The 67,646-nt window shown below is 52.6% G+C and overlaps 5 protein-coding genes across 13 annotated transcripts; 2 read left to right on the forward strand and 3 right to left on the reverse strand.

Moving 5' to 3' along the window:
- Positions 1–2,354: 2,354 nt before the first annotated feature.
- NAALADL1 (N-acetylated alpha-linked acidic dipeptidase like 1) lies at positions 2,355–14,133 on the forward strand (the record flags this gene model as incomplete). Its single annotated transcript, XM_080817220.1, has 18 exons — positions 2,355–2,548; positions 2,671–2,843; positions 2,933–3,054; positions 3,374–3,496; positions 5,220–5,503; positions 5,604–5,708; positions 7,271–7,356; positions 7,473–7,592; positions 10,670–10,755; positions 10,838–10,901; positions 10,988–11,055; positions 11,286–11,377; positions 11,459–11,549; positions 12,617–12,698; positions 12,784–12,957; positions 13,032–13,119; positions 13,228–13,320; positions 13,661–14,133. The coding sequence occupies 18 exons, from the start codon at positions 2,355–2,357 to the stop codon at positions 13,845–13,847; spliced, it is 2,232 nt and encodes a 743-aa protein (XP_080673346.1). The 3' UTR covers positions 13,848–14,133.
- Positions 14,092–16,569, reverse strand: SAC3D1 (SAC3 domain containing 1). Its single transcript, XM_080817261.1, has 3 exons — positions 16,454–16,569; positions 15,709–16,289; positions 14,092–14,698 (listed from the first exon to the last, which is right to left on the reverse strand). The coding sequence occupies exons 2-3, from the start codon at positions 16,280–16,282 to the stop codon at positions 14,196–14,198; spliced, it is 1,077 nt and encodes a 358-aa protein (XP_080673387.1). The 5' UTR covers positions 16,283–16,289; positions 16,454–16,569; the 3' UTR covers positions 14,092–14,195.
- Positions 16,570–16,974: 405 nt separating this feature from the next.
- SNX15 (sorting nexin 15) lies at positions 16,975–28,613 on the reverse strand. Its single transcript, XM_080817268.1, has 8 exons — positions 28,398–28,613; positions 22,429–22,464; positions 21,911–22,031; positions 20,616–20,731; positions 20,347–20,494; positions 19,883–20,026; positions 17,842–18,093; positions 16,975–17,548 (listed from the first exon to the last, which is right to left on the reverse strand). The coding sequence occupies exons 1-8, from the start codon at positions 28,494–28,496 to the stop codon at positions 17,442–17,444; spliced, it is 1,023 nt and encodes a 340-aa protein (XP_080673394.1). The 5' UTR covers positions 28,497–28,613; the 3' UTR covers positions 16,975–17,441.
- Positions 28,614–31,135: 2,522 nt separating this feature from the next.
- ARL2 (ARF like GTPase 2) lies at positions 31,136–37,304 on the reverse strand. 7 transcript variants are annotated; one of them, XM_080817320.1, is made up of 7 exons: positions 37,186–37,304; positions 34,277–34,387; positions 34,012–34,174; positions 33,633–33,732; positions 33,394–33,513; positions 32,475–32,555; positions 31,136–31,594 (listed from the first exon to the last, which is right to left on the reverse strand). In XM_080817320.1, the coding sequence occupies exons 1-6, from the start codon at positions 37,248–37,250 to the stop codon at positions 32,488–32,490; spliced, it is 627 nt and encodes a 208-aa protein (XP_080673446.1). In that variant the 5' UTR covers positions 37,251–37,304; the 3' UTR covers positions 31,136–31,594; positions 32,475–32,487. The 7 variants fall into 7 exon arrangements, with proteins under 7 accessions (XP_080673446.1, XP_080673451.1, XP_080673445.1 ...); XM_080817325.1 differs by lacking the exons at positions 33,394–33,513; positions 33,633–33,732; XM_080817319.1 differs by lacking the exons at positions 33,394–33,513; positions 33,633–33,732 and having other exon boundaries at positions 34,025–34,174; positions 37,186–37,292.
- An 11,815-nt stretch (positions 37,305–49,119) lies between these two features.
- Positions 49,120–55,346, forward strand: BATF2 (basic leucine zipper ATF-like transcription factor 2). Of its 3 annotated transcripts, none has more exons than XM_080817278.1 (4): positions 49,160–49,316; positions 50,037–50,131; positions 50,625–50,726; positions 53,691–55,346. In XM_080817278.1, the coding sequence occupies exons 2-4, from the start codon at positions 50,054–50,056 to the stop codon at positions 54,357–54,359; spliced, it is 849 nt and encodes a 282-aa protein (XP_080673404.1). In that variant the 5' UTR covers positions 49,160–49,316; positions 50,037–50,053; the 3' UTR covers positions 54,360–55,346. The 3 variants fall into 3 exon arrangements, with proteins under 3 accessions (XP_080673405.1, XP_080673404.1, XP_080673403.1); XM_080817277.1 differs by having other exon boundaries at positions 49,225–49,316; positions 53,688–55,346; XM_080817279.1 differs by lacking the exon at positions 50,037–50,131 and having other exon boundaries at positions 49,120–49,316; positions 53,688–55,346.
- Positions 55,347–67,646: the final 12,300 nt, after the last annotated feature.

Raw genomic sequence — 67,646 nt, forward strand, 5'->3', positions numbered from 1 at the left:
TGCGTCTGCTCCCTACCCAGATGGGCTTCTGATAAGATCCAAGGTCATATCTGGAGTGCTGATAATCACCCAGCCAGAAACTGTGGCTTCCTGGTGTGCCTCCCTGAAGTCACTGATCACGCTAGGCCCCCTCCGTAGTCCTCCCACACTAACATGCTAATCCTCCTGACCAGCCGCACGCAGGGAGATGGACATGGGAGAGGGAGGGGCAGGTGGTGCCCACGAAGCAGGGTTGTGAGCAGGAAGGAGGCTGCTCTGAGAGTGGGCTGTGAAATCTCACACACACACACACACACACACACACTTTCCATGACCTAGCTCCCCCAGCTCTTCGGGCATCTTTGGGACAATCAATGGCTGCCAGAGGCCCAAGGCAGGATAGACGATGGCGAGTAGGAGGAGTCACAGCCCAGGATGCTCCTCGACCCTGCCCAGCTCTCTGAGGCCCGGAGGAGGCTCAGCATTTGTACTGGGGGAAGTACTCTCCCTCTCCCTGTGCACAAGCAGGGCCATTTGCATTGGCCCTTTTACCCCTTGCCTCCTCTACATGCCTTCTCAGCCTTGGAAGATCCCCTCAAGTGTTCCCTCTTAGATAGAAGTCCTCATCCTCCCCACTGGTCCTCCCTTTATAGGGGCGCTTACCACATGGTTGAGCCCAAAGTCTGCCTGTCTCCCTACTAGACTTGAATTCCTCAGTCTCCCAGGACCGGGACCTGGGCATCTTCTCCTCCTGAGGGGCTGGCCTGGGTCTTGCACAGAGCCAAATGAATGAATGAAGTTTGCAGGTATTAGTGAAGGAGTGAATAAACGAATGCATAGATGGGTGGGTGGGTTAGGTGGATGGATGGGGGGGTGCAGGTAGCTGGCTGGCTGGATGGCTGAATGGATGGATGGAAGAGTAGGTGTTTGAGGGGCGCCTGGGTGGCTCAGTGGGTTAAGCCTCTGCCTTCAGCTCAGGTCATGATCTCAGGGTCCTGGGATCAAGCCCCGCATTGGGCTCTCTGCTCAGCAGGGAGCCTGCTTCCCCATCTCTCTCTGCCTGCTTCTCTACCTACTTGTGATCTCTGTCTGTCAAATAAATAAATAAAATCTTAAAAAAAAAAAAAGAGTAGGTGTTTGGGTAAGTGGGATGGATGGATGGATGAACAGATGAATGGATTCCAGATAAGGTCAGGGGATGGAGGTCACCTAGCCAAGGAACAATGGGCTTCCCTGGCTCTGACCTCGAGAATGGCCTCCCTCTCTTAGAGTTCCATGTCCTCCCATAAGCTGAGACCCCTACAGGATACATAAGGAGAATTCTTGTGGATCCCTCTTCACATTTTAGGGATCCAGATGAGGCAGGAGTGGCTAACACTTACTGAGCTCCCACTAGGTGCCAGACACTGGCTAGGTGTTTCCATGGATGCAGTCTTCTTTAATGGAAATAGCACCAGTTTTGTGAAATAAGCCTATTATCCCTATTTCACAGCTAAGAAATCAGGTTTAGAGAAGCTAAGTGAATTGCCCAACATCACACAGCCTATGTCTAGCAAGGATGGCAATTTCAACTCAAAACCTCCTCCAGCCGCCAGGGCTGGAAATTCTGGAAATGCTGGAAATCAAATGACACTGAGGAGGGGCCCCTGGGTGGCTCAGTTGGTTCAGGGTCTGCCTTCGGCTCAGGTCATGACCCTGGGGTCCTGGGATGGAGCCATGCAAGGGACTCCCTGCTTAGTAGGGAGTCTGCTTCTCCGTCTCCCTCTCTTCCTGCTCACTCTCTCTCAAATAAATAAAGCCTTTTTTAAAAATTTTATTTATTTATTTGACAGACAGAGATCACAAGTAGGCAGAGAGGCAGGCAGAGAGAAAGGGAAGCAGGCCCCCTGCTGAGCAGAGAGCCTGATGCGGGGCTCGATTCCAGGACCCTGGAATCAGGACCTGAGCCAAAGGCAGAGGCTTTAACCCACTGAGCCACCCAGGCGCCCCTAAATAAAGTCTTTAAAAATATATATTAGAAACGACACTGAGGAGATAGGTAGGGATGGCAGGGAGTTGGCCCAGTCTTGCTCTAACCGGGGCTCTGAGTTCCCATTTGGGCTTGGCCCTCTGTTTTACCAGGAGATCTGGCTGAGCCCTTGTCCCTGTCTGGGCCTCAGTGTGCCTTGTGGACTTGATACCCCTGGAGGTCCCTTCCAGGTGACTGATGCCGGAACTGAGATGGCTGTGAACCACTCCTGGCCCTCCCTGCAGGATGCTCCTGGACTCTCCCTACAGGCTGGGGGCCAAAGGGCAGGGCCACCCACCGGGTAATGGTTAACTAGACCTGACACCCGTCTATAAGGAGTGACCCCAGCTTGCCAAGACGCCACAGGATGCAGTGGGTGAAGGTGCTTGGGGGGGTGGTGGGGGCCGCTGCCCTCTTGGGGCTGGGGATCATCCTGGGCCACTTTGCCATCCCTAAAGGGGCCAATGTCCCAGCCCCCAGCGTCTCCCAGGACCTGGACCTGGAGATCCTCGAGACCGTCATGCAGCAGCTGGATGCCAGCAGGATCCGAGAGAACCTCAGGTGAGAGGGCTGGCTCCCCTCCCCGCCTGTTTGCCAGAGCCACCCTCCTACCCCTGCGTCTGCCCCTGCGTCTGCCCCTGCGTCTGCCCCTGCGTCCGCTCATGCGCCCGCCCACCCTACAGAGAACTCTCCAGAGAGCCTCACTTGGCCTCCAGCCCCCGGGATGAGGCCCTGGCGCAGCTGCTGCTTCGGCGATGGCGGGACCCAGAGTCGGGCCTGGACGCAGCGGAGGCCCCCGCCTATGAAGTGCTGCTGTCCTTCCCCAGCCAGGAGCAGCCCAACCGCGTGGCCGTTGGTGAGGTGCCGCTCAGGCTGGGGGACACCTGTGCGGGCAGGGCAGGGGGAGATGCCAGGCCCAGTCCTGATGCCTCCTCCCATCCACAGTGAGTCCCACCGGGAGCGTCGTGTTCTCCTGTCGCCAGAGCGAGCAGAACCTGACTGGGGAGCAGGCGGGGCCCGACGTGGTGCCCCCATATGCTGCCTACGCTCCCCCAGGAACCCCACAGGTGGGTCTGGGACATCCCGTCCCCGCCCAGCGCCACGGCCCAGTTCGCCACCCCAGCTTTTCCCTTCCCGACCCGGGGCCCTCCCCCCATACTCCATTGTTGCTCCTTTTATCCATCACGGAGTCATTCTGCAAACCCTAGCGGCCCTTACTCAAGACCAGACCAGGGGTGACTCCGCTCCTGGGGAGCTTACAAGCTCCGGCTGAGGCAGGAGAATCGAATCCAATGTAGTTACCCTGCCATGCCGCAGCCGAGCTCTCCTGTCCTCATCCCCTCTTTCCTGGGCTGGGCTCTGAGAATCACCTCCTCTTGCTACCAGGGCCTCCTCGTCTATGCCAACCGCGGAACGGAAGGAGACTTTATAAATCTACAGACTCAGGGCATCAAACTGGAAGGCACCATTGCGCTGACCCGCTACGGGGGTGCAGGACGGGGGGCCAAGGTGAGCAGCCGCCGCCAGGGAACTGGGGGCTGGGAACAGGGTAGGGAACTGGGTGGGCTGGGAGCCAGCCCCTGACGAGATGGAGTGGTGTTGGGTGGTGCACCAAGCCCCGGGTGGGGACAGAAGCAGCGGGCTCCATTTCTACTGTTGGCACTCGTGATGTGCTGTGTGACCCCGGAGGCCTCCTCTTACCCCTCTGAGCCTTGGGACATCAGTGGATCAGGCAAAGCGTTCAACTTTGTAATTTTGGAGTCCAAGTTCTCCTGCAAAGGAGTTCTGAATATTTAGAACCCTCCAGTTGCCTGCCTCCCAGCCTGCGTCTTTTCAACTAAAAATTTTGACTAATGTCTGTGGTTTTAAAAAATTAGATTTTTTTTAAATTTTTATTTAAAAAGGTATAGAGTGAGGGAAAGGACTAGGGATTAGTGTTTGGTGACTCCAGAGTTTCAGGCTGGCAAGATGAGGAACTCAGTGGGTGGTGGCAATGGCAGTGTAGTAACGTGTATGTCCTTCATCCCGCTGAACTTTGTGCTATAAAGTGGAGAGGGCAGTAAATTTTACGTTATCTGTAGTTGAAAGAGGTGCCCATAATGACAGCTGCCAAAAAAAAAAAAAAAGAAAGAAAGAAAAAGAAAAGAGGGAAGAGGCATGGTCTAATTATACAGATCATAGAATTTCCCTTTAAAAAAAAAAAAAAGTCGAGTGGAAAAGTTCTGTAATGCCATCCCCCAAAGAGGTAACCCGCTGATTTGTTTATTTGTTTTAGTTTTGGGGAGATCAACCCACAGTTTCTTTTGGAAGAGGTGCATATGAATACGATTTTTTATTTCCCCCCTTTTTCTATAAAAGCAGCATACTATACCCACTGTTTCAAACAGTGCTTTTGTTTGTTTGTTTGTTTACCTTAATACATCCTGGAGATCATTCTCGATTTGTGCATAAATTGCGACCTTGTTCTTTTTCTTTTTCTGAGGTCGTGTTTTGTTTTTATGCTGCTAAAACACGCCAGCATAAAATTAAATTGAATCGAATTATAAAATAAACCTCCAGTGTTTAATGCTGGCCCTTAAGCACCTTTACAGTGTTGGACAACCGTCACCACCATCCATTTCCAGGACTCTCCATCATTCCCAATGAAACTCTGTGCCTCTTAAACACTCACGCTCTCCCCTTCCTCCCCAGCTCCCGGGAACCTCTCACCCACGTTCTAGAAACGTATGAATTCTCCTGTTCTAGAAACCTCACATAAGAGGAATCACGCACTATCTGTCTTTTTGCGTCTGGCTTCTTACCGATCGTCATGTTTTCAAGGCACATGGATGCGGAGCCCGAGCATCATTGCTTCCAAAGGCTGAATGATATTCTCTTGCACACGGGGGCCCACTGGCTCGTCCACTCCTCCCAGAGGGCACTTGGGCCGATCCCTGCTGTTGGCTCCTATGAACAGGGCCACTGTGCCCATGGCCGCACACGCATACCCTGCTCCCCTAGGCAGCTGCCTGGCGGCCGTGGCTCAATGCTCGGTTTCTGTGCGCTGATCAGCATCGGCCCACCTATGCCCCATGGTCCGTTGCTGCCTCCAGCCACACTGCAGTCAAGGACTGGTGCCAACATCCTCTTGCCTCTGGGAAGACAGATCTTTCATAGCAAGGAAGGAAGCGGGAAATGGGACCCGGGCCCGCCTCCCCCTTGCTCTAAACACAGTCTCATTCACCTCCCGCAGGCTGTGAACGCCGCCAAGTACGGGGTCGCCGGGGTGCTGGTATACACGGACCCCGCAGACATCAACGACGGGCAGAGCTCCGCCAACGAGACCTTCCCAAACTCCTGGCGCCTGCCTCCGTCCGGGGTGGAGCGAGGCTCCTATTATGAGTATTTTGGGGATCCTCTGACTCCCTACCTTCCAGCCAATCCCTCTTCCTTTCGCCTGGACCCTGATGCTGCCCCTGGATTTCCTCCAATTCCCGCTCAACCCATTGGCTTCGAAGATGCCAAAATCCTTCTCTGGTAAGCTCTGGTGCCTGCCCCCTCCTTGGTGGGGGGGGACCCCTACCCACCCTCCAGTGGCCCCAACCTTCAATGCCCACATCATTCACCTCCTCCCCAGTAACCTCCAGGGACCCATGGCCCCGGCTTCCTGGCAGGGAGCACTGGGTTGTGACTACAGGTTGGGGCCCGGCTTCCGGTCTGATGGTGACTTCCCAGCAGACAGGTGAGGTGGGGCCCCTCCTCCTCGCGGCTCCTCTCCTCTGCCTCCTCTTCCCTGGTTATGCTTCCCTGTCCACCTCAAGGCCTAGCCTTTCCCTTTCTTCTCTCTCCCAACCTTCCCCTGATTCCAGAACACCTACCTGTCCTGTCTTGGGGAAAGCCAGTGAAACAGCTGCACGGCCCACAAGGCCCTGTGGAGTTTCACACCCACTTCACCTCTGCCCTGCACACTTCGGCCACCCCCTCTCTTGAACATGCCAAGCTCATTCCCAAACCAAGGCTTCCACACTCGCTGTTCCCTCTGCCTGGAACACCCTTCCCCATACTTCTGCCATTCCTGGCCAGCACTAACCTTCCCACCTGCCACCAGGTAACCTCTCGGGGGTGGACCCTTTAGTGGGATGTCCCACAAGGGTGGGGCTGTGTCTGTCTCAGTCACTGCCCAGTGCCTGCTAAATATCCAATAAGTACTTAACTGAATGAGTCCATGGAAAGAACTGGAATCAGAAGAGTGGGGCTTCCTTCCTCTTTTTTTTTTTCTGGTGAATAGAGGACATTTAATATTAAGTGCTGATCAAACAGAACACAAGTGGAGAGTTCATAGGGGAGAGGTGGCTTGTGCAGGGGTGTGGGGGGGTGTGGTTCTTGGAAAGTAGTCCATGGAGTCTTCTGAGCAAAGGGGCCTGGCCTGGGGTATCATGAGCATCTAATGCACCCAGTCCTTGGCCTAAGTTGGGGCCCTCCACAGGGGGTCTGTGGAGTCTCACCTTTTTTCCAGCTCCTTTGCTGGAATCCACACTCCCGGCGTGATGGGGGACTTGGTCCTTGCGAGGGGTCCGGAGGGCGCCCAGGAAGCAGGCCAGGGTTGGGATTAGGGCTCAGGGCCCACTGCCCGAGGAGATGAGAACCCCTAGGGCTATGCACCTTCATTCCCTCCGCCCCCATTCCTTCCAACAGGCTGGCCAAGAGCAGAGTGGGGGTGAGCAGGGCCCCCAGCCTCTACTGAGTCCCAGGGTCCTCAGAGGGTGGAGGAAGGGTGGACACAGGGTCTGGGCCACCAGCTGACACTGTAAATTTTAGTTTAAAACTATAACTTAAGGGATGCCTGGGTCTTTGCTCAGTGGGGAGCCTGCTTCTCCCTCTGCCTGGGCTCAGCGCTCTCCTTCTCTAACAAATAAATGAAATCTTAAAAAAAAAACCAAACACAACACCACCACCTGTAACTTAAGTGGAGGGAGGGCTTCCTGCCTGGGGTCGGGGTGGGAGCAAGGAGGAGGAGCTGGGGTGAGAGTGGGAGGCGGCAGACGGCAGAGGAAAAAGCCAACAAAAAGTTTTGGTTCTGACAGAAGAAAGATCTTTGTCTTTAGATCTTGGTCTTTGCATTTACTGCGGGTGGGAGGGGGCAGGGAAGGATGGTGCGGGAGGTCCTTGCTGCCTCTCTAGTTACCTGCGGGCCAGAGACCTGGTGGTGTCCCTTTCTCGCTCTGGGTCTCAGTTTCCCCTGCATTGGCTTGGGAGCGGGAGTGGGCAGGGCCAAGCCTCTGGTCGCCCCCTGGGCTCCCCAAGCCAGGTGAACGTGAGTGTCCACAACCGCCGGGAGCTGCGGAACTCCTCCAACGTCCTGGGGATCATCCGCGGCGCTGTGGAGCCAGGTGAGTCCCTCGGGCCGGGCCCCGCCCCGGGCATCTCTAGCCACGCCCCCTGCGCCCGGCCTGGCCGGCCCCGCCCACACTCCCCCGGGTGTCTGAGTGTCCACTCCTCTCGCCAGACCGCTACGTGCTGTACGGAAACCACCGCGACAGCTGGGTGCACGGGGCCGTGGACCCCAGCAGTGGCACTGCCGTCCTCCTGGAGCTCTCCCGAGTCCTGGGGACCCTGCTGAAGAAGGGTGAGGCAGCCCCGGTCCCTGGTCTAGGCACTGTCCCACCAGACGGTCACCTCCAGCCCGTGCTTCCCTAAGCTCGCGGGAGTCCTGTCCCACCTCCTCTGTCTCCTGCTCCAGTGCTCACTTGTGCCAAGCCCGAGGGCCCTGGGGGCCGACCTGCATGGACGCCAGCCCTGGCCTAGCTCAAGTCGCCCCGTGGAATGTGGGGGACTCGTGCAGTGGCTTCCGAGAGCCTCCTGTGCCCCTCCAGGGGTGCGAGGCCGGGTGCCGCGGGGAGCAAGGCGGTGCCCAGCCTCTGCCTTCAGGGAGCTGCAGCACAGTTGAGGCACGGATAACAGTCATTAACAAGTATGTCCCGTGTGCCTGCTGTATGCCAAGCCAGTTCTAGGCACAGCAGACCCCCACAGTGAACACCCGAGTTGCTGCATGCAAAGACGTCGCCATAAGGAGGACTATCTAAGGGGCTTTCCTGGCACAAGACTGAGCTCAGGAAGGCCTCCCTGTGGAGGTGGCAGTTCGGGATGGGGTGGGGATCCAGGTGGAGGGCATAGCATGTGATAAGGAGGGCCTGGACCAGGGGGCCACCCAGCTGGGGAGTTTGGAGTTCAGTCCGAGGTTGGCAGGAAGATGGCATAGGATTTTTTTTTTTAAGTTTAAAAAAATATATATTTATTTATTTGAGAGAGAGCACAAGTGGGTGGGGGGCGGTATGGGGAGGAGCAGAGGTGGAGGCAGAGGTAGAGGGAGAAGCAGGCTCCATGCTGAGCAGGGAGCCCCATGCGGGACTCCATCCCAGGACCCTGAGATCATGACCTGAGCTGAAGGCAGATGCCCAAATGACCGAGCCACCCACATACCCCTAACCATGTTTAAGTGTACAGATCAGTGGCATTAAGTATATTCCGTGTTGTACACCCATCACCACTATCCATCTTTAGAACTTTTCACCACCATTCTAAAGTTCTAACTATATAATTTGAATTGATACCAACTTAATCTCATACAAAAGCTCTACTCCTATAGAGCTCTATCCTTCCCCTTTACAGTACTAATGTCACAAATGACACCTTTATACATGTGTCCCCTTCACATTGATTTTGAGGTGCCTAAGAGACATTCCTGGGGAAAGGGCAAGCAGGCAGTTGAAGGTGCCCATCTCCAAGCTCAGAGAAGAGACTCCAGAAATACACTGAGGAGTTCCTGGCATCCAGGACGGGTAAAACCACAGGTGTGGTTGAGATCAACTGATAGCGGAGGGAGGAGCTTGTGGAGAGAGGCTGGGAGTGTGGCTTTACCCCCTTTGGTAGTGTAGGAATTTCTGTCTCTGTTCAAGTGTTTAATTTTTTTAAGCTTTTTTTTTTAAGATTTTATTTATTTATTTGACAGACAGAGATCACAAGTAGGCAGAGAGGCAGGCAGAGAGAGAGGAAGGGAAGCAGGCTCCCCACCGAGCAGAGAGCCCGATGTGGGGCTCAGGATCGTGATCCGGCCAAAGGCAGAGGCTTTAACCCACTGAACCACCCAGGAGCCCCAAGTGTTTAATTTTTTTAAAAAAATATATTATTTATTTATTTGACAGAGCACAAGCGGGTGGAGTAGTAGGGAGAGGGAGGGGGAGAAGCAGTCTCCCTGCTGAGCAAGGAGCCGGATGCAGGGGCTCCAGCACAGGGCCCTGGGATCATGACCTGAGCCAAAGGCAGTCGCTTAACCAACTGAGTCACCCACACGCCCCACAAGTATTTTATTCTGAAATAATTTCAGACTTACATGAGACTTGCCAAAACAGTACAAAGGAGCCTTGGACACCATTCACCCAGATACTCCTGATACTAAGATTTTACCATGTTAGCTCTTTCTCTCTCTGTTGTTTTCTGGAGTGTTTGAAAGTTGCAGAAACGCCACACCTTTACCCATAAACATATCATGGTGTATTTCCTAAAAACAAGGACCGTTTCTTTCATGGCCACAACGTAATGATCAGAATCAGCAAAAGAACAATGTTGCTACCTGTTCTTATGATGACCTTTAAAGAGCAAAAGAAATTTCTGACCCAACATGTCAGTGAAGGGTCACGCATTGCATGTGTGGTAGTGACGCGTGTCATCTGTGACAGTTCCTTAATTCTTTTATGATCCTCATGTTACTTTGTTGAGGGTTCCTTAATTTGGATTCATCTGATTAGAGTCAGGTTATGCATTTGGGGCAGGAAAGAGTGTGAGAATTAGTCATGGCAAGCACATAATCCTTTAATACTTTAACAATTTGGATTTAAAACAAAAAGCTGAGAGGGGCGCCTGGGTGGCTCAGTTGGTTAAGCATCCAACACTTGATCTCAGCTCAGGTCTAGATCTCAGGGTCATGAGTTCAAGCCCCAAGTTGGGCTCTGCACTGGGTTCCACGCTGGGCATGGAGTCTACTTAAAATGATAACATTAAAACAGAAAGCTGAGAAAGGATCAAAGGACACTGAGATGGAGCTCCAGATGGGAGGACAAAAAGGGACATGCGGTGCTGTAGGCTGCCAGAGGCTGTGGGAGGCGGTGTGGCCAATTCCTTAAGCCCCTGGACTCTGGAGCCAGACCCTGGACTTGAACCCTGGCTTCATGCCTACCAGCTGTGTAACCCTGGGCAAGTCATTTAACTTCAGCTTCATCTGCGAAATGGAGACAGTATGCCTCTGTCCCTTAAGGCCCTAAGGAGAGCCTCACTGTATTATCACCGAGTGAGGTTGCAGGAGAGTTTGGCATGGGATGCCGGAAGGAGACAGTGGGGGATGGAGGGTCCGGAGGTCTCTACTCCCCTCTAAGGAAGAGGGAGGCAGGGCATCCTGGTAGAAGGGACCACGTGGGATTGGTACAGAGGGCAGGGTTGGGGTGGGGTCCCAGCACTCGCGGGAGGCTGGGAAAAGGGGGTCGGAAACTCGGAGAAGGATGGCCTGGAGAGGCTGGGGGACGTCGACCTCCTGTCACCGGCTGCCCCGCCAGGGCCGGCCCTTCCTCCTCTCCACGTCCCCAGCGTTCCCCCCAAGCCACACCGAAGATCCGGCGACCCTGTCCTCCAGCCCTTTATCCCTCTCCCCAGGGACCTGGCGTCCCCGCAGATCCATAGTGTTCGCGAGCTGGGGGGCAGAGGAGTTTGGGCTCATCGGCTCCACAGAATTCACCGAGGTGAGTGAGCCCGGCGAGGCGGGCGGTGGACGGATTCCCGCGGCAGAGGCTGGCCGGGCTCACGTCGGCCCCCGACCCGCAGGGATTCTTCAACAAGCTGCAGGAGCGCACCGTGGCCTACATCAACGTGGACATCTCGGTGTTTGGTATGGGGGGGCGGCCGCCGGGCTGACTGGGACAGGGAGAACGAAGGGGCGGCGGCCCGAATAGTCTTTCTGCGGTCTTCCCACAGCCAATGCCACTTTGAGGGCGCAGGGGACGCCCCCGGTCCAGAGCGTCATCTTCGCCGCCGCCAAACAGGTGAAAGGGGCGGGGCAGGGAGGAAGGCGAGGGGCGGGGCGAGGGGCGGGGCGGGCGGGGCTGGAGCCGGTCCTGATCCGAGGGGCCTGGCTGCGGGACTGAGGCTGGGGGCAGGCCTTGTAGGACCCTCAGGCCCGTGCTTAGGATGGATACTCGGGTGGGCCCGGCGGAGGGCCACCTGTTGGGCCTGGGGAGGGGCCGGCCCCAGATTAGATTCCCCTCCGGGTCAGATCCCCGCACCAAGCCCGGCTGGCCTCAGCATCTACGACAACTGGATCCGGTATTCCAACCGTAGCAGCCCAGCCTACGGCGTGGTCCCCAGGTGAGCCCAGGGCCAGGACAGGGGCCCCGGGAGGGCGGCCTGGCCCAGTACCCTCCTGCCCGACCGTCTTTCTTTTCGCAGCCTGGGCTCTCTGGGCGCTGGCAGCGACTATGCACCGTTCATTCACTTCCTGGGCATCTCCTCCATGGACATCGCCTACACCTATGACCGGGTGAGTGCGTACCCCTCTGTCCCCCAGCTAGCTATGTTGCTCCCCCAGCCCCTTCCTCTCTTAGAGCCTCTCTAGTGCAGACTGAGTCTGGCTCACTCACTCAGTAGCTTAAGAAACTTAGCCTCTCTGAGCATCTGTTTATTCTCGCCTATGTTATTTTACCCAATTTAAGCTACTACTGATTTTAAGATGCAACACTGTGATATGCACTATTGGCGGAGGGGGGAGGGTGGCGTGCGGGGACACACGGCCAGTTAGTTGTAGGATGACACTGACTTGAAAAGCATCCTGGCTTTTCAGCTCTTCAAGGAGCATGCAACTCTTGATCATGGGGTCGTGAGTTCAAGCCCCGCGTTGGATGTAGAGATTACTTAAAAAAATAAAATCTTAGGGACGCCTGGGTGGCTCAGTCATTAACCTTCAGGTCGTGATCCCGGGGTCCTGGGATCGAGTTCCCCATCAGGCCCCTGCTCAGCGGGAAGTCTGCTCCTTCCCTCTCCCACTTCCCCTGCTTGTGTTCCCTTTCCCACTCTTTCTCTGTCAAATAAGTAAGTAAAATCTTTTAAAAAATAATAAAATAAAGCGGTATCCTGATTCGAGATCTTAAAAAATGAAAACATGTTTACCCCGGAATAGATTAAGGAACAGTATGAAACAGGGAGCAGTTGGTAGCACTGGTGTGCAGGCTGAAAGGAGGTAAGGGATATGGAGTGCCCAGCTTTGTCTCCCTGCCTGATGCTCCAAAAGCCCCTTCTCCCCCTCAGGGCCCTACCGCTCCTGGGTGGTAGAGTTGGGATTGGAATCCTCTCATTTGACTCCCAAGCCTTTTCCTTCGTATGAAATGGGAAACTGGCAGCTGACCCAGCTTGGCCACTATTAGCTGTGAGGTCGGGCAGGTAATTTAATCTCTGAGCCCTCAGTTTCCTCCTCTTTAAATGGCATTCTAGAACCTACCTCATGGCTGTAGCGATGATTTGAGGTAATGTCCTTCTGCTGTAGCTCACTGTTGGTACACCCCCCCGCCCCTTTCTCATCCCAAGCCTGTCACCGTGGCATTGTTCCCCTAGAGCAAGACCTCAGCCAGGATCTACCCCACTTACCACACAGCCTTCGACACCTTTGGTTACGTGGACAAATTTGTGGACCCTGGTGAGGAGGGCGGGGCAAGGGGAATCCTGAGGTTGGGGGAGGAGGGGCTGAAGACTGAGCCCTGGCCTGGTCACCCTCCCCGCAGGCTTCAGCAGCCACCAGGCTGTGGCCCGGACAGCAGGGAGCGTGCTTCTTAGGCTCAGCGACAGCCTCTTCCTTCCTCTGAACGTCAGTGACTATGGAGAGACCCTCCGAAGTTTTCTGCAGGCTGCCCAGCAGAACCTGGGGGGCCTGTTGGAGCAGCACAGCATCAGCCTGGGTATGGAGCCCCCTTGACACGGAGGTGTGGGGAGCTCTGCCCTCCAGGGCTAAGATGCTGGCTGTTCCCCACAGGGCGTCTGGTGACTGCAGTGGAGAAATTTGAGAGCGCGGCCGCGGCCTTGGAGCAGCACCGATCCGAGCTGCAGAAAGGCTCCCCTGAGTGAGCGAGGGCAGCAAGCAGGCGTCTGGGAGGGCGGCATCTGGGGCAGGAGGCAGGCTGGCCACTGGGCTGCTGGTTCCGGGGTGACAGAGGTCCTGCCCCTTCTAGCCCCCTGCAGGTCCGGATGCTCAACGACCAGCTGATGCTCTTGGAGCGGACCTTCCTAAACCCGCGAGCCTTCCCAGAGGAACGCTACTACAGGTGAGCCTGTTCCAAAGCTCTTGGGAGGTGCAGTGGGGGGGAGGCTGGGCAGGGGCAGCCCCTGGAGGGAGGAGGAGCTAAGAGATTTCCTGGCCTTTAGAGCACAGCCCAGCCCCTTGAAACAGTTGGGGAATCGGGCTCCAAGGACAGGCAGCAAATCTGTCAAGGCCACCTTGGGACTCTAAGTGGTCTCTCACCACCACTGCTTTAAGGGTCCCAGCTTTCAGAGGCAGTGGGGAGGCCTCTGTGCCTTGCTATGTACAGATGAGCCCGTTCCAGGCTGAAGCCCCTCTCTTTCCTGGTCCCTGAGTGACTTTGCTTCCCCTACGTCTCCTGTCAGCCATGTGCTCTGGGCACCGCGCACGGGCTCCGTAGCCACATTCCCCGGCCTGGCCAATGCCTGCTCCAGGGCCATGAACACCAGCCTTGGATCAGCAGCCTGGGCTGAAGTGCAGAGGCAGCTCAGCATCTTGGTGGTGGCCCTGGAGGGTGCAGCGGCCACCCTAAGGCCTGTGGCTGACCTCTGACCCCAGCTCCCCAGGGCCTTCGACCTGACGTTCTCCCACTCCAGTTTTCCTTGGGTGTGTCCCAGTCTTCCTTGATGCCAACCTGAGGCCCAGTCATGGGACCCTATCAAGCTTCTGAGACAACAGCTTAGGGTCCCACCAGGTGGGGACCCTGGAGGGGAATGAGATGCTTTCCTCAGAGTATACCCCTACCCTGTCTCAACTCCTCCCTGCCCTCCCCCAAATCAACCAAGTAGAGTTATTGTCCTGCAAAACAAATAAAACACTTTTATTGTGTAGGAATTATGAAAAAAGAAACCTGAGTGCTCAGAGCCAGTCCTGGGCTCTGGGAGAGTGCCCGGCTCCTCCTCATGCTGGGGACTTGGGTCTGTCCACACCCTCCTCTTCCTCCTCAGCCATGACCACCTCCTCCAGGGTGCGCCCTGCAAGTTTGCTCCCCACCAACACCTGGCAGGTGCCAGCAGGTGGCAGCCCTTCCTCAGTGTAGCGACCTCTGAGAAACACAACTCTTTCCTGTCCATCCAAGGGCAGTCCGTGGGCCTGGCACAGGTCCCGCGCCTCTTCGGGCCCATCCAGGGCCAGGAGGTGGACCATGAAGCCCAGAGGCAAGGTCTGGCCTTTGGGGGTGCTCAGGGCACGAGCGAGGCGGGCCAGGGCTCCCCGGCGAGCCCGGCCTACGTGGCACCGGACTGCGCAGCTCTGCAGGTAGGGCAGGACGCGGAGCAGGCGGAACAGGCGGGCGGTGTTGCCTTCGCGAAAAGCCAAGTCCACAGCCAGGGCCCGGCGCAGGGCCGGGCAGGAACGCAGGGTGTCAGGCAGCTGCAGGACCTCATGCAGGGCCTCCACGGAGCCTGTGAGGGCAGAAGCCAGGGTGAGGAGAACTTGTCTTTCCCATACCCGGCCACCTTCCATCCCGCTCCGTTAGGCCTCCCGGATCTCTCCTCCCAAAGGCTCGGTCCTCAACCCGGCCCACCTCCTGCCCGCCTACCGCCAAGCGCACCTCCGACCTTGGCCCGCCTACCTTCCACTCTGGCCACGCCCCTCCCCTGGGCCAAGCTCACCTTCCCGCGGGCTTTTTTCCATCAGCCCCCTCCAGAGCCTTATCTCAATGAGTTGCCAGAGCCCCCTCAAACAGCCTGGATCCTCATAACGAAGGGAGGCATTGTTTTTGGATGAGGGAGACAGGCCCAGGTAAGTTCACGACTTGCCCGAGGGCTGTCTTAGAGTTCCAATGTAGTAGAATTTGACACAACAAAATCCAAGTTTTCTGACTTCAAATCCACAGCCCTTTCTCCACTGGCCCTAAAAAGCTGGCTCAGGTGTCCACCCGGTTAAGGCCTTTTCTTCGAGGACATTCTGCCTCTGCTTCCCTTCCAGGAGAATCATGGACACTGGAACCTTGGGCCACTTTTGTAAACTGAGGCTTCGGACCCATTAGTGGGGTTTGAAACCAAGAGCATTTTATTACAGTTAAATACGACATAATTTATTAGAATGCACTGTCCATTCATAGGAAGGATCTAATGTCTTGAAACTTGTGTGTCAGATATATTCTTGGCTGTTGTGCAGTACTGAACAGGAAGTTAAAAAAATGTTTGAAAATCACTAGGCCAATTCCAACCCCGTCCTCTCCACTTTTATTACCCCCCAAAACTGAGACCCAAACAGGGGAAGGGACAGGCCAGAAGGCCCACGTGGGGATTCAGTGGATCCTGTGCATTGACTCGACACACATTTAGAAGGCAGGGATGGGGAGGGAGCTAATGGTGAGATTGCAAAGCTTCTCTTTCCTTCCCCGGCCTCCACTGTCCCCACGGAGGCACCACCCCTACCCCGTACCGCCGCGGAGACCCCAACTCACCCAGATTATAGAGCAGAAAGAGACCCTGGAAGGCGGCCTGGCGGGGATGCGGCCCGGCGCCCTGCGCGTAGCAGCGCCGCAGGGAACCGAAGCCCTCCTGCACCTGGGCCTGCAGCAGCACCGGGTCCGCCGGCCCGCGCGCCCCGTCCGGCCCCAGCCGCGCCGCCACGGCCAGCAGCACGGCCAGCGCCGCCTCCAGCACCGCCGCCGCCTCGGCGTCGCCCGCGCCCTGCAGAGCCAGGTCCAGCCGCACGGCGCGCAGCCGGTCCGCCACGAAGCTGGCCACCTCGGCGCAGGATGCGTCGGCGCGCTCGGCCACCTCGCCGGCCAGGTAGCGCACGGTGGCCAGCAGCACGGACGGCGGACGCAGCTGGCTGGCCGGGGGCCGCGCCTTGCCGGCGGCCGGCCGCTTGTACTCCTTCACGGCGCGCTGCGGGTCCGCGCGGGGCGGGTCGCTGCCGCACCCCGGCGCCACCTCGAAGCGGTGGAGGCGGCGCTCCTTTTCGCGCTCGGCGCGCTCGGCGGCCGGACACATGTCTGGGCAAGTGCCCATAGGCAGCTTGCAGCCGGCCATGGCGGCGCTGAGGGGAAAGGATAGGGTCTCAACATCCCGGAGACGACGGCGGCCGCTCGCCCCATTCGACGCGAGGGCAGACGGAGGGCGGCCGGAACTCGAGCGCCGGAGCGGGCGGATCCCAGCTGGGCCCCGCCTACCCGCCCTCCCGGGCTCCCGCCGCCCTCTCACCGAGTCTTGTCCCCTCCCACAAGGCCCGGAGTAGGCCTCCCGGGACACACTGCGTTGTAGTTCCGCGCCGCCACTTCCGACTCAGGCGCCGCCAAAGCGCCCAGGATGCACCGCGTCCAGCCCAGCCCACTCCCATGATGCACCAGCATGTAGTCCCTTCCGCAACCAATCGCTTTGCCGGAGAGGCGGGGGAGGCGTGGAGCCACGCCCTCCCGGGTCTCAGCTCGCCAAGCCGTGAACCCTCGCTCTTAGCTTTTGGGCACGTCCCAAGATGGGTAACCCCAATTTCGGTTCTTCTTCATCATTTCTTTCACCCAGTAACCTGGCTCAATGGGCCTTACTGTCATTTTCTACTCTTGTTTCCCCGGAGACTCTTCTTCCCATTTTCTAGATCAGGGGTCAGCGGACTTTTTCTGCAAAGGCCCAGTTAGTAAATACTTAGGGATTTGCAGGTCGCAACTGGGCAACTCGGCAACTATTCACCTCCGCTGGTGCAGCGGGAAAGCAGCCACAGACAGTATCAAGTGAATTAATCTGTGTTCCAACAGATTTTTATTTTCAATACTTAAGTTTCATGTAATTTTCATCTGTCACAGAATACTATTCTTTTGAACTTTTTTCAACTATTAAAAAATGTAAAAACCATTCTAGCTCATGGGCCTTACCAAAAAAAAAGGCCTTGGGCAGGATGCAGCTGCAGGCCATGGTCTGCAGACCCCTGTTCTAGATGGGTCAACGGCTAACTCAGGACCAGGGGTGCGGCCCCCACAAGATACACAGGCGGGATCAGAAGTGTTTTGTCCTGATTCCAAAGTGGCGGTGCGGTCAAGGAGCTCTGAATTCGTATTTGTCTCATTCTTGGTCCAGTTACATACAGAAATGAACCCTAGAGTTACAAGACCAGGACCCTGGGCCAGGCCCCAGGGAGCGTGAAAGGGAGTGGTTGGCAGTGCTGGAGCTAGAGTCCTGGGCTGGGGTTCACTCCTCCTCAGGAGGGGAGCTGGGACAGGTGCATGTGCAAGATTTCTTCCGCTCTCTTCAAGTACTCAGCTGCCTTTTTCTTCACACCCTCCCGGCGGGCAGGTGATGGGTCACCTGTGGAGAGAGACTGGCTCAGCTGAGATCCCTGGGTTCAAAACCCTTGGTCAAGTCCCTTAACGGCTCACAGAGCATCAACATGTGTCTTTCCCCACCTCCCTGGTCTATTTGCCCCATTTTGCAAATAAGAAAACTGAGGCCACAAGAGGTAAAGAAACTGCCCGAGGTTACACAGTTGGCCAGTGGTGGCAATTCTGATCCTTGACTGGTTTGGCTCTCACTTTCTGTTCCCTTTTCACACCACCACCCGAGAGTCCAGGCCTGACCTTCCACCTTCCAGTCGTACTCACCAGGAACACCCTGCAGCAGGATGTGCACGCCGTCCCGGTAGCCCTGCAGAGCTGCAGCGTAGGCACCTGCCTTCTCATCCCGCAGAGCCTGGGTGATGAGCTCTGTGGCTTGGCTCAGATAGGCGGGGGCTGGCCGGCCTTCCTCATCCTCCTCCTGCCCTCCAGGCTCCCAGGGTTCCTGGTCCAGCCTTTCAGACTCTGCCTCCATCGCTGCCAGCTCACCCATGTGGGTTGGACTGGGGCCTGCACCTTCTACAATCAGATATGGAGGGCTCAGGCCAGGCTGCCCTCCATTTCCCAGGGCCTGCAGCCCCTCCCCAGACCTCTCTTGCCCATCAGGGTACCAACCTGCCGCAGGGGGAGGGAAGCAGTGCCTAAGCAAGTCAAAAGCCATTCATATATGACTGGCTACGATTGATTTAATTGGTGGAGTTCCTATGCTTTTGTAAAGACAATATTACCTTCCTAATTCTTTCTTTAGGTCGGTATTAACATTAGTTTGTGGGGCCTGGGTCACTGGGCCCTGACTACAGTTGATCTACAAATCCAAGAGTTCCCACCACAAAGTTTAACTGAAGGATGCCAGGCCAGGGCAGAAATGCTCCAAACCCTGGAATGTCAGAATAACAGATGCAGAGAAGTAGGTTCCCCACTGAGAGAGGAGACCAATGCGGGACTCGATTCCAGGACCCTGATGCTTAACCAACTGAGCCACCTAGGCATTCCAGAGTTCGGGAGTTTTCTTATGGGGCGAGGGAATGTCTGATGGGAGCTACTGGTGGGAGTCTTGACAGTTCCAGTCAGAGCATCTGGCCACTGGGCACCCGTGGGGGTTCAACTGGGGCAGGGCAGGCCCCCATGACACCACTACCCTCCTTTCCCCCTAATCCCTTCTTTCCTATCCCAGTTACGGAGGGGCTGAAGGAGCCCCTGGAACAGGAGGAAGCAGAACGAGAAGAGTAGAAGGACACTCCTCCCAGGTGAGTGGGGCGGTGGTATGGAGCTGAATAACTGGGCGGAAGACTGAGGTCCCCATTCCGATCGGACCCGGGGTGGGGAGCGAACCCAGATGCCTGAAACCGATCACAAAGCTGACGGTCTGCCCAGGAGGTCACCAAAGGCCAAAGAAGAAAAGCCAACAAAATGGGTTTCAAAATACGGCAGGATTCCAAACTGAAACCCTTTCACAATGATCCCGAAGCAGAAGAGCCGCTTCCGGGGCGCACCTGGGTGGCTTAGTGGGTTAAGCCTCTGCCTTCAGCTCAGGTCATGATCCCAGGGTCCTGGGATCAAGCCCTGCATTGGGCTCTCTGCTCTGCAGGGAGCCTGCTTCCCCCTCTCTCTGCCCCCCTCTCTGCCTGTCTCTCTGCCTACTTGTGATCTCTCTGTCTCTGCCAAATAAATAAAAATCTTAAAAAAAAAAAAAAAAAAAAAAAGAGCCGCTTCCACACCCCAGCTGGAGGAACAGCAGAGTCAGAGACTTTGAAAATGAAAAGGTCCAGTGTCTCAGAGCCTGGACTCTCAGCTCCAGGACCAGACCTCCACGGGAAGTGGGGAGGCTTCCCCTTCCATGGCAGGTCTAGGGTGCCCCCGCCATGCCTACGCCTCCTGCAGGAGGGCGTCCTGTGCTTCTCTCTGGGTCCGAGCCTCACCCCCCTGACCAGGAGGCCTGTCCTGCCTTCGGGATCTGCGGTGTGACCCCAAGCAGGCCAGGACACCCCGACCTTGGGCTTCCAACGGAAGGAACTCGAATACGACCAAGAGAGTGTGACCCCTGCCTGTTCCGAAGCTTTCTTAGGAGAAGACCCAGCTCTCCCTGAGCAGACTTCCCTTTCCTTCCTCCGTGGTTGCTCACTGTCCAGGGGTATCCAACTCATGAGCCTTGGCAGCAGGGCACCTGCTTCCTCTGCTCATTGAGGCTGCCCACGGCCCACAAGGTAGTCTTTCTAGGATTCACAGGTGCTACGCACGCCGGTCAGCGGCTCTACCGCCCTCTCCTTGCCCCTACCGCAGCCCCCCTCTGCTTGTCCCAGCTTGTTACCTTCCCTGGAGAAGGGGTCGAAGAGGGCAAGCTCAGCCTCTGTGAGGGGGCCTCGGGCAGGGGAACTGGACGCCTCCTCAGTGCTCCCGCAGTTAAAGAGGAGATCCAGGGCCTCCTGGGCAGGGCTGGACGGTGGGGGATCCGCTGTGGAACCAATCATTGGGGACGTTCATGCCTGTCATCATTTCCCAGCTTTCAAAATGCAATTAACCCTCTCACTAACTCCTTGTGGCGCCCAAGGGCATAGACAAGCCCACTCTTCGTATGGGTTGTACCCCTTTTCCAGATGAAGAAACTATAGCCTAAGAGAAGAAAAATGGTCTGGCTAGAGCTCCTCAGCACGTTAGCAGCAGAGGAGCTGGGACAGACCCCAGAATTTTTACTAAGCTCACCGAGGAGGGAGTGTGTCCTCTGCAACACCCCCAGGCCCTCCAGCCCTGGCTCCCACCCCGACAGAGATGTACCTGGCACCTCTAGTTCCTCCAGGCCTCTCCTCTCTGCAGGGAGCGGCTGGGGCAACCAGGGCTCCTCAGGGGGCGGCGTGGGGATCAGAGGGGGCGGCAGGATGTGGAGGTCTCTGGACATGTCCGAGGGCCGGGTCACCTCCCCACCCTGCAGGAGAGAAAGACAGGGACGGGCAGCGGGGATGGGGGGGGGGTGGACTCAGGGTGCAGCCCAGTGGGCAGGGAGCTCTCCCAGGCGCTGGGGAGGAGGGACAGCCAGTGACACATACCCGGAAGAAGGCCTGGAGCTGCGGGCTGTTGTTGAGCGCAGGGATGTGCACAGTGAAGCGAAGCAAGTCCTCGGCCCCCTTCCGCCGCTCTTCAATCACTGAGGCCTCGAACCGGCCTGCAGCCCCCCAGGATGAGGGGTGGGGAGAGAAGCAGTGATCCACAGGGGTCCCTTTCCTTCTGCTGCCAGGGAGGATCCCAGCAGCCAGCGGCTCTCCTCCCCATTCTCCCAGCAACCTTCCCGGGCTCCCCTAGGGGGCAGGGACCAAGCTCCCTAGCCCTCCGTGTACCAGATGTTTATCAAGCACCTACTACCGTGCGAGGTTCAGCAGGTGAATGGGAGGAAGGCACGGTGTCCGCTGTCACGGGTTCACATCCCAGACAGCAAGAAACAAAATAATTTCAGATGGTTCTGATGCAACGGAGAGGAACGTTAAGACTCAGGGAGGAGAAGGGAATTGCCTAAGGTCACACAGCAAGCAGCTGCTTTTTCCCAGTCTCCCTGCTCTGTTCTAGGTTTGCTGCGGAATTAGCGACCTCAGACCTAGCAGCCGGCTACAGCGCCCACAGCCTGGCATCACCCGCCGGCAGCAGCCCTACACCTCGCTGTGAAAGAGTATCTCCCGCTAGTCTAGAGATCCAAACAGCAGATCGCTCCTGTTCACCAGAAATACGTCATGAGTGGCACGTGCGATTACTAATTTTCTCTTAGCCACAGAAATACATCATGAGTGGCATGTGCAATTACGAATTTTCTCTTAGCCACGTTAAAAAGAAACAGATTAACTCAACTTTAGTAAGACATTCCACTTAACCTGGTATATCCGAAATAGTCTCATTTGCATGTGTGATCAATATATAAATTATCGCCACAGTTTACAGTCTATTTCAGTGGGCACTCGACCCATACGGCAAGCCTCGGCTCAGACTCACCACCTCTGGCTCACAGCTGCTGCTCCTGGACAGCATGGGTCTAGAGGTGACACCAGCTCCTGGGGAATTCTGGTTCTGCCGCTGATAGGCCAAGCCCCTTTAGGACCCTGAGCCTCAGCTGCCTTGTCCTGAAAATGGGGCTAAGGAAGATGGACTGCTGAAGGGCTCCACACACACTGAAGGCTAGGCTGCGCTGAGCCTCAGTTTCCCCAGGTGTGAAATGAGGCTGTCTCTAAGGGCCCCCCCAAGAAGTGCTTCCGCTGGGGGTTTTGGGCCCCCATCAGGCTCCCTCCCCCGCAACCAGGGGTGCCCTCTGCCCACCTCTTCCTCCATCTCTGGCGTGAATGCCTAGATCAACACTCACCAAACACCTGGGCGCGGGGGAAGGCCGGGAACTCCTCCAGGCGGCGGAAGAGGTTGCGGTGGGTGTAGGCCAGGTCCCCGTGCAGCTTGCGGAAGTCGCTGTACCGCTTCCAGACCACCACCTGCCAAGGATGCAAGACTTGACCTAGGCTGGCAACAGTGGCGGAGGAAAGAGGCTTTCCCCATTCCCAGCCTGGAATAGCACATGCGTGCCTGTGCGCATGCGTGCATGCCTGGGTGCATGCGTGCTTGTCTGTGTGAGTGCATGCGTGCCTGTATGCGTGCGTGAGTGCGTGCCTGCGCGCATGCGTGCTTGTCTGTGTGCGTGCGTTAGTGCGTGCCTGTGCGCATGCGTGCTTGTCTGTGTGCGTGCGTGCGTGCCTGTGCGCGTGCATGCGTGCATGCATGGCTTGGGGCAGAGGGCCAGCTCCTCCCAGGGCCGAGGAGTTACCAGCTGTTCCTTTGCTGCTCCTGCATCTGGACCTGGGGAATGGTCCCCCTTCCTCCCAGGAGCCTCACCTCTTTGACATCCTCTGGGTCCTTCTTTGAGATGAACTGAGGAAGAAAGGCAAGAACCAGGTGAGACCAGAGGCTGGCATCGGACACCCCATCTCCCAGTAAAATCCAGCGATGCCCCAGGTACCTCCCAGCCCTCGTCGTGGCCTTTGGCTGTTGGCCACTGGTATCAAGGGGTCCTGGCTTCAAAGCTTTGTGTCACCTGAAGCAGTTTTTCTATCACGTGCTAGTTTCTTCATCTGCCAGATGGGAGGATCCCATCCAGACCCCTTGGTCCTCAGCCCAACTTTTATCTCAGTTCCTTCACGAATTTGCATGTCATCCTAGCATAGGGGCCATGCTGATCCTCTCTGCATCGTTCCCGTTTTCTGTGTGTGCTGCCGAAGCGAGCACTATCTCCCTTTCTTCGAAGGGCCAAGTCCCTGCATCTCCTTCTGAAACTAGAGACCCTCCAGTTCTCTAAAGAGTGAGGTTCTGTCCCAGGAGCCACTCCTTCCTAAAGTGAGGAAATCTCTGTGGGCAAACACTCCTGAATGCAGAAGACAGCATCACTGGGGTTGCGACCCCTGGAAGAGAAGAATGGGGTCTGAGCTGGAAAGAAGACTCTGTACTCACTATGGTATATTCATAATAATTAGAAAATAACACTACAAGGGCGCCTGGGTGGCTCAGTGGTTTAAAGCCTCTGCCTTTGGCTCAGGTCATGATCCCAGGGTCCTGGGATCGAGCCCTGCATCGGGCTCTCTGCTCAGCAGGGAGCTTGGCTCCCTCTCTCCCTCTGCCTGCCTCTCTGCCTGCTTGTGATCTCTATCTGTCAAATTAATAAATAAAATCTTAAAAAAAAAAAGAAAGAAAGAAAATAACACTACAGAGTGGACTACTTGATAGTTTTCCAGAATCCCCTTTTAATTATCCTAGATCCCAAGGCAGTAGATACGATTAACATGCCCATTTACCAGATGAGGAAGTGGAGGGGCAGAGAGGGGACATGACCTATGCAAGATTACACAGCACATTTTGCAAATGACCTATCTGATAATGAGCTGATATCGAAAATATATATAAAGAACTCCTACTCAACACCCAAAAACCAAAACAATCCAATTTAAAAATGGGCAGAGAGGGGAGCCTGGTGGTTTAGGTCATGATCTCAGGGTCTTAAGATCGAGTCCCATGTAGGGCTCCGAGCTGGGTATGGAGCCTACTTAAGATTCTCTCTCCCACTCTCTGTATCCTGCACTGGGTCAAGGAAGGAGGGAAGGAAGTAAAGGAGGTAGGAAGAGAGGGAGGATACTAGTAAAGATAACTCAATAAATTAAAAAAAAAGGGAGGGCAGAGGACCTGAATAGATGTTTCTCCAAAGAAGATATACAGATAAGCAACAAACACATGAAAAGATGCTCCATATCACTAACCACCAGAGAAATGCAAATCAAAGCCACAACGAGATATCACCTCACGCCAGTCAGAACAAAGAGGTAAGAAATAACAACTGTTGGTGAAAATGTAGAGAAAAGAGAACCTTCAAGCACTGTCCGTGGGGATGTAAATCAGTGCGCCACTGTGGAAAACAGTATGGAGTTTCCTAAAAAATTAAAAATAGAAATGCCACTGGATCCGGTAATTCGACTTCTGGGTATTTACCCAAAGAATACAAAAACACGAATTGGAAAAGATATATACACCCTTGTGTTTATTGAAGCATTATTTATAATAGCCAAGATATGGAAGCGCTCTAAGTGTCCATCCACAGGTGAATGGATAAAGAAAATGTTGTAGGGACGCCTGGGTGGCTCAGTTGGTTGGGCGGCTGCCTTCGGCTCAGGTCATGATCCCAGCATCCTGGGATCGAGTCCCACATCGGGCTCCTTGCTCAGCAGGGAGCCTGCTTCTCCCGCTGCCTCTGCCTGCCACTCTGTCTGCCTGTGCTCTCTCTCTCTCTCTCTCTCTCTCGAACAAATAAATAAATTAAAAAAAATATATTAAAAGAAAAAGAAAATGTTGTAGATACAGACAATGGAGTATTACTCAGCCATAAAAAAAGAATAAAACCTTGGCATTTGTGCCAACATGGATGGACTGAGAAGATACTACACTTCATGAAATACATCAGACAGAGAAAGACAAACACTACATGATTTCACTGATACATGGAATCTAAAAAACAAAACAAAATAAACAAAACCAGGAACAGACTCAGAAATACAGAGAAGAAACTGGGGTTGCCAGAGGGGATGCAGATGAAGGGAACCAGTGACATAGATGAAGCAGATTAAGAGGTACAGACTTCCAGTTTGACAATAAATAAGTCATCGGGATGAAAAGTACAACACAGGGAACAGTCAATAATACTGCAATAACTTTGTATGGCGCCCGATGGTGAACTACACTTACCATGGTGAGCAATTCCTAACGAAGATAAATGTCGAATCACTATGTTGTGCACCTGAAACTAACATAATATTGTAATATTCTATGTCAACTGTACCTCGGTTGAAAATAAAAATTAGAAAAAAAAAATCACATACCAAGTAAGAGGGACTGCTAGGACCAAAACCCTGGCCTTTGCTTTTCATGCCAGAGTCAGCCTGAAATATCTTGGGTAAAAGAAACTAGATTTAAAAACTGTTCAGGAATATATATGCCTGACAAAGGAGTCAGATCTAGAATATAGAAAGAACCAGAGATCAGTACTAAAGACAAAACTCGACTTTCAAAACTGGGGAAAATATTTGAGCAGGAACCTCCCACAAAAGAAGGTGTTTGAATAGGCAGTAAGATAACGAGAATATGGGGGCACCTGAGTGGCTCAGTCAGTTAAGCGTCTGCCTTCAGCTCAGGTCATGATCCTAGGGTCCTGGGACTGAGCCCTGATTTGAGCTCCCTGCTCAACGGGAAGCCTGCTTCTCCCTCTCCCTCTCTGTGATCTCCCTCACTTTCACTCTCTCTCAAATAAATAAATAAATTAATTTAAAAAAAAACAGATTTTATTTATTTATTTGACAGAGAGCGATCACAAGTAGGCAGAGAGGCAGGCAGAGAGAGAGAGAGGAGGAAGCAGGCTCCCCGCTGAGCAGAGAGCCCGATGCAGGGCTCGATCCCAGGATCCTGAGATCATGACCGGAGCTGAAGGCAGAGGCTCAACCCACTGAGCCACCCAGGCGCCCCAATAAATAAAATCTTAAAAAAAAAAAAAGATGAGAATATGCTCGATATCATTAGTCATCAGAGAAATGCAAATTATACTCCAATGAGATATCACACACCCACGCACCTAAAATGCCGAAAACTGAAGATGCTTAAGTACTCATGAGAATGGGAGTATAAAACGGTACTTTGAAGTACTGTACCACTTTGGAAAACTGGTAAATTCCTTCCTTCCTTCCCTTCTTTCCTTTGTTTTTTAGTGATTTTAAAGCAATCTCTACACCCAACGTGGGGCTTGAACTCACAACCCTGAGATCAAGAGTTGCATGCTCTAGGGTGCCTGGGTGGCTCAGTTGGTTTAGCGACTGCCTTCGGCTCAGGTCATACTCTCAGGGTCCTGGGATCGAGCCCCGAATCTGCCTCAGCATCCCTGCTGAGCAGAGAGCCTGCTTTCCCCTCTCTCTCTGCCTGACTCTCTGCCTACTTGTGATCTCTCTGTCAAGTAAATAAAATAAAATCTTTAAAAAATAAAAATAAAAAAAAATTTAAAAAAAGAGTCACACACTCCACCAACAGAGCCAACCAGGCACCCCGGAAGCTGGTACTTTAAAGAGATGACCTAGATAAAAGTTCCTGGAGAAGACCAGGTAGCACACTTAACATCTCAGAGGCACAAAGAGGAGCCTTTGGAGATAACAGGGGAGGTTTAGGGATCGGTTAAAAAAAAAAAAAAAAAAAATTGGCGGACTTTGAATTTTCCGGAGCCTATCTGTGGTCCTGTGAAGACTCAAGGTGTAAAACAAGAACACTGTTTTTAATTCCTCAGGGAATTAAAAGATATCAAAAGACTGATAGATCCATTTTTGTTGGAAAGTTCTTCTGTCCCTTTGGGTACATTTAGCATAGAGGTAAAGGCCAAAAAACAAAAACAAAGACAACAAGAAACAAGTTCTTATCAGGCTCTGAATATCAGCCACCAACCTGGCCAACTTCAACCACAGAGCTACTTAAACACTCTTTTAAATATTTTGTCAGTTTCAGCAAGGATGAACGCAAAGGGCACCTGGGAAACTGGTAATTTCTAGGACAACTACACATGTAGCTATCAAATGACGGAGCAATTCCACTCCTAGGTTCACACCAAGGAAAAAATGGGTGCACAGGTCCCTAAAAAGACTTGTACATGGATATTCATACAACTCTACTCATAACAACTAAAAATTTTTTTAGACACAACTCAAATGTCCATCAAAAGGAGAATGAATAAAGAAATGGTGGTATATTTCTACAAGGGACTACTATCACATGGCAATAAAACTTACACATGCAACATGGATGAATTCCAAAAACATTATATAGAGAGTGAAAAATGCCAAATACAAGTACTTGCTGTGTAATGATTTTATTCGGATGAGGTTCAAGAACCAACAAAACTACTCCATAGTGAAAGAATCCAGGACAGTGGTTACCTCTGTGGGAGGAGAACTATAGATGGAAAGATACAAAGAAAGTCTCTGGGGTGAGGGAAATATCTGTATCCTGATCTGAGCACTGCCTGCGCGGATCTATAGGTATGAGAAAATTATTGAGCTGTACACTTAGGATTTATGCACATTACTTATACAACTTATGTCTCCGTTTTAAAAAATGTACAAGGGGAAACAACAAAAAACAGGAATACCGGCATGTGACTTGCGGAGCTGTGCGTAAATGATAAACTGGATACTCATATCTGCTTTTAAATGTAGGGTTGCTGCGCAGGGATAAACAAGGAACTAGCAGCATTGGTTCTCACCAAGATGGCAGACGAACGGGGATGGTAAAGGAGGGAAAACTATTTCTCTTTCAAAGTCATAAAAACATACCGATGTAATGCATGTTACTTGCTTAAAAACCAACAGAAAGATTTATAGGAAAAGGTTTAACAGTCCCTTGCCGCACCCTTCCCACCCCCAGTCGGGTCTTCCTAGGGACTGTGTGTGGGTGTGTGTTTGGAGAGGCAAGGGAAAGACATAAAAAATATGGGGAAAGCTGTTTTAAACATCTAAGATTCTGCACTTAAATCGCTTTGGAAAGGTCTTTGTGTTTTCACTTCCCTTTAATAGTTACTAATGCATCAGTTTAATAGTTGCCTAGTTTAAAATGCTAAAGGTACGAGACAATTTACAGTGAAAAGTCTTCCCCCAACCAGTTCTCGGATATCATTCTGCAGATAAATTTTATACCGTTCCTTTTTTAAAATTCCTCATAGTTTCCTCCATGTATCTATAAAATCTGCTTATAACGTTGTTACTGCTTCATAATCAACTTTAGTCTTTATTGACTTCCTGCTGTGACCGTGAAGATAGAGACTCTTGAAAATTTATCTGGAGCTGTACGAATTTTGAAAGTCATAGATAGGTTTTGTTGTTTGTTTTTTTTTAAATAAAAGGGTTTTTATGTAAATATCAAACAAACCAGTTAACATAACTTACTCCAAGAGACTGGAGAAATAACCAAGATTTGGACGGAGCCACAGTTGTCGCGTTAATTTAAAGAAATTCACAGTCTGATGAGCAGACACCACACATTGGGCGTGGGAACCCACCCCTCCCACTCCAAGAACTGCTGTCCACGCCCTTTTAAAAGGACAGCGCCCTCCCAGAGCCGCACCCCCACCCAGCCCGTTAAAGAAGTAAACGCAGGTTCCTACTGCAGCCTCCTCTTAAAGGGGAAATGCATTTCAGCCGTCTAAAAAGGGAGCGTCCAGCAGTGCCTTGCCTTAAAGTGAAACACTGCCTCCCTCTTGTTAAAAGGGTAAAGGTCCCCTCCGGGCCCCACCTCACCTGCGCGGTCACTTTATACTCGGTGTAGCCCTTGGGGTGGGTCCGGGGGTCGGAGACTGTGTAGTGCCGCAGGAAGTCGTCCTTCGCCTGGCGGGACATGGCAGCCGAGCGGGAGTAGAGCTGACCGCCGGCCTCTGGCTCCTCCACGCCGCCCCCGCCCCTCCGGGTCAGTCTCCGCCAGCCGCCGCCGCTCCGGGGCCTGCGCCCGCCTTCCTCGGTCCCAGGGAGCCGGTCGCAAGTGACGGCGCAGTTCTCGGCCGCGGTGTGCGGCCAGGGAGCGTCTAAAAAGTTCTCGGTGGCTGGTAAAGCGTAAACTAGGTGATTCGAGAGTTAAGGACGGGGGAGGTTGATCACTCCGCTCCGACCAACGTTTATGCCCGCTCCAGCCTACGTGTCCAAACACTTCACCTCTGCTTCCCGGTTCCCTTCTTTTGGCTACCCACCTAATTTTCATCGTGTCCAGTGCGTGCCAGGTGTAGCCAATCATTTCCCTGTCTCCTTCCATAGGATTCGCTAGTTCATGTTTTCTGCAAGGGTAGAGGGGGCAAAATTGACCTCCAGAGCAGCAGAATGGCTTCACAGGTTCTGAGGTCACACTTCTTACCGGCTGCGCGAGTTTCCCTTAACTACTGGAGCCCAAGTTTCTCATCTCTAGAATGTTTATAGTGCTTATGATAGGAGATATTATAATAGAATCTACTTCAGAGGATGACTTTTTTTTTCCCCTTCTTGGTCTGTCCAGCGTTCACTGCCACCTCTCCATTAGAACCGTATCTTTGTTTGGAGGTGGTTCTGTCTAGGTGTAGCCCTTCAGCCTCCTACCCCAGAATCCAAAGGTGCCAGCTCCTTGCCCCGGGTCTTGTGTGGAGCAGGTCTCTTCTGAAGCCTGAATCTTGAGTTTCTTGAGTGAGGGATAGAGGGCACAAGGCCGGGCCTAGGGACCGCTTTGTTCCTGATGTGCAGTGTTGGCTGCGGATTGAGCCTCTGGGCACTCTGCTTTCCGAACCTGATGTCGGGCATCCGGAGTCTGCCATCAGGATGCTGTGAGTTCTTAGTATCCTTCCAAGAACCATCCTTTCTGCTGAAGGCGGTTGTGATCCATGTCTAGGGCAGACCGCTGGGGACCCTGACCAATACCACGACAGCCAGGTTGTGAAGATTCAAAGTGGCAGTGTGTGGGTGAAGCGTTTAAGGCTCACGGCCACTCTTACAGGGGACACTATATGGCTAGTTTCCAGAAAGAGACAAAGCCAACTCCCAAATGAGACTCGTAGAAACTCAGACATGGGGTAGATTATCCAGGAGCTGTTTGTGAGGAGGCTTAGATGGGGTGGTGTCCCCTTGAACAACACACACCTCTAGAAACCCCTTTTAGCATCACTTTTGTTCTCTCAAGCTGCTCTCCCAGCGGGACTGGTCCCAAATCTCTTTCTTGCCCATCATTCTCTCCCCTCCCTGGCCCTGCATTGCATTTCCCAATTCCCCAATTCTCTTCTTCTTCTCTTTTTTTGCTCTGCCTCCTCCAAGTCCATTCCTATTCAGATCAGTCCCCCCCAACCCCACTACCCCCCCACCCCCCCACCCCCACTGCCTTCAGACTCCCAACTCCACCATTTCCATCACCAGAAAAAGCAAACAAAAGAGCCCTCTCCTGGGGCGCCTGGGTGGCTCAGTGGGTTAAAGCCTCTGCCTTCGGCTCAGGTCATGATCCCAGGGTTGGGATCATGCTGCCACAGCTCAGACACCCCCCTCCCCTCCACAGGCCTTGGTAATGATTATAACCTTGTTATTTCCTTGTCTCCAACCATGCAGAATCCCTGCTTTAAACCAAGGATGCTGCTTACTAAGCTTTGAGCAGAGACAAAAACCTGAATAGTATGGTGTAGTCGTTAAATGTGCTGGGTCCATATCCCAGCTCCCCTACTTCCTAGCTGGGTGGCTTTGAGCAAGTCACATTATCTCCCTCCCGGAGGCTCAGTTCCCCTATAGACGGGATCCGGAGAGTCTGTACTGCTGAGGGCTGTTCTTCAATGTGATGATACCGGGAAGAGCTTCGAACAGAATCTGGCGGAGTTAGGGGCCACCGGTAGGACCAGGGCAGGGGGCCCCTGTGAAAACAGCCACCTGTCCGGACATCTGCGGGGCAGCCCTGCTCCGGACAGCGCCGTAGTCTTCAGAGGACCTTTCCTGGCTCTGTTTGCTTAAGCAAGCTCTGCTTGACCTCGTCCTCTTACACCTGAGTCCTCTCCCCTCCCCACTTCCAAGAGTCCTAGAGCTTCATTTCTCGGTCACGTGGTTCCCACTGCTTGAGCCAGAGCAGCCCGCAGAGCTGTATAGGCAGTCCCCTGCCTCTGGGTTCCTGGCTGTGGTGGGGAGTTGGCAGCTGAAATTCATCCCATATTCCATTCAGCAAGTCATGAGCCCTGATGCGGGGCTGTGTCCCTTTTTCTTATTCACTGTTACAGTAAACTGCCCCTCCCCCTTCCTCTACATAGAGAACTTCTACTTGGCCTTCATGCCCAATGTTAATGTCACTTCCTCCAGGAAGCCTGCCTGGACTCTTCCCAATGGAATTAGTTTCGGCCCCAGGCCTGTGCTCCTGTGATTCTTCGTGTGTCCCTCTGACACAGCAGCAGTGAACCCCCTGACTGGAACCACCTGTTCCTTTGGGTGCCCTGCTACTCTGTGGGCTCCTGGGGGTCTCGCAGAGTTGTGGAAGCAACAAACGACTCCACGAGGAACTGTCGCAAGGAACGGTTTATTCTCACAGCGGAGTGAAGGGTGAGGCCCAAGCCTTGGTAGCAGCAGAGGCAGCCCCCTCCCAGCCCCAGCCCTGTCCCTTCAGTATGGCAGCTGCCCCGCGGTGAGTCAGGAGGCAGGGTGACAGCCTGGGGCCACAGAGCAGCAGTGGGCGGCATTAGCAGCAGCGGCAGGTTACAGGGTGGGGTTGGGGCACTGGTCAGGCTGGCTGACTCCCATACCCCCCATGGGTGGCGCCTGAGGAGGGCTGGGATGGGGGTGGGGGAGGGCCAGATTGTGAGGTGGGGGGCATCTGGAGGGGTTCAGTCAGCTGTGAATATGCGGCTGGAAATGTCATCCAGGAGCCAGTCGACACCGAGCAGGAGGTTCTCGCCCGTGACGGCACTACAACCCCGGATGCACCAGTGGTGGCTGTGGATGGAGTCCAGTTCCAGGGCCTGGAGAGGCGGGGGTCGGGGAGGGAGAGAGCAGGGAGGGACCCCCGGTGACCACAGGCCCTGCCACCCACAGCCCCTTCCCTCTCCTGGCCCAGGGGAGATCCAGGCCTCCCTCAAAGCTCTCAGAAGTACCCCCCTGGCCCCTGGTGAAGATCCGTCAGGCCCTCAGAGCCCCTGGGCCCTGTGTACACCCCCAGACCAGTACTACCCCTCAGGACCAGCACAGCACCTGCTGTGGATCCAGGAGCACCCGCTAGGACCCAGGCCTTGTGCTCTGTGCCACACAAACGTCCTCCCATCCATTCCTTCCAAGGCCCAAGGAGCCACAGGGATTGCTGGCCATTTCATGGAGGAGAACACCTCAGAGAGGTCAAGCAACCTGCCTAAGGTCACACAGCTTGTAAGAGACCAAGAACCAAAGCGAGATTCTAACCCCACTCTTTCTCATGCTGGTGCTCACGCTCTACAGTAGGAGGCAGGATACAATCTGGGGTCCCAAGGGCCGGCACGGAAGGCACGGAAACCCTGGCTGTGCATGACCTCGCTTCTCAAAACCTGCTTCGCCCTCTGCAGAACGATTGTAATGGCTCCTCCTGCAGGAGCCGGGGGTGAGGACTGAAGGGGGTTTGTCCACGCCAAGATCTGGCACAGAATGAGGATTCACCACTGGGCCGGCCGCTGTTACCCTGTAGGGTAACGTTTGCATGTCTGCCTTCCCCCAGCCTGGGGGGATAACAGCCCACTCTTGTTAATCGCTCAATCTCCAGTGCCCTGCATACATCCTGCCCCAGAAGAGGAGCTAACACAGGCTTTTAAGTAAGTTAACCAAGAAATGTGGGCCCCTTTTCCTCCATGGGCCTATGCCAAGGCCCGCACTCACCTCACGGATGGCGTTAGAGGACAGGGCTCCGGGCAGGTCCTGCTTGTTGGCAAAGATGAGGAGGGTGGCTCCAGCCAGGCGCTGGGGGGAGAGAAATGGGGAGGGTGGGGAGTGGGGACTCAGAGGGCAGCCCCTTCTCTCCTCTGATCACCCAGAGCAGGCGGGGTCAGAGAGCAACCTGGAAAATTAGGGGAAGGCCTCAGGGTGGTTGGAGAGGCCCAAACAGGGTAATGAATGTGGATGTGCCTTGTGAGTCCAGCCATCCGTCGGGAGGGGAGCAGGGAAGGAGGGAGCCCTAGGTGGGGGCCCAGCAGGCACCGATCTCCTCCATGCCTCAGTTTCCCCCTCCATAAATGGGAAGGGGGTGATGGACAAGATAATGAACCCTCTGTTCTAGATTGCTCTGTGATGACCTGAGCTGCACAAAGAATGCAATCATCCCAAGGCCACGGGGTCTGCTGGGAGTGACCTTTCCGACTTCCAAGGTCATGTAGCACTTTCACTGTTCACTACCCTGATGGGCCTCTCTCTCTGCCTCTGCTTCCAGTTCCTTCCACACGTGTTTCTGACTGGGAGTCCCTCCAAGTAGGTAGGTGAATCTGGGCCTGATAAAGGGCCTCGAGGTGCCAGGCCAGGGCTGAGCACGGACAGCCACGATCTCATTGGACCTGCTTGACACCCCCTGGAGGTGGCTAGTGCTAGACCAGGTGACCGCACCCCTGTATGCCCAGAATGGTCCCGTTTATGTCTGTTGTCCCTGCATAATTAGGAACAAGTCCCTCTTTCGTTCTTAAAATCGTCCTGGTTTTCAACTAAATGCAAGTGCAGTAAACTGGATCAAGTCCTGGGGCAGAAAAAAAGGGGGTTAATAGAAAAACTGGTGAAATCTAAGCAGAATCTACAGTCAAGAGTAACTTGCCAATGTTAATTTCTTTGTTTTGACAAATGCAGGTGGTTATGTGCGGTGTTACCACTAGGGGAAGCGGGACGAACAGCAGACAGGGTATCTCTTCAAACTCCTTGCAGCTTTTCTGTAAACCTAAAATTTTATTTAAAGGAAAGTGTTTGGGGCCAGATAATAAGTTATATGATCCCCCTAATTCTAATGCCCATCTTAGAAATGAGGACGTGAAGGTTCAGAGAGGCTAAGTGTCTTGCCTGCGGTCACACAGCAAAGAGTCCAAATCCTGAGCCAGGCTCCACTACCTCCCAAAGCTTCACACACTGGCCTCCTTAAAGCCCCATTCAGGTGTAGAACCTGAGACATCAAAGGGACATGAACCCAGGTTTCAGTTCATAGCACGTCCGGCCCACAACACTGTGGGGCTTCCTGGGACCAAGCATACAGGTGGTCTCTGTCTCCCCAAGGGTGCTCCATGAAGAAAGAGACCCTGCCCTAGGTGCCTTTCTGGGGTCATGGGCCCCTCGGGGAATCCCCTGAGGAAGGGGTTTGCACATCCACGCCTGGGCACCGAGTCTTGGGGGCTGGATGGTGCTGGAAGCCTGGCTTCCCCGCCTTGGCAGGTGCCCCGCCCACCTCCTCCACCAACAGGCTCTGGAGCTCCCGCCGGCAGTCCTGCATGCGTTGGCGGTCAGCGCTGTCCACCACCCAGATGAGGCCATCCGTGCTCTCGAAGTAGTTCCTCCAGTAGGACCGCAGGGACTTCTGGCCGCCCACGTCCCAGATGTTCAACTTGAACCTGGGCAGGAAGTAGGGGGTGGTGGTGAGAGGCTCAGCCAGGCCCTTCAACCGTGCTCCCTGCCCTACTCCGGGGCCAGCCCTCCGCAGGGTCCCCGCTCACCCTCGGTGCTCCAAGGTCTTGATGTTGAAGCCCAGCGTCGGGGAGATGGTGTCAATGTCTTCCCCATTGAACTTCTTGAGGATGGTTGTTTTGCCAGCATTGTCCAGGCCGCTGGGGCGCGGCAGGTTAAGGAGAAGTCCCCGGGCCCCTCTTTTAGGGGACGAGTTGTTTCCCACCACGTAGCACATTAGTTGAGCCCGTGCCTCACACACACATTTATTGGCCCAAGATAACTGGGAAAGGGTGGAGCGTTTAAGACTTTCGCACCTCTGCCTAACCAAAGGCTGCTTAGGCTACTCCACGGTATTTAATGAATGCTTGCTATGTGCCGGGCCCTCTTCCAGGGCCGGGGGTACCCCAGAGCCAAAGTCCCCACCCTGGGCAGCTCCTACTCCAGTACGGAGACAGACGACAGAGGGCAAACAAATGAGAAACAAGGCACCGTCAGCTTGTGGGGAGCATAAGAAATACAACTAAGGAGCTTTCGGAGGGGGCCGCCGCAGGAGCCTTCTTTAGCTCGGGCACCTCTAGAGCTGAGGCCCAAACTGCAAGGGGCCAGCTTTCCAGAGGACTAAGGGAAGAGCCTTCCATACAGGGAGAACGGCAAGAGCAAGTAACTGAAGGTAGCCATCCGCACCTGTTTCTGGAACGTTCCAAACCCTCTGCTGCTAAGCGAGTATGCCAACGAATGGGTGAGTTCAGCAGCTAGTGGAGCCCCACCCCCCATCCCATCCTTCCAACACTTAAGAGGGCTTGCAGCTGAGAGGGGGCCCAGGGGACTCAAACCAGTAGAATGACATTGGGAAAAGCTGTCTGGAGGCCCAGCCTTCATCTCCAATGCCCACGCCCCCCCAACCGCCATCCTCCGCCGGACCATTCCCATCAGCGGACAAGCTGGAGTCTCTCTCACCTCGGGAGATACAAACCACACCGGCTCTTGATCCCTCTTCCCCCCTACTTATTCCTTGATTTCTTTCCCTTTATAGCAAATCTCCCCCAAAATGCTGTCCATACTCACCCTCTCCCAATTCTGTCCTCCTGCTTTTTCTTGAACCCGTGAGACTTTTGTTCCCACTGCTTCCCTGAAACTGCTCTGGCCAAAGTCCATAAAGACCTCACATTCTTCTCCGGCTGGGCAGTCCTCAGCCCCCCTCTTCCTTCCCATCTCCCACCTCCATTCCCTTGCCTGGTTCCCATCGCCCCGGCATGCCTCCAGGCATGCCTCAGTGTTCCTCAGTCCACATTCATCCCTTAGTGCTCTCACCCAGGATCACGACTTCAAATACCATCTTTATGCTCCTGACTTCCAAATGTACACATCCCACCCAGCTCCTCCCCTGGACTCAGTCCCTCTATCCAGCTGCCCATCTAACACTTATGGGAGTGTCTCGGAGGCACCTTGCATGGCCACACTCCGAGTTCCCACCTTTCTGAACCTGCTCCCTATCCTTTCCCCCTCTCAGCAAGTGGTTCTTCATTTTCTGAACTGCTCAGGCCAGAAACCTAGAAGTCAAGCTTGACTTCACTCTCCTGCTTACACTTGAGTCCAACCCAGTAGCAATGCCTGCTGGGCCTCCAGTCAAAATGTCGTCCAACACCCATTGCTTCCCTGCTTCCATCCTGGTCCAAGCCATCATGCTACAGCGCCTGTGGTGCAGCAAGCTCACACTTCATCTCCGATCACGCTCCCCCGGCACTTCTCATTTAAAGGAAAAGCCAAGAACCAAAAGGCCTTACATGAAGTGGCTCTTCTGTCCCCTCTGTCCTAATCTCCTTACACACTCTCTCCAGCCACCAGGCCCTCCTGGACACACCAGCTGAGCACCTCCTTCCAGACTTTGCATTTGCTGTCCCTTCTGCTTAAACAAATTTCCCCAGATAGCTACATGGTTCATCCCGCACCTGTTTTTACTGTCATTTTCTCATTGTGGCCTTCGCTGACCTTGTTTAAACTGCATTCTTCTCCATGCATCTTACACAGTTTACCTATATGCTTTGACAACATCTTTCTCCCCACAGCATTACAGACCGTCCCTGACGTTAAGGATTTGTTTTGCTGTTTTACCCCAGCCCCTAGGACAGTGCCTAGCACATGGTAGGCACTCAATAAATATTTAATCGGAGGAGTGAATTCTCTGTGCCCTTCTCTGAGCTCTTTATAACAGACACAATGTGAGTATTATAAAGTCATCTGCGCAGTTCAATGTCTTCTCTGCCGGGATAAGGGAGCTCCGGGTGAGACCCGCCCAGCTCCGGGATCGCAGAGTCGCAATGGGGCCTGGAACAGAGGAGGGTGCGCGAGTGCAGGCGCCCGCTAACCGGATTCAGAAGGTCGGCGGGGCCCTCGGGCCTACAAACCATCGGGGTAGTGGGGCGGGTGGTTACTGACCGGCCATGCCGGCACAAAGACGAGATATTGCACATACGGAAAAAAACAAACCGCGCGGTCTACACCCACCTCGCTGGGAGCGCAGGGCGGGGCCCGCACACCCCCGGGATTCCGACCTTGAGGGCGGGGCCGGGGCCTGGCACCCTCGGACGTGGGGGAGGAAGGTCAGAGCCAGGGGGGACAGGGGCCTCACGCTCGAGCCAGACCAACGGGTGGTGGCATCTGAGACGCCTCCGAGCCCCCTTCCCCCCCTACATAAGGACATCTGGCCCGGCCGCTGCTCCTTTAAGCCCTCACCTTTGGCCTTGGGAACGGAGCCCCCCCGCCCCGAGCCGGTGGTACGGCCTCCTCCCGGCCCCCCGCCCGGGCGATTGGTAGGGCCCACGTGCGTGACGCACAATGGGCAGTTGGTGCGCGCCGGCCGCGCACCCCGCGCCCGGTAGGGGGCGCCTGGCACCGCCCGCCCGGCAAGGCTTCCCTCACCCCGCTACCCTCGCGGCTCCGGCGTCCGGGAGGATACAGCATGAGCAGTCGCAGCTCCCGCTCTTTCTGCTTCATCTTCTTCAGAATGGTCAGAAGCCCCATGGTCCCTGTAGCCCCCTCCCGGCCGCCGTTTCTTCCTAGTCCCGGGACTCCTCTCCCTGCTCCTATTGGCTATCACGCCCACCGACAGCGCAGCCTATTGGTCGGTCTCTCGCCTGGTCCCGCCCTCGCTCCCACGTGACCGCGAAGGCGCCGGGCTGTGCTGGTCCCTCTAGCGGTGCTGGGGGCTTCTGCGGGGCCACCTGCGTTAACCCTTCGCTTCCCGAGGGCTTGGGGTACGAGGGCCTCGCCATTCCTTCCTCCCCAGAAACCCAGGCTCGGCTGGGAACGGAAACCCGGGTTGTATCTTGGCTGCATAGGAAGTAGGAGTTGTGACCCAGGAGTCGGAATTCAGAGCCCCAAGGAGGTTGACAAGCTCGTTAGTGGCCCCGTTCCCCGGAAACGAAGTCCAGATCTTGCTCGTCTTGGACCTCGGCATCATCCTCAACTTGCCAGTTAGCTGGCCTCCTCCTTCCCCCGTCTCCTGGGTTTGTCGAGGGTGGGCGGGGGATTCTACATCGCGGGCGAAAATGCCCCCTAGGGGCCGTTTCGAAATGTGCGGGGGCATTTTTGGGGTGTCCCAATTGCAAGATACAGCCCCTGTCGTTTTGAAGGTGGGGAGCAGGCCCGCCCGAAGAATTGTCCCGCTCAGGACGTCCGTGGTCTCTCCGTTGAGAAGCCCTTTCGCATGATGCTTATACCGTGACTGGCATATAGTAGGTACTCAATAAACATTTGTTGAACGAATGACCTTGTTCAAGAGTTTGGTTCTTCACCTCAGCGCTCAAGTCCTGGAGACGTGAAGAAAACGAGGACAGGGAGTAGGCAAATTGTAAACTCAGAAGGGGGAGCTAAGCTTATGGTCCTAGGTTGAGCCCTTCCCCCAGCCCCCTGCAGGGTAGATGCGAGTAGAAGGCTCTCTACTGCTTGGGAAAGAACAGTTCCGCCCGAGCTAAAGATAATGGCTGATTTCTGTGAATTGTTTGTAAAGCACTCCACGTTTTCTGCTTCATCCTCCCGGCAACCTAGAGAGGTTTGTTTCCTTTTTGTAGATGTGAGGAGTGATGTCGGGAGAATCTAGAAGGAGCTTGGGCAGCAGGGAAACTCAGGTCTGGTTGACAGGAAGATGCCCCGTTTTTCCAGGGGCTCTCCATAGTGTTGGCCTGGAGAGGGAGAAGTCTGGAGCAATCCCGAGCTTCCAGTCCTGCAGAAGAAGGTTGTGGACAGATGAGGGCTGGACAGAACAGGGTGCCTGGGGGAGCGCCTCAGTCAGTACTGTTTACCCTCCACCAGGCACACACAAGGGGAGACAGCGAGCCTAACTCCTATTCAAGGGCTTTGAGACACAACTAAGATCACAAGATGCCTACCGCCCTGCCTCCGAGAGTCTATGCTCCAGAAATTCCAGCACCAGCACATGAACAGTTACGATAAGGAAGTTCACCGTGGCTGGGTTTGGAACAACAAGAAACGGGGGGAAAAAAGTAAATGTCTCCAGTGTGGGATCGGTTACCTAAGCTGGGGTACCCTTGTGGTGGATCCCATGAAGCTTTTGAGAAGGGTGAGATGGAACAGAGGTCATGCCACGTTAAGTGAAAAATCCATTTTCAATCCCATTTTAATTTAAAAAATAACAATAATAACAATGACTCACAAAGCAGTGTTTTCCTATGGGGTGCAGCCCATTAAGCAGAATGAGAAACTACTTTAGGGTCACAAATTCGTTGAACCATAGGAAATCACCCAGATCTGACTGTTTTGACTACAAAGATGTCAGTTCCGTATGGTTCAACCTGGCAGCATTAGCAAAAAAATTACATGAAATGAATCGACTAGACCATATCACTGCCTTTGCCCATGGAGTAAAGGTAAGTCATGTTTGTTGAAAAATCCGGATATTTATGTGTACGTGCGAGTACATACATCTCCCTGCATGCGAGTCCTAGTCATGAAAGGTTGAAAATCACAGCTATTCAACTGTTAACTCTCGAGTGGGTTTGAGGGAAACTTAAAAATTACCTTAAGGGGCACCTGGGTGGCTCAGTGGGTTAAAGCCTCTGCCTTTGGCTCAGGTCGTGATCCCAGGGCTCTCTGCTTGGCGGGGAGCCTGCTTCCCCCTCTCTCTCTGCCTGCCTCTCTGCCTACTTGTGATCTCTGTCTGTCAAATAAATAAATAAATCTTTAAAAAAAAAATTACCTTAAGCACACCTGGATTGATTTACTTTATGTCCACCTCTAGTATCCAAACCCTTGTTTAAAGGTCAGGATGAAAGCCCTGCTCTGTGCAAGCTGTTGTAGCTTCTCACAGGCCGCAGGGTAGGATTATAATGGATAGCAATTCAAAAAAAACAAAAAAAAACGGGCACCTGGGTGGCTCTGTGGGTTAAACCTCTGCCTTTGGCTCAGGTCATGACCCCAGGGTCCTGGGATGGAGCCCCTCATTGGGCTCTCTGCTCAGCGGGGAGCCTGCTCCCCCCCCCACCCCGCGCCTGCCTGCTGCTCTGCCTACTTGTGATCTCTCTTTCTGTCAAATAAATAAATCTTTAAAAACAAAAACCTGGAAGCTCTGTGAAATAGTGGGCCAGGATGTAACTGTATTTAACTTTTTTTAAAAAGATTTTTCTTTTAAAAAAAAAGGTTTTACTTTTATTTGTTTTTTTGGGAGAGGGAGAGAGAGCAGAAAGGGGAGAGGTCAGAGGAAGAAACAGATTCCCCGCTGATCAGAGAGCCCGATGCAGGACTCCATCCTAAGACCCCGGGATCATGATCTGAGCCAAAGGCAGATGCTTAACCCACTGAGCCACCCGGGTGGTCCTATATTTAACTTTTGAATAATAATTGCCTAGGGAGGTACCTGGGGGGCTCGGTGGGTTAAGCATTGGATTCTTGGTTTGGGTTCCTGTCACGATCTCAGCACAGAGTCTGCTTGAGATTCTGCACATGCACACTCACTCGCTCTCTCTCTCTGAGATAAATAATAAATCTTAGAAAAATAACAATCACTTGTAGCTAGAGATCTAGACTGGAGGGTAGAGAGGAGGGGCAGAGGGGGTTTTAAAGACAAGGGCAGGGGCCTCGTGAGTGACAGGCGGTATTTTCATTTGCCTCATCGAAAGGAAGAAAGGGTGCTCTTAAGAAAGTCAAATCTTTAGGGAATACCTTTGGAAAAAAACTGGAAAGATCTATATAGCTGTCGCTATATATAAAGCTGCGAGTATATATATATTCACAAGAGAGAATCGGGAAATTGAAATACCAAATCTTAACAACTGTGAAACCTGCTGTTGGAGGGAGAGTTTCTTGAGGCCCAGTAAGTGGATTATAACTTGAGGATAGAGCTCTAGATGCCTTTTAAAAAGGCACACGTGTTTACCCAAGGTCTGGGGGGGAAATTTTGGTATTATTTTAATTGTAAGAGGCGCACCCTTTCTGAGTCGGCAATACATTTTGTGTATCACCTTTAGAATCATAAAAGAAAAGTGACAGAACTCTTTATCCTGGAACAACAGCAAACCGGGGGCAAAGACCCCGCCTTCCTTAAATTGCTAGCCATGAAGCACTGGCCAGAGCCATACCTAAGTATTTTATTTATTTATCTGGGTATATAAATATTTATTTTTAAGCTTGCCCTCGATGAATTTTCTACTTGATTCTTCTGAACTATAACGTTCATAGACGTTGTTTAAAGCTACAGTTTTGATAAGAGAAAGCCTTTTTTTTTTTTTCCTGGTGAGAGGCATCTTCGGAGCCCAGGCGAGTGACAGAAGCATCAACTATCACTTGGTGGCAGCATACCCAAGTGTAGGTCTCGTCTTACTAATCAGTAAACAGAGAGCTGGAAGGTGGAGTGCGCACGCTGGAATGGCCGTGGCCTTCAGACCACAGTTCTGCTCTGGCCAGTTCTGGGATTCCCACCCCCGATCTTCCTGTAAACCGTAAGCACCCAGGAAAGGCGCTGTCCCCAGTGGGTGTGTACGACGTGCCGGCCCTGGCCGAATGCCTCACAGGGCAAGCAGGAGTGTCTAAGCCTCCTCACTCCAGGCCTCAGCCCAGCTGCCTCACTCCAACTTACAGATGACAAAACAAAGTCTTCACGCACACCTTCGTCATCCGTCCAAGGGCACATGACGTCCTTAGGCTTTTCCAGAACCTTAAGAGTGGGGAAAGGACTTGAGAGCCTGAACTCTCCCAACAAACACGTCTACGTGTGCCTGTGGGGTCCTCGAGAGCTATACTGTGCCCAGGCTTCTCGTGGCCACAGCGCCTGGCGGGGTGAACGGACTGGTTGGGATGCGTGGTAGCTATGCCTTCCCTCGGTGACCTGAGAGGCGAAATGATTGACCTCGGTCACCGCATAAGTTTGAGGTCTACAGCATGATGGTTTGACCTGGTGAAATGGTTGCTGCGATAGATTTGCTTCTCATGTAAATCCAATAAAGAAAAGAAAAAGAAAAAGGAAAAAATATTGTCCTTACGATGAGAACTCTTAGGATTTATTCTCGTGACTTCCCTATACCTCGAGAGGCACTGTTAGCTCTGGGCCTGGGGTCTCACCTTACACTGTCCCCAGTACTTCATTATCTTGCAACTAGAAGTTGGTGTCTTTGGACCACCTTCCTCCATCTCCCCCTCCTCTATTATCCACCTCTGGTGTTGGATATGGATTTTTTAATACTTTTTTAAAAAGATTTTTTTTATTTATTTGAGAGAGAGACAGAGCATGAGCCAGGGGGTGGGGATGTGGAAGACAGAGGGGGAAGGACAAGCAGACTCCCCGCCGAGCAGAAAGCCGGACTCGGGGCTCCATCCCAGGAAGACCAGGTGGGCAGTCTCCAGAGTCTTCTGACCACGACTTACGGCCAAGCTGCCTTGCCAAGTTCTTGATGCCCTTAGTACAGTACTTGGGATGGGTCAGCCAAGACACGTGCTCTCTTGTCTCTTGCTTGGGGGACACTGGCCACGCTGAACTGGGCTTGTATATCCCACCCCACTAAGCCTCTCCAGACTCTGGCTCGTGACCCTGCCTGGCCATCCCCCCCCCCCCCATTAGCCTCCGAGCAAGGCCCAGAGCTCTTACGGGAACCAACACCAAAGACAACATGAGGGAAAGCCATTTGGGGAGTGGAGAGGCTCCCTCAAAGGCCAAGGTGACAGTCATTCCTCTCGGTGTCTAGGATCTAAGCAGGGTACCCAGCCTGGGCTTCTCTGCCATCTGCAGCAGACAGTGGAGATGGGACAAGGGAGAGCTGGCCAGGGACTCTGGGGAAAGAGGGAAAGAGGGAACTTGCTGGTGACCTCCTTCCTTCTTTCCTTCCTGATTTTATTTTCATCTATTTTGAGAGAGAGAGTGTGGGCAGGGGGAGGGGCAGAGAGGAAGAGAAGGAGCCAGAGAATCTCAAGCAGACTTCATACCCAGAGCGCAGAGCCTGACGCAGGGCTTGATCCCATGGCCCTAAGATCATGACCTGAGCCAAAATCAAGAGTCGGACACTTAACCCACTGAGCCACCCGGGCACTCCTGGTGACTGCTTTCCATCCATGGTTTCCATCATCATGACAGTCTGGCCAACCAAGGGTATTATCGCCATTTTACAGACAAGGAAACTGAGGCCCAGAGAAACCACAGGCCGTGTCTAAGGTCACACAGCTGGAAGTGGCAGAGCAGGGATTTGAACCATAGTCTGTCTGGGACTTGGGCCACCTGAAAAATCCAGGAGGTGCCGTCCCCCAGGTCACATCCTGCAAAGCCCTGGGAGGTTTGCTGACCCCAGTACTCACTTGTTGATTATTTATACTCCCTGTCCACTCCCAAAGTTTGAGTCCGCTTCCTGGAAAGATGTGTATGTTCAAGGAACAGAGAATCAGAAGCACAAAGCTTGGGGGCAGCAGGGGGCCCGGCAGGATGAGGGCTGGGCACCTGCCCCAGCTTCCTCTAACGACTGAGCAGTGATGGGGTCACTGAGCCCTGGTGAAGTCACCCAATTCCTGGGAAGCCCGGCTATTTGCAGATTGCAGTTGGGATGGGTGTTCACAGGGTGCCACGCTGAAGTGAAAGTCCTCTCCTCCCTCGGCCCTGGGGAGTCCCCACGATGTTGCTGCCCTAGTCCCAGCCCAGCATTCAGTTCATCTGGAATCTTCCCCTCAGCAAGCTGCCACTTTTCCACCCATGGGTCCCTGCGAGGCAATGGAAAGAGGAGGTGCAGGGTTGATGTCAGAGATGGGAGGTGGAGTCCATCCCACTTAGGGATGTGACCCCGCCAAGGGATGGACGGCTAGCGGCAGCTTCCTCGTATCTGAATCTGAGCCAACGTGGTGGCGTCAGCCCAGTATCTGTTTCCCCTTCTTCCGCCAACAGCCCTGTGGGGGTTGCCCTTCCCTCACCCCTCATCTCTTGGGTCAAGACAGGGCTGACCCCTTCTCCTGGACTCCAGGATGGGCCTGGGACCCCAGCCTTGCCTATCTTACCTTACCACCTGGCCACAGTGACTGACGTCAGGAATAGCCACATGACTTAAGCCAAACCAAGTCCTGGCCCTTTGTGGAAACATGTGGGAGAGTGGCTGAGGGTGGAGGGATGCGCCCTCCCCCTGCCCATCTTACCAGAGGAGCGAGGGTGAGACACTGGCTCCTGACGATATTGTCTGGGCTTCATGATCCAGCTGTGCCTGAAGCTGGTACACTCTAGACATGTCAGTAACATAAGCTGGAGTTAGATCACTTAGAAAACTAAGAATCCAGAGAATCCTAATTTCCCACCTTTTATTAATACTCCTTTATAAGCATGAGAAATTTTGAACAATTGATTTCAAGGTGTTGTGTTTTTTTTAAGATTTTATTTACTTATTTGACAGAGAGAGATCACAAATAGGCAGAGAGGCAGGCAGAGAGAGAGGAAGGGAAGCAGGCTCCCTGCTGAGCAGAGAGCCCGATGCGGGGCTTGATCCCAGGACCCTGAGATCATGACCTGACCCGAAGGCAGAGGCTTAACCCACTGAGCCACCCAGGCACCCCGAGCAACTGATTTCAAATATTAAGTACTGCTGCTTGCACAGGGACAGCAACACTTTTTTTTTCCACTGAGAAGGTATTGCATTAGGAGGAAAAAATCTCATCCCTCATGGACTCCATCTTTTTCTCCTTTCTTTTCTTTTCTTTTTTCTTTTTTCTTTATTCGAGAGAGCGAGAGATAGGGAGAGAGAGAGAAAACGAGCAGGAGGAAGGACGGAAGCAGACGCCCCACTGCGCCGGGAGCCCGACGTGGGGCTTGATCCCAAGACTCTGACTCCAGGATCATGACTTGAGCCGAAGGCAGACACTTAACGGACTGAGCCCCCCAGGCACCCCTCCACCACTTTTTTCTTAAAACACATAATAATGATGAAATAAAATACAAGCCTTTGGTTATGTGAACAAAAATTTATCAGATATTTACTGAATGCCTTTGTTAAACGTTTCATCGATGTTTATGTGACTCTCTGTGTGGCAGGCACCATACTAAGCCCTCTCCATATATGAGTTCATCAAATCCTTTTTTATCACGCCCATTTTACAGAAGAGGCGTGAAGAGTTAAGTGACTTGCCCGAGATCAAGTTCCAGGTCCCAGGATGGAGGTTGCCTGTCCTTTGATGTCCTTGCTGAAGAGTTTCTTCTTTGGAAGACCTCTGATCTCCCCAGGAGGAAGCGCCCTCTGTTGCCGTGGACTCCCCACCCCTCCCTGCCCGCTGATGTGCTGGGTGTGTGTCTCCTGTCCCGGGCCGGGCCGGGTGTGAACGGATGTGGCCGAGGCTTCGCTCCCAGGCAGGCCCATCCACAGTCGCAAGTGGGAGGTCCATAGCCAGTCTCGGCTCCATCCACAACCACTTGGCCTCTTTCCCTGCTCTGCAGAGAAGACCAGTCCTCAAGTGAGGGGTGCACATGGCGGGGGAGACCTAGCCAGAGGCTCCTCATTCCTGGACAACCGGAGACCCCCAGCATCTCTCCAAGCCTGTAAGGTGTGGGAAGGAACTGGGCAGGGCTTCTCTCAAACCAGCTGTGGGACTCTATCCTCCCTGTGCCTCCGTTTCCTCACTGGTAAAATGAGGAGACTGGCTGGGGAGAGACCCCCAGGAACCCAAGGCAGGGCCTACGGGAATGAGTAAGGCAGAAGCTTCTTTACTCGTCCAGGAAGCTTCTGGGGGTTCTGACAAGCTGTCGGTGGGATCTGGGTTCATTCATTCATCCGTTGAACACCCCCTATGTGGAGGCAGTGTCTGAGGCCCTGGGGGTACTTCAGAGAGTAAGACAGGAAAGACACCATTGCCCAAGGTCTCACTCTGTAGCTCTAGTCTGGGGAGGCCTCCCAGCTCCCCCTGTGGGGGCCGCGGGCCTTGACCTAGAGGATCAGGCCCTTCCACCCTGGGTATGGACGAGGACTCAGGTCTCAGAGGAGAGAGGTGTGTCCTGCCTCCAGCTCTGTCCCCTCCCCCCCAGGCCACCTGACCTCTCTGGGCATTAGTGTCTTCCCCTCCTAAGTGAGAAGATGCCCTGGGGGACCCTGAAGCCTGCCCAGCCAGTCCGGGAGGGCTTCTGCCTCTTGGGGAAGCCACGCACAGCCATTCATGGTTAAACATTACCCATTCTGTGTCCCTCATCCTTGCCACGCCTCAGGGAGGGCCAGCCATAAACGCTGCCTCCTTCAGACTTCCTCCGGGGCTGTGGCCTCTGGAGAGGGGCCACAGGCACACTCAGTGACCGTCTCCCTTCCACCCAGGGCTAGGGTCTGCAGAGGGAAAGACTGGGGGTCCGGGTCTGGGGCTGGGGGCTGAGTTGGGGAATGATGGGGCCCTAGCCACTGCCCCCTGACCCACAGATATTTTTTCTTGGTTACATTATGTGTGTGGCTTCCCCAGATCCTTCCCTTTGGAGCTCATGCAGTGGCTTACTGAGCCCATAGGTGCCCGTCTTGGGCACGATGACCCGGCCCTCTTGGTTTCTGAGGAACAAAAATCATCCAGAGACATCAAGGCAGCCTCCCTGCAGGAGGTGCCCTCTGCTCACAGGCCTTCAGCCTCTGCTCACAGGCCCCTTTCAAGCACGGAGGCCCAGTGGTCATTGCCCATCCCACCCACCCGGGTGTTTGAAATTAAGAGGCTTCGTTAATCCTGCGTTCCCACCAGTCTCGCCAATGGGAATGGATTCTAGCGGGAGAGCACTTTACAATATGCAAAGAGCTTTCTTCTCAGCTCATTCTTTTCCATCTTCAAAGCAACTTTGTAAACTAGGTATGATCTCATTGTCATCTGCAGCGTACATATGACAACACTGAGGCTGCAGGTCACCGACCTTCGAGTGCCAAGTATCAGAGCGGAGTCTGAATCTAAAGCCCAGACTGGTTTGGTGCCTGATTCTAGGCAGAGCAGCGTGAGGTCCCTCTCTCTCCCAGCCCCACCCGCGACAGACATCACTAATCGATCGCCGCATGACAGATGCTGCCCCTCATTAACAGGGTTTTTTTTTTTTTTTTAAGATTTTTATATTTATTTGACAGAGATCACAAGTAGGCAGAGAAGGAGGCAGAGAGAGAGGGGGAAGCAGGCTCCCTGCCGAGCAGAGAGCCCGATGCGGGGATCCATTCCAGAACCCTGGGATCATGACCTGAGCCGAAAGCAGAGGCTTTAACCCACTGAGCCACCCAGGCGCCCCCAGGGCTCTTTTCTAAGAAGTTCAGAGGCAGCTGTGAAGTCCTTGACACAGCACTGCAGGACACCATTACCTATCAGAAGATCACATCTACCCTATTTGTCATTCCTATGATCCCACACCATTAGCCTGGAACCCTCAGGACTCAGGCACAGTCCCCAGGTGCTCTAGTCACCAGATCTCAGGACCTGGGCACTGCCCGTCAGTTGCTATGCTCTTCTCCCACCAGGGATAGTGGCTCCTCTGTCCCTCAGACAGATGTCCCTTCCATGCATGGTCTCCTTTAGAGAGAGAACAACCATGCACGTTTGCCTGAGGCTTCAGGGCTTGCTAGGTCTTTAACAGAGGTTTTTATTAGGAAATATATCAGGAATGCCTGGGTGGCTCAGTCAGTTAAGCGTGTGCCTTCAACTCAGATCATGGTCCCAGAGTCCAGAGATCGAGTCTCGCATGGGGCTATTGGCTCAGTGGGAGCCTGCTAGTCCCTCTGTCTGCTTCTCTCTCTCTCTCTGACAACAACAACAACAAAAAAAACACTAAAAAACCAGGTATACCCCAATGTGTAGGTAATAATATCATCAGGGTTTAAGCCACAAAACACCACAGACACAACTGAAATCCCTGTGTATTAGCGCACACATTCTGAATTTCATGTTTCTCAATCACATGCACATTTTTAATAAAGATTTTATTTATTGGGGCGCCTGGGTGGCTGAGTGGTTTAAAGCCTCTGCCTTCGGCTCAGGTCATGACCCCAGGGTCCTTGGATCGAGCCCCGCATCGGGCTCTCTGCTCAGCAGGGAGCCTGCTTCCTCCTCTGTCTGCCTGCCTCTCTGCCTACTTGTGATCTCTGTCTGTCAAATAAATAAATACAATCTTAAAAAAAAAAGATTTTATTTATTTATTTGTCAGAGAGAGAGAGAGAGCACAAGCAGGCAGAGAGGCAGAGAGAGAAGCAGTCTCCCCGCTGAGCAAGGAGCTGGATGTGGGGCTCGAACCCAGGACCCTGAGATCATGACCTGAGCTGAAGGCAGAGGCTTAACCCACTGAGCCACCCAGGCGCCCCACATTTTTATACTTTTATTACAAATTTGCATACCCATATGATTACACCTTACAGAAATGGTGTTGTTCGGACCTTGCTGCGGCTTGTGATTTTCAACCAGCTGGACACGATGGACTCGCAGGCACGCGATGCTCAGTGCAGCTCTGAACCGGCCGCAGATCGTGGCTGCAAATACTTGTTGAACTCTTCCTCTGTACCAAGCACAGTGGCAGGTGCCTTGCCCACTTCAACTCATTTCACGTTCCCAACAGAACTATTTTTATCCCCACTTTATAGATTTGAAAACAAAGGCACAGAAAGGTGAAATTCTTATTTTTTTAAGATTGTATTTGTTTGTTTGAGAGAGCGAGAGGGAGCGAGAGAGCACAAGCAGGGGGTGCAGCAGACAGAGGGGGAAGGAGAAACAGGCTCCCCGTTGGGCAGGGAGCCCGATGTGGGCTTGACCCAGGACCCCGAGATCACGACCTGAGCCAAAGACAGACGCTTAACTGACTGAGCCGCCCAGGCGCCCCAGAAAGGTGAAATTATGTCCCCAAGTCACATAGCTTGGAAGCTGTTCTCCTAACCGCTAGACACCACTCCCTCTCCCGCTGCGTGGTCTGTTGAATGAAAACACAGTAATTTATCCATCTGTTCTCCTACTTAAGGGCCATTGCTTATTTTTGCACACTCGCCTCAACATTGGTCTCAGAGGGTTTGGGGGTGGTTGTATTGTCTTGCTTGGTTCCTCCGTGAAGCTGTGAATAGCTATTTGTACCATCCCCCTACACTGGTTAGAGATGAGGAAACTAAGACTCAGAGAGGGTGAATCACCTTCTCAAAGCCGCGCAGCTCCAACGGGCCAGAGGTGGGCTGCGAACGTGGACGTTTGGCAATTCCAGAGCCCAGAGGCTCTCCCATGTCCCACATGAGCCCTGGGCTCCCCATTGGCTTCCCCTCTTGGCTCTGTGCCTGGCCGCCTGCTCTCCCTCCCCCAGGACACCCTCCCCCTAACAGGCTTTTGGTCTCCCCTCCTCTGGCCACCCTCCCTCGTTCTCCTTCCAGAAAAGGGACCCAACCGGAAGGCCAGTTCGTGTTAGGAAATTCCAGCCACGTGAGCCAACCCGAGCCAGGGATTCTGAGCAGCCGGTGGCTTTAGAAGAAACTGAAACTTGGTTTGCTGGGGGCGGAGTGGTCACCGGGGATTTAAAGAGCTGCCACTTCCTTGGGCCCCCAGAGGGCACTGGGAGGTCACAGTGGCAGAGGGACACCCGAACTGAGCCTCTGCCCGCCCCCTGCCTAAGCCATGCACCTCTGTGGGGGCAATGGGCTGCTGACCAGGACGGTGAGTACAGGGAACCAGGGACAGGGGATGAGAAGGGGAATAGGGCCAAGTGTCCCCAGTTCCCAGGCAGGGAGGAACGTGTTCAGAGCTTCTAGTCCCAGCTCTGTACTTCTGGGCGGTGTGACCGTGGGACCCACATAAACCCTCTCTGGGCTTCAGTTTCCCCAGGTGATTGAAATGTGGGCTTTCCTGCTCTCACAGGACAGAGCCAGGTTCCCGTTTAGAATGTGGCTTCTGAATAGGGCTGTCCCCTCACCCATCCCTCCCCCCACTGCCCTTATGAGAGGATTCTATTCCCTCCCCAAATTCTCTGGCGTGGCTTCCCTTGGAAGCCCTGTTCCTCTCCTAGGACCCAAGTACCAGAAGCCCACTTCCTTCTGTCAAGCACAGGTCTTTCCGCCGCCAGTCTCTTCGCCCTCCCAGCACCTGCAGTGGTTTTCTTGTGACCATGAACTGAGCAGCATGGAGTCCTCAGCCAGGGAGGGCAGGGTCTTATCTGAGCTCCCTACACTCAGAACACACCTGCAGAGTGACCTAGGGGAAGGGGGATTTGGGCTGTGGGGCTCCAACATTCTCTCTTGCCTGACCTTCCAAAACTTTGGGCATTGGGGTTAAATATTTTGTCTAAGTTTCATGGACCAGGACCCCTTAATGTGGGGCCCAGGGGAGGGGGAGGGGCACTGCTGGGGAGCTTCGGGTCCACTCATGCATTCCTTCCAGGTTGCGGCCACACTAGAATGCCAGCAACTGGAGGGCAGGGATTTGTGCCTGCTCGATTTGCGGTTCTGTCTCCCTCGCTCAGTGCCCAGCATACAGTAGGTGCTCCATAAATGTCTGTTGAGTCCCTGAATATAAGCTTCGGGCTTGGGCTGGACATGGGCTCACGGAGCCAAATCGGACCCTGGTCCTGACCTTGCAGACAAGGCGCACGCCTGCTTTATGGCTCTTGCACAGATGAGGCGGTGGGGCTCAGAGAAGGGGGCGATTTGCCCAGAGCCAGATGGCTGCTAAGGAGAGCGTAGGCGTGAAGTCAGTTCTGTCTGCATTCGAACTGAGGCTTTGGGCTTCTCCGTTTGTCATCCCCCATCGGGAGCTGTAAGCAGGATGTGTGGGTGAGGCAGGTGTTGCAACAAGGTGTGCCACGCGAGCGATGCCGTGTGTGGGTGCCCAGGAAGCCAGAGGGGGTCCTCTAGGAGACGGGAGACCCTCGGGGAATTGGATCGGGGAGGGTGTGGCTTTACAGATGGCCGGGTCAGAGGGTGCAGGCACCTGCCGGAACCCTTGAACTCTCTGCCTCACACCCTGCAGGACCCCGAGGAGCATCAGAGGCTGAAGAAGAAACAGAAGAACCGCGCAGCCGCCCAGCGCAGCCGGCAGAAGCACACGGACAAGGCGGATGCCCTACACCAGGTCAGGGATGCCTTCCTTTCCCTACCCTTGACTCCACTTACCTGGCCTGGCTGCCTCTTCTCCATCCCTGTCTCCCTGCCTGTGAGCAGCTCCCCCTCCGTGGCTGTGTGTTTCCAGGTCGCCTGAGTCGGAGAGAGGTGCTGAGTACAAACCGTGCCAGACTCGGGGTGGCTTCTGGGGACACAAAGGTGTGTCCGAGGCCCAGCCCTGCCCTTAAGGTGCCCCGGATCTAGGGACAGGAGACAAGCACTCACCCTAGGAGAAACTGGTTCAGGGTGAAGAGGGATTGGCTTTATAGCCCCAGCCCGTGGCGCTCATAGCTACAAGTCACTTCCTTCGCTGAGCTTCGCTGTCCTCATCCAAAAATGGGGACCACAACCCCTGCCCACAGGCAGGACCCTTGTGGAGACTAGAGGAGGCAAAGGACCCCAGTGGGTGGTGGCCAGGGGGCGGGGGTAGGGCTCCACTCTCCTTGCCTTTTAACCTTGGATGGTAACTTGACCTTGGGTGGTAACCTGACCCTTGGAGCTTTTCTTCTTCCTCTGTGCAGAGAGAAAGGACATCACCAGTTCCAGCCCGGGGAAGGGGATTCAGAGCTGGGCTCAGGACGTGGCCCTTGGGAAAGCTGCTTACACCTTAGGCCTTAGAGCACTGAGTGAAACTCACAACCCTCCCTGCCAAAGGTCCTATGCTGTCTCCTCCCTTAACCCCACACCCTTTCTTCTCTGTTCCTTCACTGGCCACACACACCCAGCCATTCTGCAGAGACCATTCCCTCTAGCCTCAGATCACAGTCCGGCTAGATCCTCACTCTTTCCGGCTGTTTGGTTTAAATGTCAGCTCCTCAGAAGGCTCTTCCTAAACCACCTGATCTCCAGACCCAGCTGCTACCTGTTACTCTGCTCTGGTTTTCTTACTTACAATTTTAGAGGTCTGTTGCTTGTCTCCCTCACCAGACTGGAAGCACCGAGCAGGCAGGGCATGATTTTGTCCCCTGCTCTTTCCCCATCACCTGTAACAGTGCCCGACAAATAAAAGGAACTCAGTCATGTCCTGTGGAGCAGATGACAGAGTCAGAATAAAGCGCTCTAGGAGCACCTGGGTGGGGCACCACACAGGTCGCGGCATCGGGGAGTTCATGGGGATGGAGTCTGAGCTGGTCTTAAAGGATGCATAGGAGTTTTCCAAACGGATGAGGGTAGGAAAAGGCATTGCCGGCAGATGAAATAGCGCTGGCATGAGCGTGTGTGAGTGAGAACCAGGGCACCGTCCTGGCAGGGTGGAGACTTCATGCATTCACGTGTTCCTTCCTTCTAGAAAGGTCTATTGAGTGTCTCCCGTGTGGCAGGTACAGTTCTCAGCATTGGCGATGCAGCTGTGGACACAGCAGACAAAAGCCTACCCCACATTCTCCAGGGCTCATATTTTCATGGGGGAGCCAGACAGAAAATAAATGATCCGTGAGGGATTTGGGATGTCAGCTGGTGATGAGCACTGTGGGGCCAAGTACAGCAGGGAAGAGACAAGGGAGCGGGGAGGGCGGGGTGATGAAACTGGGGACGCCTTCCCTGAGGAGGTAACACGTGAGTGGCCTGGAGGTGGCGAGTGAACATAGGAGGGACCCAGCGAGTGACTCCGTTTCTGGAGGTGAATTGAAGCCTTTGGAGAATTTAGGTGAGAGGTGACCTAATGCCAGGTTTTAAAAATATCATTCCGCATGCAGAGACCAGCCCGGGAGTAGGGCTGCTGGTGGTTTTGAGGCTTGTTAGCATTTTGAGTTCAGGCCCGCAGCAACTTTTTTATGTAAAACACCCTTGTGGCTTCTCCTTTTAAAAACTGTCCGCAAAAAGGCCGCCTGTGTGGCTCCACGGGTTCCTGGTTTCGGCTCAGGTCATGAGGGTCATGAGATCGAGCCCCGCACGGAGCCCGGCTGGGGCCCTGTGCTCCGCAAGGAGTCGGCTTGAGCTTCTGTCTCTCCCCCTCCCCCGCTCACGCAGGCTCTCTCTCTTTCAAATAAATGAAAAAAGGAAAATAAATAAAAGATAAATAAAAAAATTGTCCACAAAAGCAGTGATGTAGGGGAGGGACCCAGAGGAAGTCACTCACCCTTTGGAGCTGTGGAAAGGAAGTTCTTTCATTGCCGTCACTATAAATGGTCGTTTAGAAACTGCTTGCTCTCAGTGGGTAAGCAGAACCCAGAGTCCAGCAGGACAGAACCTACCAGATGCTGGTTCAGGAGTGCCGAGTAGAATGTTCTGGTGCAAACACCACCCGGGGCTCCTCCCACAGTGCCTCCGTGAGTCAGTTCTGGGCACTAGGGAGGTCTGACAGGGGCATGAAGCCGCCTAGAGGTGTGCAAGACAGAATGACCTCCAAGCTGTCATGAGAAGGCCACGTCAGGATTGGCCCGGGGGAGGAGGTGCCGGCAGAGTGTGCGGGCAGAGGAGACAGGAAATGTGAGGTAGCAGAGTCCACCAGAGGGACAGGAAGTTCAGGGGAGCGGGAGACGTCAGACAGATACAGCTGGAGGTGTGAGCTGGGGCCATGGTGCACAGGGAGGCATGGGAGCCTTTAAAGGTCTTGAACTTGAACGTTCAGTTGATGTCATAATTACCAAATGGTTCCTCTGGGCCAAGAGAACAGGGTGGTTTCAGGGATGCCCTAGTCAGGAGGCTGGTGGAGTTTTCAGGCGAGTGGAGGTGGCCAGCTGGTGGAGACCAGCCGGCTCAGGGGACTGGAGGTGGGATTGGAGTGCAGGCCAGTCTGAGCCCCAGTAGGAGCAGAATGGGTGAGACGGGCTGGGTGGTTGTGGGAGAGCCGGCCAGAGGGGAGCCAAGGGGCCCCCGCTCAGGCATTTGGACAGCAGTATACCTTTCCACCTAAGTTCAGGATGCTGGGGGCAGGGTACAAGGCACGTGCTGGCTGACATCCCCTCCCCCACCCATCTGCTTCTGCCCCCAGCAGCACGAGACCCTGGAGAAGCACAACCACGTGCTGCGGAAGGAGATCCAGGCCCTGCAGGCCGAGTTGGCATGGTGGAGCCGGACCCTGCGCACACACGAGGGCATGTGCCTCATGGACTCTGCCACCTGCTTGGCTCCGGTAACCCCTGGCAGCTGGGGCCAGACGGAGCGGCCCCTGGATCCCATGCTCCATGGACAACATGGCTGCCAAGAGCCCCTGGGCCTGTTCCAGACCCCAGTCTCCTCTCCCTCGGCTCACCGACTCTCCCCAGATCCGCAGCCTCACAGTTCGCCTGGCCTCCCCCTGTCCCCTCTGCCCTCTCTGTGCCTTGGCTCTCCTCCTACCCAGCTGTCCCCCAGCCCTGTCCAGTCAGCCTCACCCCTTGGCTCCAGCCTTCCAAGGCCTTCCTCTGAGCTCGACACCCTCCTGCCCAGCCCCCCAGCCCTATGCGGCCCTCTACAGCCCCTTGTGATGGAGCACCCCACCAGCGGGAAGCTGGGGTCCTCCCCTGACAATCTCTCAGTGGCTCTGGGGCTGGCCTGCCTGCAGGGTAGGGAGCACAAGCCTGCGGTGCTCTCGGCTGCACATCAGCTCGGGCTCAGTGTGGATCCCAGCCCCCACCCCCTCTTGGCCTCCCCCCTGCTCTCCTCTGCTCAAGTCCACTTCTAACCCATCCCTGGGAGCTGAGCTAGCTCCTTCCCTGGGCTGAAGTAGCAGCCTTAGCACACAGGCATCTCCTCGTCTTCCATTGGAGGTTGCCTTTCTTGGCTGACCAGCTGGCCCACCATTTCACCAGGAAAAGAACGTCATCGCTGCTGCCCAGCACTCCGCCGGGCCCTGTGACTGCCATTATCTTATTTCAACTTCATGGTCATTCCGCAAAAATCCAGATGATCACTCCACCTTTTTAGATAAAGAGACAGAGGCCAGAGAAGCCGTGTGACGTGTCCAAGGTCACAAAGTCTTTTTTTTTGGGGGGGACGTGAAACACCACCATCTGCTCTTCCTTCTCCTGGTGGGATCCTGACCTGGGCACCCTAGGAGCTAAAGTCCTAGAAACTGGGGGCTGGTATGAGGAGGTTTACGTGCCGGGAGCAGGGAGGAGCTTTTTCTTCTGGTTTTCGATTCCCAGAGCCATGGACAGTTCCTGAAACCCCGCCCTAGCTGGGGCTAGTCCAGAGTCCAAGCCTGGATGGGGAGAGGCCAGGCAGGGGCCCAGAAGGCCCGGAAGTGGACTCTTTCTCCCCTAGCAATGTTTTCAGTGCCAAGGAACTGAACCTGTAGTCTGGAGTTGGGGAGAAGCCTGGAACAGTCCCCCTCCACCCCCCAGGGATTTCTGCAGGAGGGGCACCGATAGCCATACCAAGACCTCTGGAAGATTCTCCGAGGTCAGCTCTCCAGGCTATTCCCCAATAGCTCCCTGCCTCTCCCAGGCAGGAGCTCAGCTGCAGTATCGCTGGGATGGGGTTATGGGGAGGGGTTCTCACTCAGACTCAGGACAAGCTCTGTAACGGGCCTGAGATGAGAAACCCCAATTCTTCCCCCAGATTTTCACACACATGTAAACAGACACTATGCTGGTATTTGACACACTCCAGGACACTGAGCGCAAGTCTCGGCAGACATGTTATGGTAAATAAATTAAAGTGTTTTCCGATTCTTTTTGCTTTTGCCCATTCATTAAATCTCTGGTTGTATGCGGCACGGTTGAAACTGAAGGGCCTTTGAGAGAAGAGGGACTAATCCTCCTCTAAACTCTATTTAGAGGTGGGCAATCCCTCGTAGACCTTCCCATTTAACCCCCTCTGAATATCGCAGAGGAGGAAGCTGAGACCCAGAGACGGGCGGCACTTGCCCAGGACCACACAGCTAGACCAAGTGTGATGGTTGCAGGATTGTGGATGGTGCCACAGCCGGGGTCAGCACAGGTTCACGGAGAGCAGACTGGTGGGAGGAAAGCCAAGGTGCTTTTGATTGGGGGTCAGCTAGAGTCTGGAATGAGAGTCCATATAATGCACCATGCACCAGGACTCAACGAGGAGTAGGGTGTATATGTGCGAGGATACCGTGGTCTGGCTTGAGTCCATATACCCTAAAATTTGTCAGATACTGTGCTGGGTTAACTCCAGGTTATGCCTCTAATAGGCCTCTAATAACTCTGTGAGGTAGGTATGGGCATTACTCCCATTATTCAGAAGGGGAAACTGAGGCCTGGGAGTGTTAAGTACCAAGCCCAAGGACACATAGCCAGGAAGTGGCACAGACCTGATGGGACATCGGGAGCACTGTGTTCATTGAACACAGATAATCCTGCCTTCTACCTACCCCATACTCCTCCCATGAGCCCAGCTTGAAGGGGCCGGCACGTACTTATCAATGTGACCCAAGGCATTAAAACCCTACCTTAAGCTCAAAACATAAAAGAGGGAGGGAGGTGACTAAATTAACTTTGATGCATTCCTATAATGGGCCGCTGAAGAGATGTGAGGAAAAAAGAATGCTTTGAAGAATAGTAAATGAGATGGGGAAACGCTCACAACACATGAGGCAGAAAAAAATAGAATGTGTAACTGTCACTATGGTTTGATATTATGTTTATTTAAAAATAGAAAAAGAAAAGGAGTGGGTGGAGATGTTGTAGGATTCTTGGGAAGGGATATGAGCTAATATCTGTGAATCCTCAGATTTGTAAACACAGCTACCGTTATAGCATAAGGCTTCAACATGGTTGAATATATCCTTGGAATTTATTTCTGAATGTATCTATCACTGCTCTGCAAATTACTCCAAAACGTCGTGGCTTAACTGACAAATGTCTTACCATCTCGCAGTTTTTGTGGGGGCAAGAATCTGGGCATGGCTTAGCGTGGGGCATCTGGCTCAGGGTCTTCCACGAGCTCCAATCAAAGTGTTGGTCAAGGCTGCATCCCTGGAAAGGTCACCTGGGGCGGGGAGATCAGCTTCCAAGCTCACTCATTGGCTGTCCGCAGGCCTCAGAGAGTCCACTTCCCAGCCTCCTCACAAGGTTGTTGGCAGGTTTCAGTTCCTTGAGGGCTGCTGGACCAAGGACCTCAGGTTCTTGTAGGCTGTTGACAGGAGCAATTAGTTTCTTGTCATGTGGGCCCTCCCACAGGGCAGCTCAACATGGGAGCTGGCTTTCCTCAGAGCAAGAAAGCTAGAGAGTGAGAAAAGGTGAGCAATACAGAAGCCACAAAAATTTTAGAAATGATCCTGACACTTTTACTGTATTGTAGCCTCAGCCCAATACAGGGGAGGGGATTACACAAGGGCATAAAAACCAGGAAGGGGGGATTACTGGGGATGGTTACCTACCCCATCCTTGGTCAAAACCAGCACTTTCTTGGATCCCGTCTTTTTCCTTTTGTTACCAGCATAGCCGGTAGCTAGCTCTCTTTGGGAAGATCATTTTTCAGAAGGAAACTATTTGGGCCCTTAGTCACAGTGGCTATACCCCCCAGCAATGATCTGGTGGGTTTGGGGTTGTGGCAAGGTCCCTGGCTAGACGCATAGCCCCAAGTTAGCCTTGCAGCAAACACAATGCAGACACTCCCTCCACAGAGCGACCTTTGAAGGGATGCATGGACAGTCAGTGCTGAGATAGCAAGTATGTGCAGGCCAAGAGTCTAACATGCTTTGAAAAATAATCACTCACTGGAGAACTAAAGCTTAAACTCAATTTAAACTCTCTTAGCTTCTGAGATTCACCTTTGTACTCAGTCGAATGATGGATCCATAAAAGATGTGTCTACCCATAACCTATGAATGTGACCTTATTTGGAAAAGGATCTTCGCAGATGTAATTAAGGACCTTAAGATGAGATCATTGTGGATTATCCAGGTGGACCCTAAATTTAATGACCAATAAAAGGAGGTCACCAATAACTGGAAGAGAAGGTGCAGAGGAGAAGCCCACATGGAGACAGAGGTAGGGACTGGAGTTAGGAAACTCCAAACCAAGGAACGTTTGGAACCACCAGAACCTGTAAGAGGCAAAGAAGGCTTCTCTTTGTGGCCTTCCAAAGGAGCATGGAAACAGGGAAAGCAGAAAGGAGGCTGTTGCAGTCATCCAGGTGGGTGGTGATGGTAATCATGACCAGGGTGGTAGTGGAGAGGTGGTAATCAGAGATCACATTCAGGGTATGCTCTGTAGATATAGCTGATGGGAGATGCTCATGGACTGGATGTAGGGAAACGGAGCAAGGAAGCATGATGATGCTGTTGGAGGCCTGAGTAGTTGGTGTCTGGTGGTTTCAAAGAACAAGAAAGATTGGAAGAGGAGCAGTTTAGAGTGTGGGGGGACAAAATCAGGAGGCCTGTCTTGGCAATCTTAATTTGAGATGCCTGTTTGTCATCCAACTAAATAGAAAAGAGTTTAGAGAGCAGGGTAATGGTCAAGACCGAGTATATCAATTTGGAAGCCAGCAATGTAAAAATGGATGCATGGACAATGGGGACTAGGCAAGGTGACTCCTGAGGACCTTTGCAGCTGTGACTCTATGAGGACTTCCTCTTCTTCTGCCCCCAGACTCTCTCAGCCTGGCACTCCTTCCCTCATCACCCTGGCATGCCCAGAATCTGCCCCCTGCCTTTTCTCTTTAGATGCTTTTTCCTCTAGGAAGCCTCCTGTGATCTTCCAAGGTAAAATTAACCCCCTTTCCCTCAGACTCCTATCATACCCATCTATCATTTTCTTTCTTGTGTGACCGTGCCTTCCTATCTTTTTATCTCCCTCAATGGCAGCAACCAGTCTGGCACATCATGAGTACTTTTTTTCTTTTTTAAAGACTTTATTTTGGGGCACCTGGGTGGCTCAGTGGTTAAGCCTCTGCCTTCAGCTCAGGTCATGATCTCAGGGTCCTGGGATCCAGCTCCACATGGGTCTCTCTGCTCGGCGGGGAGCCTGCTTCCTCTCACTCTCTATCTGCCCCTTTGCCTACTTGTGATCTCTCTCTCTATCTCTGTGTCAAATAAATAAATAAAATCTTTTTTTAAAAAAATATTTTATTTTTATGTAGTTTCTGCACCTCACATGGGGCTCGAACCCACATCCCCAAGATCAAGAGTCACATGCTCTACAGCCAGGTGCCCCAGCATCATGAATACTTTTAAATGGCCCACGCATTGGAAGGCAGTAAAGCATGATGGTTAGAGAACTTGAGCTCCAATGCCAGACGGGATAGGATTCATGTCCCAGCTCACATCCCACTACTTCCTAGGTCAACTTCTTCAAGCCTCTGTTTCTCATCTGAAAAATGGGAATTCAAAAACGTACCACATTCCACCCAATATATATGTATGTATGTGTATACATATCCATATATCCATGTATATGTAATATCTTATATATTATGGAAAGACATCTGTTCATCTAGAGATATGAGCAAGAATGTTTATATCAGCGATATTCATAGTGGTAGAAAACTTGAAACAACTCAAATGCCCCATCAGCAGTAGAATGAATAAATTGCGGAATTTTATTTTTAAGATTTTATTTATTTATTTGACAGAGAGAGGCACAGCGAGAGAGGGAACACAAGCAGGGAAAGCAGCAGGCAGAGGGAGAAGCAGGCTTCGTGCTGAGCAGGGAGCACGATGTGGGGCTCAATCCCAGGACCCTGGGATCATGAACTGAGCTGAAGGCAGCTGCTTAAATGACTGAGCCACCCACGTGACCCTAAATTGTGGAATGTTTTACACAAGGTAATACTACATGGCAACAAGGGTAAATAAACTACAACTATCTAGAACAATATGAACAAACTTCACAAACGTAATGTTGGGCTATAGAAGCCAGACAAAAAAGGGAAGACAGTCTGTATGATCCATTTATGTAAATAAAGTATAGAAGTAGGAAAAAAGTAATCTATGCTGGGGCGCCTGGGTGGCTCAGTGGGTTAAAGCCTCTGCCTTCGGCTCAGGTCATGATCCCAGGGTCCTGGGATCGAGCCCTGCATCGGGGGGGGGGGGGTCTCTGCTCAGCAGGGGGCCTGCTTCTCCCTCTCTCTCTGCCTGCTTGTGATCTCTGTCTGTCAAATAAATAAAATATTTTTAAAAAAGTAATCTATGCTGTCAAAAGTCAAGGCAGTGGTTACAGTTGGAGGGTAGCACCTGGAAGGGGAGATGAAAGGCCTTCTTGGGTGATGATAATGTTCTATATCTTGATCTTTGTTTTGGTTGGACGTATGAAATGGATTCACTGTATGAAACTTCGTTAAGCTGTACATTTATCATCTGTGCTCTTCATTACGTCTGATAGACTTCAGTAAAAAGAGGCTAAATGTAAGGAGGATATCACAGTCTCTGGCATATAGTAAGTGCTCGATAAATGTTAGTTATCGTGAAGGAATGAGTGAAAGGGCCCACATGGCTGTCCAGTGAAATCCATTAACAATCAGAACCATGGACAGATCAGAATCTGCTCTCAAGGAAAGCTGGAAGGGAAGAAATTGGTCTTGGGTCAGCTATAAAGGACTGGAAGCAGGAGAGAATCTGAGACCTTTCCTCTTGGATTAGTGGTTCAGTGCCTTTTGGGGGGCATCCTACAACGCAGAAAGAAGACTATTGCTAGGGGACTGTGGGTATCTCTGTGTGCGCTCATGCAGAATTTCATTCCATTTTGAAAGGTCTGCAGCCTATTGTTTTTCTACACCAGTGAATACTGAAATCTCCCTGGAGAGGTCATTCTTAGATCTAGCATATTCAGTGGCTTGCTCAGGCTCTGCAGGCTCTGTTCACTGTCTTGGGCTTGTGTTTACCTGGTTAGGGGAGACACGGAAGAGACCCTAGGCAGGGCAAAGGTAACCAACGACAGAGATCTTCTCTCAGTCAAGCCCAGGTTCTATGAAGAAAGGTATATTTTGGAGTCCCTGGGTGCCTCATTCATTAAGCGTCTGCCTTCAGCTCAGGTCGTGATCCCAGGGTCCTGGGATGGAGACCCGCATTGGACTCCCTGCTTGGCAGGAAGCCTGCTTCGCCCCTCTCCCACACCCCCTGCTTGTGTTCCCTCTCTCACTGTGTCTCTCTCTGTCAAATAAATAAAATTTAAAAAAAAATAAGAAAGGTATATTTTGTTATCAATTTAATGCTTTATTTGATAGTGAGTTCCCATTACTAGGAATATCCACACAGAGGCTGCACAACTACTTGTCAGGATATTGCAAGAACTCCTGCAAAATGAAAAACTTAACTTAGGTGACTGCCAAGGGCATCCCAAAGCTAAAATTCTCTTATTTAATTCAACACATTTCCTTAAAGGCATGAACTTCTTCTCTATCCATTACCCACCCCTCATCGTACTTTTCTTTTTTCCTAAGGATTAAAATATTTCATGCTCAGTAGGAACTTTGAAAAGTGTGTATGTGTGTGTGGGGGGGGGTATCCATACCATTGAATATTACTCAGCAATAAAAAGGAATGAACTACAGATACACTTAACAACTTTGATGGATCTCAAGGGCATTATGCTGAATGAAAAAGGCCAAATCTCAAAAGGCCACACACTGCATGATCTCACTTATGGAACATTCGCAAAATGAGGAAATTATAGAGATGGAACACAGATTAGTGGTTGCAAAGGGTTAGGGATGGTTGGGGAGGAGATGGGTGTGGCTATAAAGGGTTGCATCTTTGAGTTGATGGAACAATTCCGTACCTTGCATGTGGTCATTACATGAATTCACACACCTGATAAAATGATTCTGAACTATACACGCACTTTATAGCAATGACACTTCTCTGGTTTTAATATTGTACAAGGTCAGGAAAGATGTAATCATTGAGAACAACGGATGAAACGTATAAGACCTCTTTGGGCTGCCTTTGCAATTTCTTGTGAATCTATAATTATTTACAAAAATACACAAAATAAAGGGCGCCTGGGTGGCTCAGTGGGTTAAAGCCTCTGCCTTTGGCTCAGGTCATGATCCCAGCATCCTGGGATCGAGCCCCATATCGGGCTCTCTGCTCAGGGAGCCTGCTTCCCCTCTCTCTCTGCCTGCCTCTCTGCTTACTTGTGGTCTCTGTCTGTCAAATAAACAAATAAAATCTTTTTAAAAAATAAATAAACAAAATAAAATTTATTAATATAAAAAGCTTTTAGAGCAGAGCAAAGCCCACTGTTGACATTTTAGCATATTTCCTATGAATTATTTTCTTCACACAGTTAGGATCCTATTGTATATAAATTTTGCATCCAGAAATTGTTTTCTTTTTTTTTAAAGATTTTATTTATTTATTTATTTATTTATTTATTTATTTGACAAACATCACAAGTAGGCAGAGAGGCAGGCAGAGAGAGAGGAAGGGAAGAAGGCTCCCTGCTGAGCAGAGAGCCCAATGCGGGCCTCGATCTCAGGACCCTGGGATCATGACCTGAGCCGAAGGCGGAGGCTTTAATCCATTGGGCCACCCAGGCGCCCCTGAAATTTTTTTAATAGAATGGCATAGGCATAAAAAAAAAAAAAGAATAGCATAGGCATTTCCTATATCATTAACTACTCTACTAATACAATCAATGTAATAGTTACGCTCATCACTTGGAAAAATGGATAAATAAACTGTAAGACATTTATACAATAGAATATTACCCAGTGATCAAAAGGAACAAAATGCACCAATATGGATAAATTTCACAAACATTACGCTGAGTGGAAGAAGCCTTACACAAATAGTATACACTCTATGCTTTCATTTGTATAAAGTTCTAAAACAAGCGAACAATCTACGATGGATAAAAATTAGGATAGTGGTAACCTCTGGGGGTGGTAGTGGTGGGTAGAAATGAGGGCAGGGATTGCCTGGGGAGGGGCATGAGGGAACTTTCTGGTGTGTTGGTAATGTTCCATATCTTGATAGGGATTTGGGTTACACAGGTGTATGCGTTTGTTAAGAGGTAGCAAATGTACACTTACGATTTAGGCATTTCATTCATGTAAATTTTATCTCAGAAGAAAAAACTCCTAAGTCAATATGATTTCTATTTAATGAAGTGCATGCGGCAGGATCTACAGGAAGTATACCGATGTCTGCAACTTCTTTGAAAGTCTCAAAAAATCATGGTTGGATGGACGGCAAGAAGGATGGGTAGATGGACGGGTATGTGATGAAGCAAGTAGAATTAAACCAGAATGATAGTCTAGGGAGATAAGTGTACAACTTTTCTATACGTTTGAAGATTTTCATTATATATATAAATATACATATTTTTTAAATTTAGACAAAAGTCACTTGGAATCCTTGGTACAAATGCACAGTGCCCCCCAGCAATGTGATTCTCTGGGCTGGGCCTGGGACCAGTGTCTAGATCATGTTCTTTGGAGGATTCTTGGCACACTTGAACTTCTAAAGGCTCCCAGCTAGGTCCAAACACAAAGTCTTTCCAAGGATCAGCCTTCTAAAGGGGTCTCTCCAGAGTCTCTCTCACCTCCTTGCTGTCCTATGGCTGCTTCTGTCTCTGCTTCTGTCCTATGGCTGACACCACCAGCAGAAACCAACTCTCCCCACTAAATTCACAAAGGCCTCCAAGGTCTAAGCTGAGCCCAGAACGATTCTCTTTTCGGGGTGGTGGTGGGAGGAATGAAACATTCTAATCTGATGGTAGCACATAATACTGAACAGGGAGCACTCCCTGTTCCCCTCCAGATTATAAGGAAGTTCTCAAAACTAACTGGGTCTGCTAAAGCCTGGCCCCCTGGCCATGAGAGGGAGAGAAAACAGAGTGGACAAAGCGCTGGGGTCTGCTCTCTTGTCACTCGTGGATCCGGCTCTGAGCTCAGCTCTTCTAATCTACCAGCTCTTCAGGCCAAAATCACAAGCCAGTCTCCTTCTCTGCGCTCTATATGGAATCACTGTCATGGGTAATGTTCCTGACAACTTGGATGCAAAAATCCCCATGGATGGTCCTGGGCTTGGAGTAAGAAGGGTTGGTCTCCCAAAGCATCGGTTGGTCTGTCTTCATCACATTCAGCCCCTTGCAGGCCATGGCAACGACAGGCCCTGATCGCAAGTGCTTCACCAGGCCGGCACAAAGAAAGGACAGTCCTTCAGGTCCATGTAGCGTTCCTTGAGAAAGTCTTCTGAAGCCTGGATTCGTTTCATAGCAATGGGGAGGAATCCCTTTTGCTCAAAACGCTCAGAATCTCTCCCAAGAGGCTGCACTGGACTCCATCAGGCTTGATGGCAAGGAAGGCATGTTCACTGCTGGCCAAGGACCTGGAGATAGACAGCCCACCGGTTGCAACTCCATCTGGGGGAGCCGGCACTGGAGGAGCCCGGAAGGATTCTGAGGCCTCTTTGAGCATACCTAGCCCAATCCGTTGCATCCCTGAGCATTACAAGTCTCCCGCTTTGGTAGTCACAGGGTTTCACAGCCTTGCAGAGAACCCAGACACCCAACAACACAAAGAAGGAGAAAAAATTGGCCAATCAAATGATAGTTTCCCTTCGGAAACCCCCTTGGTCCTACCCCCAGGGCTGCCTCTCTGTGCCAGTTTTCCCTGTGGCCCCACCAGGCCAGTCTCTGGCCTCCAGCCTCCCCCAGCTGACGGCTGAGGACTATCACCTGGCTCTGGTAATTGACCTGGGAAGCCCAAAGGGAGGTGGCAGGGACTCAGGAGAGGGGGAGCCCCAGGTGCTGCAGGAAGTGGAGCTGTTAATGAACGGGCTCCTTCCCACCCTGGGAGAGGTGGATGGGGAGCTGCAGAGGCCCAGGAAGCAGCAGCTCTTAAAGGAGACAAGACCCCTTTCTGAGCCTATTAGAAAGAGCCATACTATATCCCAGGCTTCTTCACAGGTCACACTCAGGATTCGTTCTGTCCTCTGGGGCTCACTGGCGGAACTACTCAGCGGGAGAGAAGCCTGTTAAGGAACCCATGTGACCAGGGTTCCTCTGAGAAGCCTTAGGGAGTCCCTGGAAGCAAAGGACCGCGAGAGGGCACTCTAATGCCCCCAGCTCCAGCTCCAAACGGGGGGGGGGGGGGGGGGAGGGGGGCGGCGCGACTAAGGAAATTCCAGGAAGGGATCCTCTGAAGGGTTAGGTGGTCAGATGGCTGTGATAAGGAGCAGCAGTGAGGGCCCCTTGATAATGCCTGGCCCACGGCTTGGCTATGAGAAGCACGTGAATTGTAACCACAGCCACATCGAAGGTTCCCTGAGTACGGTCTTCACCAGCAGCATCGTGACGGCCTGGGAACTTTGCATGTTCAATATGCACATGTTCAGGCCCCCTCTCCTTTCCAGACCTATGAATCAGAAACTTGGGGGGCTAATTGCAGCAATCCACAAGCCCTGTAGGTGACTCTGACACGTGCTCAAATTTGAGAACTAGTATGATCAGATTCTGGAGCTAGGCTGCCCCGAAAACTTCGTCCATTCGCATATTCATTCACATTCGTCAAACATTTATTAGCACCTTCTATGAGTTGACGCAGCGTCGAGGGTCACGAGGAGCCCAAAGTGGGACAAATTATAGCTCCCACCCTCCAGGCAGACTGACTAGAAAGTGCAAAGCAGGGCAAGGAGCCGCAGGAAGGAGTCGATCTTTCTGGCTAGAGCGATCCCAGAGGACTTCCCAGAAGAGGAGGGCTTTGAGATGGGCCTTGAAGGATGAGTTAAAATCAACAGAGTAGAAAAGGAAGGCACTTCTAAAACCACATCTAACTTTTATTTTTAAAAATCATTTATTTATTTATTTATTTATTTATTTATTTATGAGGGAGAGCGAGCGCACATAAGCAGGTGGGATGGGGGCAGAGGGAGAGGGAGAGAGAGAATCTTAAACAGGCTCCACACATAGAGCCCCATACGGGGCTTCGTCTCAAGACCGAGATCCTGACCTGAGCGGAAATCCAGAGTAGGATGCGTAGCCCACTGAGCCCCACCAAAACCCAGCTTTTATTTATTGATTGATTTTAAAGATTTTTATTTATTCACTTGAAAGAGAGAGAGAGCATGCGCAGAAGGGACTGGAGGGGTAGGCGAGGCACAGAGGGAGAGGGGGAAGCAGGCTCCCCAATGAGCAGGACCTGAGATCTGAGATCTCAGAGGCCTGAGATCATGTCCTAAGCCGAAGGCAAATGCTTAACCATCTGATCACCCAGGTGCCCCCCAAAACCTAGCTTTTAGAAACACCTTATAGCTTTGGGGATACATTCATGTGCCTCAGCACAAGCTTCTCCATGATCCAGCCCCATCTCCTTCATTAACTCCATCTCCTGCCATTCTACACCTCTATCCTTAGATCCGAGTAAAACTGAGCTTCTCACCGAAGTGCACACACAACATGCTATTTTTTATCTCTGTCTGGGTCTTTTGTCCCTCTGCCTGGAATGCCCTCTTTGTGTCTCTTAGCCCAATAGCCACATATCCTTCAGGACTCCTTTTAGGTCTTTCCTCTTCCAGGAAGTCCTCTCGACTCCTAGCTGGTTAAGAATCATCCTGGGGGTGCGGGGGTGCCTGGGTGGGTCAGTCATTTAAGCACCTGCCTTTGGTTCAGGTCATGATCTCAGGGTCCTGGGATTGAGTCCCACGTTGGGCTCCTGGCTCAGCAGGGAGTCTGCTTCTCCTTCTGCCTGCTGCTCTCCCCTGCCTGTGAGCTCACTTTCTCTCACAAATAAGTAAATAAAATATATATTTTTAAAAAGTAAAAAGCTGCTTTATGTTAATCCCCCCGTTAGAATGAGAACCTACTGGGAGTAGGAATCTTCTTCAACTTTGTGACCCTAGAGCCTAGCACAGTGCCTGGCATGCAGTGTGCATTGCAATAAACAGTCATTTAGCAAAGAAAAGAAGATGTTAAATAGGAGATCTAGGGGAAAAACCATGGCAGGAACGATGTAGAGTCTGACAAGGGGCACATCCTGAAGGCAAAGGCACAAAATGTTTTCCTCTCCCTAAAGCCTGGAACAGAGGAGACCGAGCTCAGCCACCAGGAGCCTCTTGCCACCTGCTTGCTGGCTGGACAGATCTAGCCTGTGTGCTCTGACTCCAATTATCATGTGCCGAGCATTGCTGCTAAAATGTTCCAGTCGGCCAGGCCATGTGTGAATCCACAGAAGTCTCTCTAGCACCGTGGGTCGGTTTATGAGTTGCGGTACGAGTTTATTAATTCTCAAGAATCCCAAGGATACATCAAAAGATGCTCAACATCATTAGTCATGAGGGAAATGCAAATTAGATCTACAACTGGATACCATTAACATCTATAAGAATGGCCAAAAAAAAAAAATTAAAACAGAAAATGGACAAGGACACATGTCAACCAAAACTCTCATACTCTGCAGATGAGAATGCAAACCAGTACAGCCACTCCGGAAAACAGTTTGGTAGTTTCTTACAAAGTCAAACATACACTTGCCGTACAACCCAGCGACCCCCATTCTCAGTATCTATTTGAGAAATATGAAGCCTTTTAAGTTCATATGACAACTGGGATGTCGACCCTTATAGAAGCTCTATTCGAAATTGCCAAAAATGGAAAACAACCCAAATGTCCATCAATAGGCATATAATAAAAAAGTGGTGGAATATCCATACAGTTGGATACATCTTGGCAATAAAAAGGAATGAGCTACCGAGATATACAACATTCATAAATCTGAATGAATCACTCAGAGAAAGAGTGAGAAAGAGCCCAATACCGAAAGGCTACCTATTGGAGAATCCATGTACGTGACAGACTGGAAAAGGCAAAACCCTTGTCAGTGGTTGAGGTAGAAGGGGAGTTTGACTACAAAGGGGTAACCTGCGGTAGATTTTGGAGTGACAAAACCGTTCTCTATTCTGATCTATCCTTGAATCTATGTGTATGTTAAAAAAAAATCATAGACTTGGGGCCCTGGGTTAAGCGACTGCCTTCAGCTCAGGTCATGATCCCAGGGTCCTGGGATGGAGCCCCACATCGGGCTCCCTGCTCAGCGGGAGGCCTGCTTTTCCCTCTCC

Source organism: Martes martes (assembly GCF_963455335.1).
Source record: "Martes martes genome assembly, chromosome: 10".
Lineage (NCBI taxonomy): Eukaryota > Metazoa > Chordata > Mammalia > Carnivora > Mustelidae > Martes > Martes martes.

Excerpts from the sequence above, each read along its gene's own strand:
- ARL2 (XM_080817319.1), bottom strand. The coding sequence starts at position 37,250 with ATGGGGCTTCTGACCATTCTGAAGAAGATGAAGCAGAAAGAGCGGGAG. Across the intron at positions 32,556-34,024 it reads CGGCGGGAGCTCCAGAGCCT|CGCCTGGCTGGAGCCACCCT; the intron begins GTTGGTGGAGGA and ends CTCTCCCCCCAG. Across the intron at positions 31,595-32,474 it reads CCTCTAACGCCATCCGTGAG|GCCCTGGAACTGGACTCCAT; the intron begins GTGAGTGCGGGC and ends CCGCCTCTCCAG.
- SNX15 (XM_080817268.1), bottom strand. The coding sequence starts at position 28,496 with ATGTCCCGCCAGGCGAAGGACGACTTCCTGCGGCACTACACAGTCTCC. Across the intron at positions 20,495-20,615 it reads AGCTCCAGGCCTTCTTCCGG|GGTGGGGAGGTGACCCGGCC; the intron begins GTATGTGTCACT and ends TCTCTCCTGCAG. Across the intron at positions 18,094-19,882 it reads CGACCCCTTCTCCAGGGAAG|AAGGTGCAGGCCCCAGTCCA; the intron begins GTAACAAGCTGG and ends ATCTGATTGTAG.
- BATF2 (XM_080817277.1), top strand. The coding sequence starts at position 50,054 with ATGCCAGCAACTGGAGGGCAGGGATTTGTGCCTGCTCGATTTGCGGTT. Across the intron at positions 50,132-50,624 it reads CGCTCAGTGCCCAGCATACA|GACCCCGAGGAGCATCAGAG; the intron begins GTAGGTGCTCCA and ends CACACCCTGCAG. Across the intron at positions 50,727-53,687 it reads AGGCGGATGCCCTACACCAG|CAGCACGAGACCCTGGAGAA; the intron begins GTCAGGGATGCC and ends TTCTGCCCCCAG.
- SAC3D1 (XM_080817261.1), bottom strand. The coding sequence starts at position 16,282 with ATGGCCGGCTGCAAGCTGCCTATGGGCACTTGCCCAGACATGTGTCCG. Across the intron at positions 14,699-15,708 it reads CTTTCTGCTCTATAATCTGG|GCTCCGTGGAGGCCCTGCAT; the intron begins GTGAGTTGGGGT and ends CTGCCCTCACAG.